This window comes from Leiobunum rupestre, chromosome 4, assembly GCF_980474605.1.
Source record: "Leiobunum rupestre chromosome 4, qqLeiRupe1.1.hap1, whole genome shotgun sequence".
Taxonomy (NCBI): domain Eukaryota; kingdom Metazoa; phylum Arthropoda; class Arachnida; order Opiliones; family Sclerosomatidae; genus Leiobunum; species Leiobunum rupestre.
The window spans coordinates 12,466,146-12,538,234 of NC_143387.1; the positions used below are offsets into that span (position 1 = coordinate 12,466,146).

Here is a 72,089-nt window from a genome sequence, read left to right on the forward strand (position 1 = left end):
TTATTTCTATCGGATGAACATGAAAGGTATGATACCGTTGTCCGCTATGCGTCCAATTACGTAACAGCATTTAAAATTATTGACGATTTTAAAGAAACAGTGGCCAACCAAAATATGTTTTGTGTATTTAACTTTTACAATTTGTTTACTATGGTATCTACAAACCATAAATTTATTAAAAATAAATTGTTTTATCTTTAAGCGTTTTCATCCGCTTAACTGTAACTTTGAATGTATAAATAAAACCTTATAATTTGTATACACTCTGCTCTTTTTTTCCAAAACACTTTTACCGATGACCGCCCCGCTATTTTACGCTACCCTTAGGGGGGCCCTATATAAGTTGGAAAATAATGGGTGGAAAAGTGTTTGTCGGCGAAAACCAACCAACTCGAAAGACAGGGGGGCAGACATTCACTATGACGGGTAGGCTGTTTGCATAACATCGTTGTCCACACCCGACATAGGGTCATATAACCTATTGACCTATAATGGGTTAACACCTGTGTTTTATGGGTTATAACATCGTAAATCATCTAACCTATTGACCTAACCTTTTGACCTGCCGAAAATGTACGCAAAATGGGGGCCCCTACAGGGGGCCTGTTTCACCCTATTTAACGGTTTATAGCTGTTTGCATAACATCGTTGTCCACACCTCCTGTCGAATAGGGGCAGATAACCTATTGACCCACAATGGGGGGGGGTTACCACCTAGGTTTTATGAGGTGGTATAACATCGTAAATCATCTAACCTCGTAAATCAGCTAACCTTTTGACCTGCCGAAAATGTACGCAAAATGGGCCCCTACAGGGGCCCGTTTCACCCCCGTTTCCCCCGCCCGCAGGTGCCCCTTATCGGTAGACGCACCCACTTATCTCTTTCGCTATCTTGAACTGCAGCCACTTTAACCCGTGTATTAAATTCATCCATGGTTAACTGATGCGTATCAAGTTCAGTATTTGACTGCGGTACCCATTTATGGTGTGACCGAGTGCTAACGATTTGCGAAGCGAAGGAAAGTCGTTCTGAGAATTGATCACTGTGGTTTCTTACGTCGGTTTTGGTAGCATTAATAAACTTAATTCTACTATTATTTTGTTCGGTCCATTGAGTTATTTGATTAAAAATCTTGCTACCAAACCCTTCACTATAACTCCTATACCGTCACTTGGGTTTTTTCCGTGGCTAGTTGCAAAGTAATTTCAATCAGCAACCAAGAGAAAATATAACACATGATTGCAGAGGTTCAACAAGTTCTTACAAATTTTATATTGCGATGCAGTGCGATCATTGAAATAGTGGATATGCTCCAAATTTTGAGATAAATGTTGAAGCTCCATGTTCAGTTTCAATGTTTCATCCCTTACAATAAAACACGAAATAATAGTTTTCTGCAAAATCGATTAGTATTAGAGCATGACTTCTGGGTAGGTCTTCCTTCAATCTTCTTAAGTAAAAGGTTTGTAATTTAGCCACAAAGTGATGCTTAAGAAGTGCTTTCTGGATTGATATTGGAACTTTTTCGGAGAAGTCACTTACGGTCTGTGTGAGCTCTTGGAGCTTCGTTTGCCTATTTTCATTGATCCAAGGCTTGAAAATTATTGATCAAATAACAACTCCACTTCAGTTGTCTCAATAGGCCGAACAAAACATTAGTGGCATAAAGTTTATTTATGCTTCATAACCCTATGTGATAAATCACAGTGACCAACTCTCAGAACGACTTCGACAATCGATGGCCCTCGATCACACCATAAATTGGTACCGCAGTCAAATACTGAACTTGATACGCATCAGTTAACCATGGATGGATTTAATACACGGGTTAAAGTGACTGCAGTTCAAGATAGCGAATCTATTATATTATTCGATGATATTTCCACCGGCCAATATGTTTCAGCTGTTTACGACAAAGAGTGGTTTGTGGCATTTGTTGAAGATAAAAACTACGAAGAAAATGAAAAATTAATAAATTTCATGAAATCGGCCTATGTAAAAGATAGTTGCGATTTTACGTGGCCAAACAAAATCTAAAATTGTCACGTGCTCTGGCCAAACAGTATTTGTACTTTATCGAACCCCCCCCCCTATAGACTAAACTGGTAAATATAAATTACTTAATAAAGATGTATAAATGTCCCAAAATATATTTAGAAAAGATTGAAATTATAATATTTTTAAGAATTCCCCAAAAGTATAAATTCGTGATATAAAAATACAGCTGGTGTTTTGAGTATTTTATTGCTTACTTAATATTTTACTTAATAAATTCTACGGTTCAAGATTAAATTATTTTTAAAATCAAATGCGCGGTTTTTTCAAATATTTACAAAAGTAAAATTTTAATATTTATATAAAATTGAAATTGTTATAAATTTAAAAAATGGGCAAATTGGAAGTTATTATTAAAAATCCAATAAATTCTATAGAATATAAAAATAACGTTTTTCGAGCAATATCACAGATTTTGTTTTTCTGGCTGCCAGTGGAAAACAAAACAAATATACGAAACGATACTTATACCGTTAGAAAGATAAGGTCTAGAGGTATAGAAAAATGTGTTTTATAAATATTTAAAAGTTGCACCACATGACGAAATACCCATTAGAATCAGAAACCCCGAAATGTGTATTTAATTGTTTTTTTAATTTTTAAAAATCAACTAAAATGTGTAAATTGTTTTGGAGATTTTATCCAGATCCGTACTATACACTCCATAATTAAGGAATGTTTTAAGTTGATATGTTAAAAATATAAAAAGTTATTAACACTTTAATCTTGGGGTAGAGATTTCCCAAAAAACATAACTAAATTTCAGGGGTCTAGTTTAATATTCTGTAAAAAAATAATGTTTTTAAATTTTGCCCTAAAAATCGGTTAATGTTCGTCAATTGTTGAAAGGAATAAGTCTACCAAATTTCATAAAAATCGCAGGACCCGTAGTGGCATGATTGGCTGAAACCATATGGAATAGCCCAATATATTTCTTAAGAGGAAAGGTGTATGTTAGTACAAGTCGTTGTCACTAGGTGACGCCACTCTTCCAGGGTCTTGTTTGTATGTTTTCTCCTTTTATGTACACACTAAAAAATGTTATCGGCACTTGCCAAGCGGATATCATTAAAGCAAGTCACATTGTTAATTATCGTCTCTTACTACTATATTAAATACTATAGTTAAGTTAACCATAGGTAGTTAAAGAAACAATACAGTCGAAGTACTTGGCTTACCCCTACTTAGCTGACCAACCCGTTAGACAATGCCAAAGGGTGACAAATTTGTGTGTGCCTAGAGGCGCTGAAAGGATTAATCGGGCCCTGAATGAGGATCACTAATTTTCTATTGGGTGATTGTCCTACTTCCGCCAATGGGGTATCATCCCTACCCCAAGTATGACCCCGTTGACATTAATAAAGTTATGTCCCCAACAGCTCTGTATAAATGTATGCGTATAAATAGTAAACGAAAGTAACGTTGTAACAGACCATTAAAAAACAAGTGTTATCTACAAGAAATAATGTTTTAAAATATAACAATAATAATGCAACACTTTGGGATGGTCCCTAATTAAATTGCAAACACTACCAGGACTTGTAACTGTTAAAATCGGAATTGGACAGTTTTAACCGGGGTTTAGCTATTCACGACTGAACGGACGAGTTTTTGGGCTCCTTGATTGGGGTTTTAAATTAGGATTGAATTATTCGAGATTCCGCCTCGTATAAGAAGTGTTCCGTCATGGCCATATATTCGGCTTCGATGCTGGAAACTACAACCGTCTATTGTTTCGTCGCCTCCCACACGACAGCTCCATTCGCCATATCCGGTGTTCGAACGACGGTTATTGATACAGCCTCCCAAATCGACATCATCGTATGGACAAGAGTCTTGTCCATTCTTTTTGAAAATAAGTCCCAGGGGGTGGTTCCCTCAAATAAAGCAAAACCCGCTTTCCGGCTTTACAGTGTTCTTGTTTTGAACTGGCTTGGGTGCTCACGGCATAAGAGTTATCAAAACGAGTAGAAACGGCCAGGCACATCAAGGCCCCTACGAGGCGTTGGTACGGAAAATATTTAATGTCCTATTCGGACGGGGATTCGGGTTTCTTCAACCTCTCGTTGGCATTCAGGGAAGTAGATATTGACTTCGAGTTTGGCATCGAAACACGTTAAAGTACCGCCTCCATATTCTTTGATTGAGACCAGTTGATGGTTGATTTATCGACGCCTTGACGGAATTCAATACCAAGGCAGTCCTTCATTTAAAATTTATTTTTTAGTTCAGATTCACATCTAGTCCATTTTTTCGGCGTTGTTGCAAGCTATGTTTAAATCATCGACATAAATGGCGATAAGCATAATGTCTTCGCTTTATTATGAGAAGTAAACGCAATAATCAGAGTTGCACAATAACCATCGGTGGAGTCAACGAAACCCTCACGCGACATCTGCTAGATCACACCACTAGCAATGTTAGTGTGTAATTGTTGGTAACACATTAATTGGACCCGTCTTTCTTCCACCCAGGCTAAATGGTGAGGAGTATTTTGGTTTTCTACGATAATTTTTGCCAGAATTACCATTAGCAACGTTGAGGCGCATGTGGTTTTTGCACGACGAAGATCCACCACAATTTAACCGAAAAGTAAGAGCTTACCTTGATAAGGCGTTTCCTTTCAAATGGATTAGTCGAGGGAGGGCTGTTGCGTGGCCCGCTCAATCCCCCTATAGAAACCCTCCCGACTTTTTCTCTGGGAACCAATTAAACACTTGCTTTACAAGACTGAAGTTCGCGACATTGATGACCCTTGGATAAATAATAGTAGTTCCTACCTCTATAATTCCGCGTGTATTTGCTAAGTGTTTATTACGGGTAGAAGGCTACGTGTTACGGTAGTTTTGGAAATTACCCGCTAACTTCGCTGAAGCGGCGCTGCTGTCGCGAAGCCATTTGATGGTCATTTTTTTATAAAGTGATATATCCAGATAGGAACTACTATAATTAATCCAAGGATGACCTACGACAAAGAATAATTGATGTGTGTGAAACTTTCCGTAACACGCCTGGAATCTTCCAACGGGTCATTTTGAACATTTTTTAAATTTAAATTTGTACGTTTTTCATGATATTTGAAGAATAAAAAGATCCCAATTCAATTAGAAACTTTCATTGAAACAACGGTGACGCTTTGAAACACCTTCGTTTTACGATAAATGTGATTTACTCACTTATCCTACTTATTCTAATTTAATTTCGCACTTTTGATACTGGTGATCAATTTCTTCACTTTTTGGAAAAAAAGAACAAGTGCCTAGTAAAAGGAAACAATTGGGTCCAAGGAATAATAGAAACTGCACATTTTAACTTTTTTTTGACGTTTTGGAGGCCAATTTTCTAGTGCCAAATACCCGGAAGCATTGCATTTTGATATGCTTATCCCAAAAACCCTGTATAGCACTGTATTTTACAGATCTTAACAGATTCTGTGGAAATTTGAAAGTTCTTAATTTATACATGATTAACTTTGAAATGTAAGGTTAAATTAAAACCTTGATAATTGAATTTAACAGCATTTTATGTTCTTGTAGGTATTTTCATATTACATATCTTTTACGTATCAATTAAGCTTTATTTAATAATTTAATTAAATGCTTTGGTCAATGTGTGATTGCTACTTTGTCATATCTCCCTAATAAGGTATCAAAATAAAATGAAATGTTGATAGGATTTGAAAAATCTAGATTTTATCAACAATTATACAGGTGAAATAATCATTTCATCAAAACTTGTCATTTTTGTACTATATTTAGCTAAATGAGCTTAAGTAAGGTTTTATTTATTTAATTAGTCATAAAGTCCAATTTTTATATAATAAATATAGAATATCAATCAAACTATTAACATAGCTTAATCAAATTAAACACCGTGTGTAAAGTGAGTAAGGTCAATGGATTTATTTAAAAAAATTTGAACTTGAAACAAACTTTAATTAAGTTGTTCTTAAAAAAGGAATTATTAAAATATTTTGTTATAAATTTCAAAAAAAATTAGATGTAAAGTTAGATTTACATTTGCCTCCAAATTTATTTAACCAATTAAGAACAAAACTAACATTAAATATTTATCTCAATTTTAAAATTATATTAAATAAACGACAAAAAACGCATAATAAATATATTAATTATTTTCAAAAGCCCCCAAAAGTGTTAAACCCTTTCTCCAAATTTTAAAATAATTATTAAAGGGCTAAGTTGGTTAGTTAAGTTAAAGTTCGGGAGCGCAAATACGATAGAGCAGACTAAGCTATGGCAAAAAGCAAGTGACTCTTCGCCATATAAAAGAGGGATATATCAAAGGAAATTCAAAAATTATTAACTTGAAATTGTTTATTAATTTTAAAAAAACACATTACTGTGACGTTAATATTAATGTTTTGCCGATGCGGATTGAGGAAGTTAGGCTGGAATATGGCTTATAACACTTTTCCTATAAGATCTTAATCCGCCCTTTAAAAAATAAATTTTGGGCGGGGTGTTGGTTAGTCTCTCCTTTGGGGAAGTGTCAGACAAATAATTATTTCCACCATTTCCTTCTGATTTTAATGTGAAATATTTTTATTTAAACCATTTACGAAATGGAAAGTTTGAACCTTCTGGATTTATTTTTTTCAAATATTTTGTCCTTGAAGAACTTTAAGTGTGGTACCGACATCAGGAGATATTTCATATTCTTTAATTGTTATTTTATTACCTAACTTCTTACATTATTTATGCATGTGATTTTCAAGAGGCACAGAATCACATTTAAATTATATTAAAGGGAAAAAGCGCCACCTTTCGAAATTTATCTGAAGCAAATTCGGAAATAAAAAAAATCGAACAAAACATTAAGCATTACTTTCTAGCTGTCCTCCAGTTCATTACAAAGAGTAACACGTGAAAAGACCCCCAACCATTAATTTACTAAGGATTTACATGTGACTTCTCAAGATTATTTTAGCACAATTTAGCTTAAAATTATTAATCCATGAAAAATAAACATAATAATAAAAATAGTATTTATTTTACAAAACTTACTTTAATATAGCTTCGTCGAAAAAATGTTGTAAGACTCTGTATTTGAAATAGGTTTTTTTGTGTGCAAGAAGCTAGATATTAAGAGAACTAAAATTTATTATCTGTGGTGCTTATATTTGTGAAACTAACTGGTTTAGCTTATAAAAAGTTAAAATGAACCACCTATGGACTGCATTGTAAAGGATGATAAAATTAGCGAATAAGTAGATTAGTCCGTTATGAAGCTAAACCCTAAAAAATTTGAAGAAATTTAAAAACTTAGTAATAGCTCGTACCGCTTGTCCTTCGAACAAACAAAAAGACGCGACACTCGGACCAAATAGATAGATAGATCTGAAGCAAATATATAGATAGATAGATAGATAAATACTTTGACATAGAATTCGCAATTATGTAGAACTGAACACATTCATCTTTATCGGTTATTTCAACACTTACCTTACCTTGGTGTAGCCCTCAAGTAAGTTCACAAAGCTCTTTCATGTAACCCCCATGGAAACAACAACTGCGTGTCAGTGTTGTTGGTCATAATTTAGCAAAACTAGAGTTCAGTAAAGAGGTTGCACATGACGAACTAAAAACTAAGAGTTTTATTTATCATCCTATGGTGTTGACATTTTTTATTTATTTAATAACGGCCGGTACCAGGCGGTCCGCACTCTGCTAATGTTTTTAATTAAAATTTCATATTACGGCCGGACGACCACCGAAAGTGCAAAGCACTTTCCCTGCTTGTCTAAAAATAGCCATTGTCTGGTAATCTGGATAGAATGTCGTAATTTATTTAGAAATATGAAATCTTCGTTAATGGATGAACCAGTCAGTTCCAAGAAAAAAAGATAAATCTAAACATGTATAAATGAATTGATTGCAGATATGGGTTTATTTAAACAAGAAAATTTGACGTTGATAAGTAGTTGATTTGTTCTTCATTAATTCTAGTTTAAAGTGGATACGTTAATTTTTTCTAAAAGAAATGCTACATAAGAAAACTGTCAGATTCTAAGGCAAAATTCCTATAACCTTTGTGAAACATTCGATTAAGCTTCAGAAATTGTATGATTTTGAGATTGATGAATTACATTTGATCCTTCCCTTAAAATAACAGCAAGAATAGCTCTCCTTACATTCAATAATAATTCAAATACATCTGATCTTACCGTTAAGACAAAATTAAAAATATTGATCGTAATATAATGACCAGTAATGTTTTTCGACTTGTACTGTTACATATACTTTTTATAACCGCAAAAGTCCTTATGTTCACAGTTATGAAGATTAAAACAAGATGGCACAGCCACAATAGCAGCCTTTTCCTCCAAGCACTCTTTATTTTGCCCCTTTGATTAAAAACCACGGAACAGCAATGGCAGAATTCGTCGATTTCCGAGGGGACCTATACGGAGCTATAGACTATACAGACCTATAGCTCCCACTGTATTATTCACCTTCACCATCACTATCATCATCACCACCACCATCACATCGCCACCGCATAACAGCGAAAATAACAGCCTCTTTTCTCTGTACTAGAGGAAGGAGCTAAAAACAGCAACATTCTGTAAATATTACCAATATGAGACAGTATCTTCCCTTATATATTGCTGTAGTTTTAGCAGTAGACACTGCAGTATTTAACAAGAAACATGACAGTAAACAATACAGCAAAGATGGTAAATTCCACAGCACGCTACTGGCATCTATGCTGACCGCAGTTTAAAATTTACTACAATGTTTTTCAATATGTATAAGGAAAGCGGTCGCTTTTAAAGATGTTGGGAGCTTTCATACACTAATAAGGCTTTCTCTTTCTCTTTGTTTAACTAGAAAAATGACTCGTGTCTTATTTTAGTTCACTCTCCACCTTCCACCAGCTAATGATTTCCCTAAGATTGCGAAATGTTAATTAAACCAAACCGATTGGAAACTTATTAAATGATTTTTTTTTAATATTTCAAATGCATATCAAGTAAAAATTAAAAGCAAAAACGATTTTCAAGATGCAGCGTTTAAGTTGGTACAAAACTACTCTGATTACTAATCTTAAATCCAAAGCCGCGAATGTTCAATTTTACAGTAACAAAGTGAGAAACTGCGTAAGCGAGATTTTACAAATGAATTTTGAATTAGATAACCGTCACGTTAGTTTTAATGCACATCATTAAATCCTTTCCAACGTGAAGTTTGATGTAAGCTTCACCTTTAACCTAAAAATGAAATGTCGAATCTTTTAGAAAACAAATTCTACACCATATTGGATATATTTCCCACTATTGAAAAATAATGCTGATGATATATGTAATAACCAAAAGTTTTCTGTGTAGCTAATCTTTTTCAAAGATTATATATTTTACATATCTCTGTTGCTCACTTAAATAAAAACAAAACCTGCCAAACATCTTAACATCAAATATTAGGTATAATACTGTACCCAAAGTTCCCAGTCCCACCGAACGTGAAAAAACAGCAAACATTTTTCTACCCACCCACCTGAATAGGTTAGCTCTTTGCACCGATTACGTGTAATCACTATGTACGACTAAATATTGATCCGTTCCTTGGAAATTTATCTCGCTACAGTGGCGTAGACTAGGGGGGTTTCCAAGTCAGACCCCCCTTAGGCCTATCTTTGACTGTACAAAAATTCCACCCCCTTCTCGACCCCCTTTTAACATTCACATACTTCGGCCCCCCCTTGACGAATTTCTGGCTACACCACTGCCTCACTATATGGATTTGAGTCATATTTAAACGTGTAAAGCTAAACTTAATTTTTGTATAATTAAGTTTGGTTTTACGCAAAATTGGATACGTCATATCGTCCAAAGTGTCAACGTTTATCCCGTAAGGTATCATTACGGTTATTGGTTGGTTAAGACTTACCGTTGGATAAAATGGCAATATATTGAGGTTAACGCTGTAATATTGAATATCTCCCTCTTTCACGGGACATGTGAGATTACCACTGACGCAAGCGTCTCTCTTCAACCCGGGGAAGGTTGCCGGAATGGAACCTTCAAGGAGAGCTCCTAGCTCATGGCGAACTCTAGTGGCGTTTAAATCTGTGGAATAAAAACGCGAAAGATTGTTTAGCCATAAAATTAATCTGAGATTAGAAAGAGCTTGGAAAAAAACCTAAACCTAGTAGCTCGTGGCATGTAACACGACCGATTAAATCGTTTCCATACAGTGTTTAAAACTGCATGTAGCTATTGATTCAATGCAAGCCAAAAGTAATGTATTTATACTCAAGATCAATAAATATGTTGAACACATTTTTAGTCAAATCAGCCCGTTAATTATGTTTTCCTAAAACTGACATTTTCCTACGTGATGGAAGAACACGTCAGTGACGTTTTTCATTTCTCCCTCCCGTACCTTTGGAACATTCGACTATCATCCCTCTGTAAGTCTCACCGAAGTCATTCTCCCTATGTAAACATTTACAATGACTTCATTTTATTGAGCAAGGGGTGAGCATTTTCACCCGCTAAATGTTTATGATTATCTGATTTTTATGGGATGTCGGTGAAGGCACGACCCAAAGCCCAAGGAAGTTGGGAGAAAAACCTTTCTTTGGTGATTTGAGAACTCAAAAACTCTACGCCGAAGGAGTTGTTCCGAGTTTTCACCCAGTGTCACAAACTGGGATGGAACCAGGCTCCTCTTGCTGCTAACAACTTCGCCACCCCACTACTAGGTTCCCCTTTATTAAAAAACCACGTTTCATGATTTCGACATTTGGAAATTACGTTTTGTTTGAAATATATAAATTATTTTATCTGTGAGGTTTTTTATATGATGAACATAAAAAAATAAATTAATTTTTCCAACAATTCATAATTTTTTCATCACTCTGCTTCTTCTTGGAGGCATGTAATGACTAGCAGATCACTGAGACGTCGATCTCCACATCTATAAGGGTACTTAGAGTTTTACTTGTTTCATGCAGCTGAAAAATCGCTTGTTTTCAACTGATGTTACGGCCAATGTCAGGTTAAGGTCAATTCCTGTTAAGAGCTCCCTGAAACCATGTGGAATGCACGCTCAAAGGATATGTTATTGCTTATTATTTTCTGCATAATAGACAGAAGAAAAGATTTTTCCAAGGTATTTGGAAAAAGTTTTGTTCGGTCTTTTCTCCTGAAAATAACTAGCATTTATGCGATAACTCTTTCGATTAAAAATCCAGAAAATATTAAATTGGACGCAATTTTTAGCCTTTAAAACACCTGTTCTCTCAGACTCTCGGACACTCAAGTTCTTCCCCACCTGCAATATCCTGAAATGACTTCCCAGGTGGTAAGCCGGAGACGGTCTGTAGAAGACTAAACTACATTTTTCCCTAAGACCACTACCCGAGAGACGCGCCATACGAACCTTTACCGTCGTCTCGGCATAAGCCAGCAGGCTCATGAGTTTACGGAATTCAAACATTCAATTTTCTCAAATGCTGCTAAAGTTATTCATTTATTGAAATCATTTTAAGTAAGTTTCGGTGCCATAAAATGAACCGATTTTCCTGTGTCACAAAAAATGTATTTTTGTAATGCAACGATGAAACGTAATATTAATTTTCACTGCGTTATTCAAAACTTTTCGGCAAAACATTTTAGCTTAATAATAAGTCAATTTCTATCGTTTATAAGTCAGGTTACAAATGAGATTCGCTTTAGTATCGAGTCACTAGACACAACCTAGTGTTATTAGATAATTTACTAAAAATTATTTTTTTAACAAAACACTCGGTTACAGTGTTTAATATTTCGCCTTTCCTGTTTCTACAAGAACTGTTTTAATTAAGCCTTATTCACAGTTTAAAAAATAGAACGTCAAAAGGAAGGATCATATCTTAAATAATTGTTGAAAACAGTATAAAGCCAAGGTTTTTTTGGACTCATTTGAAATGGACTTACTTGAAATAAACCGGGCTTGAATTTGAAGTGTCGTTCCGCGTTTAACCTCGCACGGATCTTTATCGCAGGGAGTTGCGTGCAATTCCGTCAGTTCAGGAGCACCTTTTAAATTAATGTCCTCTCAATTATTTCGCTACAGTAATAACGAGAAATAGTAAAACAATTAACCTCCACAATTTTCAAACTTAATCGATCGAGATAAAGCCGAAGGAACTGATAGAAAAATAAAAATTGAGCTCAACAAAAACACAAACGTTGGTCGAAAGACTTCCATATTGAAGATATCTTTTGGCTAATGCCTTTGGTGTAAGACGACAAATTTTTGAAAATGTTTAACAGTGTACACTTTTAATATGCCTCTACATTTTTAACTACAATTTTACCGCATTTCGATCTTTCCTCGCTTCAAACGCCTTATATATTTAAGCAGAAAGTTCCTTATGTAGAAATAACCTTGAAAGGAAGAAAAAGTTTGGGTTCATCTCTTAAATTGAAAACCTTTTTTAATTAAAATAATTGTACTTTTACTTCCTTGATTCGTCTGAACAAAGCCACACACAATACCATAAAATGTGGCTAGAGCCAGAACTAAACTTTAAAGTTCTATAAATCAAGCTAATAAAATTTAAAGGAAGAACCTTGTCAGTTAAATTTACACGTCACCTATTAATAGTAATTTGAAGGTAATCATATGAAAATATGTTATGGTAAGGGAAGTTAATAGATTAGCCCCTAAAAGATGTTTCAAACCGTGATCAGTAGCGTAACGACAAAATTTGGGCTCCCCCGCAGGATATCAAAAGGGCCCTTTATAAAAAAAAACAATTTATTTCTTATTTTTACAAGTTTTCTGAAAATATTGGGGATATGTGTCAGATTTCTACATTTTTACCAATATTTAAAGCATTATTTTTAAATAGGCCCTATTTAAAAATTTAAATAAATTAAAAACCAATACTTAAAACGAAAGGGCCCCCTATTTGGTGAAAATGTCATGGGGCCCCCACGATCGCCGTGTCTGCGGGTCCCTAGTTACGCCCCTGACCGTGATTATATGATTAAAAATGAATCACTCCAACCAATAAAAGTATACAAATTTAATATTACATAAATATACCCAGCTTTTATTTATCACATAGAAAGCAAAAATAATTCGCTTGCTCGAGCCATTTCGTGAAGAGCAAATCCTGTACACTCTGTTCAAAAAGTCTTTGCCGGTGGGAGATTTCGAATATTTTCGCCCGTCATTTCTTGTATAATTGCATCAAGTCGAAGCGGACATCGGTAATAGATTAATAAAATGTTTAGCTACAAATTGGCCAAAATCATTTTCTGGATAGTCTTATAATTTGGCCTATTTTGGCCTAAAAGAGGGGGTATCATTTTTTTTAATTTTGATCTCAGGTCATTTTAAACACGATTTTCGTGTTCTCTGGGGTTGATTTATATTTAGAAAGTGTTGGACATATTCAAATCGACGCATTTGTTCAAAAGATATTCACCAAAGACGTTTTCACAGAAATTGAGAAATATCTAAACATCTCACCAAGCCATTTAAAATAATAAATGTTGACGGGTTTTGTCACCATCTATAGTTCCTACAAGTAATCTTTTTTGTTTAATTCTAAATATGTGTTAACTAACTTTAAAATATAAATTTTAAATATAGTGTTTATTTTAGTTACAAATTTGAAAAGTCGGAAATTTTATAATTTGTTTTATAATGTTGCGGTTTTTAAACTTTTACAATTTTAACTAATTTCACAGCAGCGCGTGAAAGCATCTTAAGACGACGAAAACAAATCTCCGCGCTACACCCTGAAAAGTGAGAGGCGCTTAAGGTAACAGGTTAAAATCGAAATAGATAATTGAAGGTAGTATCGTCTGCTATGCAATTTCGTCGACCTAGTAATTTTATGCGTAGGCGTAAGTCCGATTAACGCAAACTGAATTTGGTGCCACGTTGGAATAAGGCTATGGGCATTTACACGAAGTTAACTAGAGATCGCCACGGGCGGCTCCAGACTAATTTTATGGGGGGGGGGGGGGCACCGTATTGGTTTTTTATTGAAAAAAGTAAAGAAATAAAAACCTAGAATCCCGTGTGGTATATATTAATTATTTGCCCCCCCCCCCCCCCGATGCCACCCCGAGAAATCAGCAAAATGTAGCAAATCTGAAAATTACGCCTAACGAGGCCTACGGACGACTTGAAAAGTTTATTTACGTATGTTAGTAAACACTTAACTTCATATGTGTTTAATACGTATACGTTATCGTTAGTACTAATATAGGACCGTATAGATATTTTCTAGGCTGAAGCTAAGATCGCGTTAGACTGTAATTTTAAAAGTCAATTAAAGGTCCACACCGAGTAGCGACTTTCGATAGCTCCTTTAAATCCATACACATTTACCCTGCTTGAATTAATATGCCACGATCCTAGCTCTTCGTAATTTTCCGGTATAAAATGATTTCGATTCAGCGCGAACCTTGAAGTTTAAGTAAGTGATTCAGCTGAATCGAAATCATTTTATACCGAAACATTACGACCAGGGTATATGCATTTAGAAGAGCTAGGATCGTGGCATATTATTTCAAGCAGGGTGAATGTGTATGGATTTAAAGGAGCTATCGAAAGTCGCTACTCGGTGTGGACCTTTAATTGACTTTTAAAATAACCAGTGTAACGCGATCTCAGCTTCAACCAATACTGTGCCCCCTCCCCCATAAAATTAGTCTGGAGCCGCCCGTGGCGATCTCTAGTTAACTTCGTGTAAATGCCCATAGCCTTATTCCAACGTGGCACCAAATTCAGTTTTCGTTAATCGGACTTACGCCTACGCATAAAATTACTAGGGCGACGAAATTGCATAGCAGACGATACTACCTTCAATTATCTATTTCGATTTTAACCTATAACCTTAAGCGCCTCTCACTTTTCAGGGTGTAGCGCGGAGATTTGTTTTCGTCGTCTTAAGATGCTTTCACGCGCTGCTGTGAAATTAGTTAAAATTGTAAAAGTTTAAAAACCGCAAAATTATAAAAAAAATTATAAAATTTCCCGACTTTTCAAATTTGTAACTAAAATAAACACTATATTTAAAATTTATATTTTAAAGTTAGTTAACACTTGTAAAATAAATTTAACTATTTTCAATAAATAAAAAAAACTTCTAAAAATTTAATTTTTAAGTATTTGAGGAACAAGGAGCACACTTTTAAAAAATCTTTGCCTACACCTAAATATTTTCTGGCGTCGCCCCTGTTCGTTTCTCAAATGAGCACATGAAAATATTTATGTTAACCTTCAATTTGTTACATATTTAGAATTAAACAAAAAGATTACTTCTAGGAACTATAGATGGCGACAAAACCCGTCAACATTTATTATTTTAAATGGCTTGGTGAGATGTTTAGATATTTCTTAATTTATGTGAAATTTTCTTTGGTGAATATCTTTTGAACCAATGCATCGATTTGAATAATTCCAACACTTTCTAAATATAAATCAACCCCGGAGAACACGACAATTAGGTTTAAAATGACCTGAGATCAAAATTAAAAAAGTTGACACCCCCTCTTTTAGGCCGAAATAGGCCAATTTATAAGTCTATAGAGAAAATGATTTTGGCCAATTTGTAGCTAAACATTTTATTTATCTATTACCGATGTCCGCTTCGACTTGATGCAACTATACAAGAAATGACGGGCGAAAATATTCGAAATCTCCCACGGGCAAAGACGTTTTGAACAGAGTGTACATGTATTTCGAATTAGACGCCAGTGTAATATCTTAAACCCTTAACGTAAAGTTCGTAAATAATCATAAGGGACGGTAGTGCCTATGCAAAAATCAGGTACAGAGTAGCTACCCGAGAACTTGTTATATTATCTCGAACCAGAATGAAGCCGAATTTACTATAGGTCATTTCAAAAAAATTGATGTATCGTTTGCCAGGTTACAGGCACGTGACAAACAAATACTAATTTCATCGAACAGGGTTGACGCGAATTGTGGTAGTAATAAGTCAAAGTTAGGCTTAATTTTTCTTCTTCTTCCATCGTCTCCTCGCAGACCGCTCTACTGCAAACACTACCTAACCGATTTAAATGAAATTTGGTATGCCTCCAAAATACTCGATTTTCGTCTGCTAAGTATTTAGAGGAAGAATCTATAGAAAGGGACGGTAAACGCTACGCAAGGTCCGGATAAATAGCGTATACTACCCGAGAACTGGCTATATTATATCCAACTAGAATGAGGTTGATTTCACCCCCTTGTATCTCACAAACTATAGCTTAGAATAAAACAAATGATATGTCGTTTGAAAGACCAGAAAAACGGGAAAACCATATTCTAACACCATTAATCTGGGAAGAATTGGTTTCATTAACAGGAAGTCAAAGTTAGCCTTCATTCTTCCTGTTCTATCTTCCTATCGCAGACCGCTCTACAGCAAAAAGTGCTGAACCAATGTACATTAAATTTGGTACATAAGTTCATTTTAGCCTCCCATTGTGGCGTTCTTAATTTTAAGTTTCAATTGTAAATGGTTCTTGAGTAATTGTGTAAAATGTATACTTTACACATACTAAATACCGGGTGCGGCACGGCCCCTTGAACCCGCCCTGAGCTTATCCGCAGCGCTCGCGGGTATATACTACATAAATAATACATACTACATACATTATCACACATTTTAGATAAAGATAAGTTAATAATTATAACCAATTATAACCATGAATTTAACTTTTAATCGAGAAGTGTGATAATTAACTATTAATCGATAAGTGTGATATAGATAACTTTTCAGCGTTAATAGATAATTTTTTACCTCTCTTAGATAACTTTTTAACGTTTATAGAGATCTTTTTATGAATCGTGTATTTAGTAAACGAACCATTATAGGCTGGTGTCGTCCATGTGTGTGTGTGATCGGGTATGATTGGGAACGCGAAAAAACGTAGCCAAGCGGGAGAAATTCCTCTTAGTTTGAGTTGTGTAGATCATCAAGAGCCCTATACAACGGCAAATTGACGTGGCAACACAGTTTGAACTATAGTCGTTTCACCAGTGCGCGCATGTGTTTTTCGGCTTCCCGGCTAGAAATGAAATATAAAAAATACGGCCGAACGATGGGCGACGCTCAGTGCGAAAACTGAAAGAGCGAAAAATTGGTCGCTCTCGCTCTCACGTGAAGCGCTCCCTCTTAAAGAGCGGGTTTCTCCGACTTTCGATGCTCTCTCTCTAGGCACTCTCTCTCTAGTGGGAGAGCACCAGAAGGAAGAGTGGCACTTTCGCTCCCCTCTCGCACTTGCTATTGTGGGCTCTACGCGAAGCGCGTGTTTTCCCCCTCTTTCGTCAAGCCACCCTTCTAAAAGTGCGACGCCATCGTCCGTCTCGATTCCGCTCTTTTCATTTTCTTGGCGCGCTTCGAAAAGGCGCGAAATTCGAATTTCAATATTTTTTCACCCTTTAATGGATGCGAAATTACAATTTCTATTTATTGAAAAAGACGAAAAATTAATAATTGGGTACACTTTTAAATGCAGTTTAATTTTTAAGTTATTAATTTTATCTTGTATGTAATTTTTCGCTGAATTTTACGTAAATCTCAGTAAACTAATACAAACTTCATAAAATTAATTATAGTCGATGAAGTCATACTTAACAACGAATTGTGGTGCACGTAATTTGTGTTTATTTAGAGCGTATTAATTTTTATTTTAAGAGACACTTCCTAACCTATTTAATGTATGATTATTTAAAAAAAGTAAGCTTATTTCAAAGTTTTCGTCTATGTATAGCAAGTAAGCTTATTTCAATGTTTTCGTCCGATATAATTTTATAATGCGGTAAATATTTAAATTCAAGGTAACATTTTAGTGGCTAATTTATAAATTGTGATTTTTCGACGCCTTTTACTTATATCTCATTATTTAATATATTAGTTTAATGAGCTGAATTGTATCGGTTATTTATTTCCGTTGAAGTGATACACTTATTATCCGTTATCACCGACGGGATGACAATTATGTTTAGGGAGTGGATATGTTGCTTTAGTCCCATAAATTGGCTTTTGCTATGTTTTCAATTTAGTTACTGAAGTCGTTTGCAATGGAGCGGATAGCTAATAAAGAAGGGTATGCAGTAGCTATGAATTTAGCTATACCATTTTAATATCTTGGTACTATGCATTTATTTGAAAATAGTCAAGAAAAGTAACCAGGGACGTCATTTGGGTAGGGCAAGGGGGGGCATTGCCCCCCCCTGGATTTCTATGATCTTAAAATGTTCATGCATATCTTGGGAAATTTTTGGTTCTCGCAATTATCCTGAAAATCAATAGCAAATATGCAATAACTATTTCGATTAAAAATCCCAAAAATATGAAATTTGATGGGTTTTTGTCCTTTTAAAAAACTGGTTTTCCGGAGCTCTATAGTTCTGCCCCCTCCTGTAAAATCCTGAAATGACGTTCCTGAAAGTAACTGAACTAAAATAGTAAACTTGACCAACTCTAACCTAACCTAAACATGGATCTTCGATAGTACATACCTTATAAATAAAATACCAAATCACCCCGCCAATTGGGCTACATTTTAAAATTCTTTCGGTCGAATGGGATTTAAGTCGAATGGGATTTAAGTCGAATGGGAATAAACGGATATGTTCGTAGGGGGAGAGTGTTAAATCCGTTAGTGCCAGTCATGCAAAGAAAAGCAAAAGTTTCGGCCACAGGTGATAGCCAGACTTCGCGTCGCCAGCGCATTATAATTAAGAAAGGGGGAACTCGCAAATGGGACGGGTTTTATATATCCCGAATTTTCGATATTTGCGGAATCTTTAGTACTGACGACCATATATTTCAGAAATTTATTTAAATGTTTATCGTCCTAATTTTTAAATGTTTCCTAGTAACAATTATCTTGCGTAAGATTATATAAATGTTCCTACTCCTAAGTTTTAAAACTAAGCTTATTTAAATGTTTCTTACAAGTTTTAAACGTAAGCTTATTTAAATTCTTAGAGAAAATCGGTCTGAAAAGGGCCGTTTTGATTGTATATTCAAAGCGAAAACCATTGAAAAGGTTTTTCTTTATATAAAATGAGTTCACTACATTATAAAGTGCCTGTAACCAGACTGAAAGTGGCCCTGAAAAGGGCCGTTTTTGTTCAAAATTGATCTTTGTCCGATTACTCGGTCTTGGGTCGCTTCCCACCACGACATACTGATACTGCCGAGTAAAGCGCGTCGTTGGACGTCTACGAGTTTGTCTTCCATTTCCTTGTTGCGTAAGCGTTCATGCAACAACAAGTCCCGATAATAATCCAGTCGGTTCTCTAAATTATCTTCAAAACTATGCGGGTCATCTATTTTTTCTGAAATATATCAATATATATTCCAATAAGTGAACGCAATGCGGTGTTCTTACGTTTCAAGGAACGATTTTGGTTTCTCAGACTGTCCATGACGAAAGTCGAAGAAGTAATGAGAAACTAGTCTCTCGTTTTCGCGTTTTATACCGATTGGCCGAAGAAAGGAGGGGAGGAGTTGCCGTTTGTCCACCACAGCCTCCGTCCTTGCGCGAATTTCGTGGGCGTTATAGGAATAAACTCTCAATTCTCAGAATTTCCAGAAAAGGATTTTACAAATATTTTAAAATGCTTTTTGCATTGTTAAAAAAAGAGCTTAAAAACCAATTTACAATATATTTTAGCAATACAGTATTTTATATTTCGCTAAATAAAATAATATTTTTTAAATGGCTATTTTGAACCATAGGACCGGCAAAATTTTCTCACTTTTTAGTTCCACCTGATCAAAGTACTTTTTAAGGGGAACTTAATGGTGCAAAAATTATTGAGAAGTTCGAAACGGGCCGATATGGACGTAAAAATATCCATCTGCATTTCGATTACGTCGGAAGTTATCTCGAGACTGACGGGACTCCCGCCATTTCTGTGGTGGGGCGTTGCAAGTTCGAGGGGTGTCACCAGTTGATCGTGGGAGGAGTCAGTAGCGCTTACGCTATGGAACGACACGCTGTAAGTTTAATATTTACGTTTTAGAACTTTTTTCGGTTCTAAATTTGTTTTTAAATAACGTTTTTTCATTCATTTTTATTTTAAGACTGCTGTCCATAATCTATCGTTGACTCCTGATCCCAACGACGACGGCGATTACCAGATCGACGTTTTGGGATCGGGGAGCAAATCGACTCCTCCACCTTCTAAGAGGACGAAACTTGATCCGGCGCCGGTGGCCAAGAAAGCTAACCAGGCCCTCTTCAAGCGATGGCTTGTTTATATTTTAGCTATTGACGGGTTGCCTTTCCGGAAAGGCAACGGAGTTTTCCAACCCAGCCCGTCACCTCGGAGTTGGCGCACATCGTGACAAATGAGCTAAGGCCGAAAATAACGGTAATTAAATTTTATTTAGACCTTAAGTTATTCATTTGCAGTTGCATTTTAAGTATAGTTTATTTTTTTACATGTCAGAGGATTCTCGGCAATTTGGCACAGGGCACGTTACATTTGACCCTGGACATTTGGTCGAGCTGGCGCCAGCAATCGGTTCTCGGAGTTCGAGTTCAATTTATTGACTCTAACTTTAAATTCCGAAATCTTTTGCTGGCATTAGCGCATTTTCCGGGATCGCACACTGCCACGGCAATTTTGGGAAAATTCGGGAAATTTTGGCTGAATTCGGTCTATCCGAGTCTTCCGTAAGAAATTATATTTTACACGCTCATTTTTCGAGAATTATAAATTAATGTTGAGCATTTTCAGATCTCGTGTATTTGCGCGGACAACGCGTCCAATATCACCAAGGCGGTGAACTTGCTTGACGTTTTGAGACAGCCCAGTATAGTAGAGCCCTGAACGTCGCGGGATTGGCGTCCTCTGATCCCGATATTGAATCTTTAATTGATTCATCGGACGACGAGAATTATTGTTTTAGATGACGGTATATTTCGTTTCTCTCACCAAGTGGTAGATACGGCGGAATTCTTTTTTTAAACCTTTTTTCTTTCGGTTATAGGTTGGAATACGTGGAGCCAACTGTTACTGGTACAGCCACAGCGCCCCGTTGGACCAGTCTCTGAGCCAATGTCTCCGAGCGACGAGTTAGGCGAATTCATCCTGGAACACTCCACTGCTCTTCACGGAACGTGGACGAGGAAACTGTGCGTTTGCCACTCTCTCCAGTTAGAGGTGAACAATTCCGTGAAGGTAGTTCCAAGGGTTCAAAGGATGATTCAAAACGTAGACAATTGGGTGTCGTTCCTGCGTCGCTCCAGCAAGTGGAGCGAATAATTTCGTTCTAAATCGCCAAGTGGTCTTGACCTCAAGGCCATCGTCGTCACGAGTTGGAACTCCATCTATGCCACCATGGAACGTTTAGCGCAAGTAAGCAGCATATTAAAAACGGAGTTTGACAAAGATGATTATACTAATTTGTCCCATAATCCACGTTGCCTTTTCGTAATTTCTCTAGGAAGGGATGCTCATGGCGCTCAAGGACACTTTCCTTGAAGCCGGCGTCTTCGAGGATCAGATGGAAGAGGACCATCTTCACCAAATGGAGTTGCTGCGGTTTTAAAAACCAATGCAGGTCGCTACTGATACGTTTCAGAAGCAGGAGCCACTTTCTCACCTGGTCATAGGTACTCTTCTCGATACCTATGACCAGATATCCGCCGCTAGAGTGGCTTCTACGGGGAATTTCAAAAGGAACTATTAGTTCACTTGAAATCTCGAATCTTCGAGGAAATAGTCGACCTCGATTACGTGGTAGCCGCCACTTTAGACCCCAGAGGGAAAACATCATTATTTCCTCGTAATATACCTTCAAATCCTAGTAACAAAATTAATTAATTAATTTTAAAGCATCTTTTAAAATCAGAAATGGGTTGCGGACGACGCAGAGAGGAGAAATCTACCACTCGCTTAAGGAGAAGGATTCCATCAGGCATCTATCAGCGTTTGCCGCCCGATTACCTGAACCTGTGGAGGAGGAGGAGGACGACCAGCCGACATCCAGGGGTGGAATGCGGTCCCGTGTGAGGGAGAACCACCCCGCTGAACAAGCAACTGCTGCTGTTGACAGAATTAGCTCCTTAAAGAGCGAAGTGGCCAGGTATCTGGAGGCATAGAGGGTAGAAGGGGAGGAGTAGAAGCTTATACCTTTAGCAAGGCATTTTTGGAATTCTCGGATTTCGACTCGAAATTTTTTCCTCTTAACATCCGGTTTCCTACTATTGGTCTATTCTATAAGAAAAAAATCCGCGGGCATATTCCGGAAGTTCCGGGGGAAATTTTAAAGCGATAACTCTTCGGGAGAGCCTTCTACTCCTCCCCTTCTACCCTCTATGCTGGAGGAGCGGGTTCAACCGTTGGAAACGGACGTACTTCAGTTTTGGAGCAGCTACTCAAAATAATATCAAGTTTTGGCGGAGTTAGCCAAAAGAATACTAAGCATTCCAGTGGCCAGCGCCGATGTAGATTGGATGTTTTCGGTGGCGGGGTCGATATTAAGGAATCGACGAAGCCGAATTACCTTAAATAACGTTGCCTATTTATTGATTTCCTATCGACGGCGTCAAAATACGTCACCGTTGAACCCCAACCGCGGTTAACAGTTGGCTTACACGTATTAGTTTAAATAAGCTTACTTGTTATACATGGAGGAAAATAATAAAATTATCCGCTTACATTAAATAGGCATATCAAAATTTGTTTCAGTTCAACGTTATATTCCCTTATAATAAAAATAAATAAGATTACGCTCTATTATACGAAATATTTCGTTGTTTTCTACACCGACTTTTCCCAGACGGAAAAGTCCTGTAAATTAATCACACAATCGTATACCCGTACCACCAGAATATCGTGGCTTCAAAACCAAAACCACGTATCATTTTAAGATTTGTTTACGCGGTTTGGGTTTTAAAGCGAAGATATTGGAAATTATTTAAAAACAAGACGTACGACGGTTAGAATACTCACAAACCTTCTAATGTGTTAAGTTTGTTAAAGCTATTCACAGCAACCTGAAACGGCGGTATCATAACCAATATATATACATTTATTTGTTACGTCTAGTCATTTGTTATTTGAACGGAAGGATCAGATGTGATTCATCAATCTCAAAATCATACAATTTCTGAAGTTTGATCGAAAGTTTCAACAAAGGTAATAGGAATTTTGCCTTAGAAACTGACAGTTTTCTTATGTAGCACTTCTTTTAGAAAAAATGTAACATATCTACTTTAGACCTAGAATTAATGGAGAAGTAATCAACTACTTATCAACGTTAAATTTGCTCGTTTAAATAAACCCATATATGCAATCAATTCATTTATACATGTTTAGATTTATCTTTTTTTCTTGGAACTGACTGGTTCATCCAATAACGAAGATTTCATATTTCTAAATAAATTACACTGACACCATTTCGACATTCAATCCAGATTACCAAGCAATGGTTATTTTTAGACAAGCAGGGAAAGTTATTTGCACTTTCGGTGGTCGTCCAGCCGTAGCTATGAAATTTTAATTAAAAACATTAGCAGAGTGCGGACCGCCTGGTACCGGCCGTTATTAAATAAATAAAAAATATCAACACCATAGGATGATAAATAAAACTCTTAGTTTTTAGTTCGTCATGTGCAACCTCTTTACTGAACTCTAGTTTTGCTAAATTATGACCAACACCACTGACACGCAGTTGTTGTTTCCATAGGGGTTACATGAAAGAGCTTTGTGAACTTACTTGAGGTCTGCACCAAGGTAAGGTACGTGTTGAAATAACCGATAAAGATGAATGTGTACAGTTCTACATAATTGCGAATTCTATGTCAAAGTATTTATACGCTATACCAGTTGCAGTTTAACAAATATTAGCACATGTGGTATGAGCTCATTAAGCGACTCTCGACCACGGATAATAATTTTTAGTTCTCTTAATATCTAGCTTCTTGCACACAAAAAAACATATTTCAAATAAAGAGTCTTACAACATTTTTTCGACGAAGCTATTAAAGTAAGTTTTGTAAAATAAATACATTTGTTATTTAATTTTTATAATAATGTTTATTTTTCATGGATTAATAATTTTAAGCTAAATTGTGCTAAAATAATCTTGAGAAGTCACATGTAAATCCTTAGTAAATTAATGGTTGGGGGTCTTTTCACGTGATACTCTTTGTAATGAACTGGAGGACAGCTAGAAATTAATGCTTAATGTTTTGTTCGATTTTTTTATTTCAGAATTTGCTTCAGATAAATTTCGAAAGGTGGCACTTTTTTCCTTTCAAAAAATTTAAATGTGATTCTGTGCCTCTTGAAAATCACATGCATAAATAATCTAAGAAGTTAGGTAATTATATTACATTTAAAGAATATGAAATATCTAATGATGTCGGTACCACACTTAAAGTTCTTCAAGGGCAAAATATTTAAAAATAAAATCCAGAAGGGTTAAACCTGTCCATTTCGCAAATGGTTTAAATAAAAAATATTTAACATTAAAATCAGAAGGAAATGGTGGAAATAATTATTTGTCTGACACTTCCCCAAAGGAGAGACCAACCAACACCCGCCCAATTTTTTTTTTAAAGGGCGGATTAAGATCTTATAGGAAAAGTGTTATAAGCCATATTCCAGCCTCATTTCCTCAATCCTCATCGGCAAAACATTAATATTAACGTCACAGTAATGTGTTTTTTGAAAAATAATAAACAATTTAAGTTAATAATTTTTGAATTTCCTTTGATATCTCGCTCTTTTATTTGGCGAAGAGTCACTTGCTTTTTGCCATAGCTTAGTCTGCTCTTATTTGCTCTCCCGAACTTTAACTTAACTTAACTAACCCACTTAGCCCTGTAATAATTATTTTAAAATTCGGAGAAAGGGTTTAACACTTTTGGGGGCTTTTGAAAATAATTAATACATTTATTATGCATTTTTTGTCTTTTATTTGATATAATTTTAAAATTGAGATAAATATTTAATGTTAGTTTTGTTCTTAATTGGTTCAATAAATTTGGAGGTAAAGTTGTGAATCTAACTTTAAACAACATATTTATATATTCCTTTTTTTTAAATGTTTAAGAACCACTAAATAAAAGTTTGTTTCAAGATCAAAATTTTTAAAATAAATCCATCGACCGCACTCGCTTTACACACGGTGTTTAATTTGATTAAGCTTTTATATAAAAATTGGACTTTTGTGGGAAAGTAAGTTACTTTATGACTAATTAAATAATTTTAACTTTACTTAAGCTTATTTAGCTAAATATAGTACAAAAATAACAAATTTTGATAAAATAATTATTTCATCAGTCTAATTGTTGATAAAATCTAGATTTTTCAAATCCTATCAACATTTCGTTTTATTTTGATACCTTATTAGGGAGAGATGACAAAGTAGCAATCATACATTGACAAAAGCATTTAATTAAATTATTAAATAAAGCTTAATTGATACGTAAAAGATATGAGTAGTAATTGAAATGAGAGAACTGAGACCGAGGGTATCACTTCCCATAGGGTATCGTGGGGTCATGGACTAACAAAACGTAAGGACGATTTCCAGAGCCATTTTTGCGGCTTACAAACTGAGTCAAGGGGATGAAATCGTTGGAAGGGGAAGGAAAAAAGTTGAGAAACGTGTGAAAAATGTATCCCCTTAGTCCATGTCTTAATTAAGCTGCCGCGATTCAAGTTATTTCATGGAGTAGTTTTTTTAAATAATGAATTTTTCGTCCCATACATTTGAAGCTTTGTTATCAATATCCCCGGAAAAAAAGAAGAGTAAAAACAATGAATTAACTGTTTCTGATAATTGTAAGTGAATGTTTAAACAAAGGCTTAGTTCGCTTTGTAAAGTTGGTATATTTTAAATTTATTTTACCCATAGCAGTGTTATAAAAGGCCATCTTAAGTATAATAAACTGCGAAATTTAGACTTTAACCATACATTAATAGTTTAATTTCCTTTTAGATGATGATTTCCAAAATTTGAATTTATATTGTTACTCAATTTTAAAGAAAGCCAGCCTAAAAAAACCGTTAGAACTCGACTATTTGTCTCGACTTAAAAATAAAATATTTTTGCCGCGGAAAGAAGGCAGCACCTTTTTCCGTTTTGACTCGACTCGGCTACCTTCAGTCGCGGAGGGGTAAAAAGGTAGTCGACTTTTAACGGAACTCTGACGAGCCTCTCTAAAGGAAATCGCCGCCTGCGAACCGTCCTTACGGTTTGTTAGTCCATGGTGGGGTTTCACTGATTCTATGCTGTATGAGAGAACTGGGACCGGGAGGTTTCGTGGGGTATCGCGGTGTTAAGGCGGGGAACGTGTAATGTAAATAGAACTAATAAAAACTTAATTATCTAAAGGGGGGTTAGCGATTGGGGTGATTCGTACAACTAGTAGCCGCGTTTAAAAAAACTTATGAAATTTGTTTAAATATTTGAGAAAAATTAAGCGAGCGCGATACAAGCGAAAAGCGAAACGTCCGAAAACAGAAAGCGAAGTGAAGTAGTCTCGCCTCTGAGAGAGGGGACATTGTTTTCTTACGAAGCACGCTGGTCCGGTTCCGACCAGTGCGTCAATAAAAAAGAGGGGAAAAAGGGTAGGGTTTGGAAAATTTTGGTGATTGCACAAAAAAAACGAAAGGGATGACGAATAAAGAAAATACGAAAGATAAAAAACGGAACTAAAATATAAAATGGGGGATATTTTTACAACAGGGATAATTAACTTTTAACTTAATTAAAAAATTAATTAGAAATTAGGTAGAATTGACAATGTGATTTAACACGCGGTGAGATAATTAGGACCGGATTGTCAGCGGTTCGTAGGGTTTCATTTCTTCGTAAGAAAACATGGAGTGTAGGCCCTCCGATTTTTAAAGGGGTATCGTGGTATTTTATTTTTCGCACGGAAAACCTGTGCGTTAACGGGTGATCGTGTGGTATCGCCGTAAGAGAATTAGGATCGAGGTATTATTTATCCGTATGATACTAGCGAGTAATGTGGAGAATGAGGTTAGAGCCACCGGTTAATAATATGGTATCGATACCCTAGGGTATTGTAGAGGTGATTGAAAGATATTTTCCACTTGGATATACTAACGGATTTCGGGTTAGTTTTATGAACGGGCCATTTTGACGTGTGAAATTTTAAGTTGTTTGAAATATTATACAAGATAGTAAAATGAAACATGCAAAGTTCAGAAAATATGTATATAAAGGACGTACGCCCCACAACCAAACCATCAGTTCATTTGGATCATCCACAATATAAGAAAAAGCCAGAATTTCTCAGAAATGTAAGTAGCATTTTCTGTTCATAAAACATTTGTAATGTATTCTAAAAACTAATTTTATAGGAACACCTGCCAAGTTTTCCATATTTGTGGAAAAATTCCCTTTTCTAAATGAAGAGATATATTAGTTGAAAACTGAGGTTTTCTTCCCGTTTTATTAGCACCGCCACTTTCAATCGTTAGTTCAGTCGCCGGAGCGGCGATAAGTCGTGCCTTCAACAAATAAATGGCCCGCAAAATGATATTAGTATCCGAAGACGTCCTTCGAAGACAGAAAAACCAGTCGAAATTCCCACTTTGGGAGAAAGGAAAACGCTCGGAAAACGGGCGCTAAACACGAGTTCCAATTTAGCCTCGTGGAAGCTATGGAGGGGTAAAGGTGAATTTTTGAAGAATGGTTGTCTGCACAGTACGTCGGAAGTGTCGTCTGCTGTATTTTTTAAGCGGCTTACGACGTTTTATCATTGTAAGTATGATTTTACTATCAGATTGCAAGAGTAATACTTAATCTAATTAATTTTGGAAGCGGAATGGTATTATAATAGATATATTATTTTACATTAATTCGCCTTATATAAGTGATCAATTTGCTTAATTTCGGTAATATTTCTTCTTTTGCATCAGCGCCATGTGTTTAAGACCAAGGACCAAAATAATAAATGCTGCTCTGTGGTTTTTGTGTTGCATATTATCGTGGAATGATTAATTTAGATGGTTAACTGTTCGTTTTGTAAGAATAGTATTTACTTTTAAGATTTAACTATTTAGTTAAAAATTGCATTATTTTATGTGGCTTAGGATGTTTTCTTTAATTTCTTTGGTTTTATCTACAAAGTTTGTGAGTAATATTTATTCTTAATTAATAAGGGTTTAAATCATATTTGAATAACATCGCATTTGAATAAAATCACATATGAACCAAAGGCTATTTTCAAGAATACGGTCCCCTCCTATGTATTTGTTTTGGTTGTGATATATTATAGCATAAACATATTTTTCAGAAATGAATACTTGAGGGGATATAGTTAATGGGGTCTATACATGTATATGCACCCATGATGATTAGGCAAATACTCAAAGGGCTACCAGTGGCTTACCTTTATCCAAGATGAGTGCGACTTTAGCCAACTTTTTATGATTGTTTCTAATGAATTTTATGCTATGTTTTTTTCAGATTGTCCTTATTTAATTACTTATTATTACTTAATATTTTGTATATTTAAACAATGCATCAACAATTTCAAAAGGTAAAATTTGCGATATTCTTTTATTTTATTTTCTTGTTGTAAAATCAGCACTCAAATGAATCATGTATTATTGCCATTGAGATCATGAGTGCTTGCAGAGTACTTTTTTTCGTTACCCATTGGCTAATAAAAGCAGACTTGTGTTCTCCATTGGAACTAGCTCCTTCGCAAGTGATTGAGTGACGTTTTCAGAGTTCTCAGGTTACCAATAGATGACGAACTGGTATTCGAGTAGTATTTATCAACTTTTTTTAAAATCACTGTAGATAACATTCAACAAAAATTTAACTGGGGGGGGGGGGTTGATTACTATCCTACTTAGTTCTTTTGTGCACCTAAGGCCAATTTTGTAAAGCAAAATTATGCAAAAATAATCAAAATTATTATATTAAATGAAGAACTTACGTTATCTTCGCATTTTTTAAAGGGCGCTTGGCCATTGTAGGTTTAAATCCCAATCTGAGTAAAAAATATTTTGAAATTTAAAACTATAATTCTTATTAATTTTTAATTTAAAATGTGTATAATCATATTTAATTGTCTTAAAGTTAATTTAAGTAGATTACATCCCATTTGAAAAGGTAGAAAAGTACAACTCTAATTACCTGAGGGTCTATATTTCCTAAGATTTTTAACTTGGGCCATATCTATAACATCATCTTGCCAAATAATGTTAATTTTTGAATACTTACCAATTTGAAAACTCGGCGTGCTGTGGCCAAGCATTAATTTGTTTTACCCTTCAGTTGAAATAATTCAATTCCAGAATATGTTCACCCTTAATAATGCTAACGGTATGTGAAAATTTCAAGATTATTATCCAAATAAGCTGCTGACAGTAAAATCAATAGCATCTGCTAATACCACGGTCTACAAATAAAACTTCTTTGAAAGATTGAAGCATGCATTATCACCTGCTACAACTATATTTTCATTATCTAATCTAATGTAATCTAATAATTTGGATATAACCATTATTTGAATTAAAGTCAATTCTCATTGGCTCCCCCATTTATTTTTCAGTGTGAGTTTGGAGAGTACAATATGAAGTAATCGAAATGAAATGCTAGCCGGTCTAATGCTTATAATGGGTTTTGCACTTTTGTAATTTGCTTCCATACTCCGCCAAAAATCATTTGAAACGTGTAAAAACAAATAATCTTAAATCCCACCGTCAGTTTTACACAATATTAATTTTAAAGTTGTGGCAATTGGGAGCAGTTTAAATATTGTAGAAAATTAATATTATCAAGCTATACTGATGTTAGGTTGGCACACTCTTTTCACTGATAGCTGCGTGTACTTTTTCCTGATAGATGCTTGCTTTTAAGTATTCAAAACATTTAAGTGATCTATTTGAGGGTATAAACGTATAACTTTTTAATTATTAATCATTGAAAAAACCAGAGGCTGAAACTGGGTAGTTTCCACATCCTCCATATTTGCTAAGGACATTTCAGCTACAACCACAAAAAACTCTCAGTGATATTTTACGAAATAGAGCTAGTTAAAGTTCAGTAAATCCCTGCAATTGAGTACTGTATTGAAAACTGATATTCATGTTTTTGAGCCCAAGTAATTTGATTGAGAATGTGTATCCCTGTCTAATAATGTTCTATGTACCCTAGAGAGTCTGCACAAAAATTTAAGTGGTTTATAATGCATTTCTGTTTAGTATTTTTTGCAGTTATTCTTATTAATACGTTTTGGCGAATGAATAACATAGCAACTAAATAACCTAGAGATTTAGAACCATCATGTTCGAATTAGTAAAATACATATTATGTCTCAAAATGGCCTAGTTAGTCAATAATGTGTTTCTAAATTTTTTTTAAATAGTTTGAAGGTGATTGTTCAGATGTGACCAAAGAAAATACGGTATTTATGCTATTTTCACCCCCAAATATGAGAGACCAACTTAAGGGTATCACTGAGTTGGGAACCCTCTATATTAATAGAGTTGATATAGTTAAATACGCGGGGATATACCTGGACGATAGATTATCTTGGGAACCTCACCTAGACTATATAGTTACAAAACTGAACACAAGAATATGGAGTATATACCAGTTACTGTATTATCTCAAAATGAAGTCAGCCGCTCAGTTATAAAATGTATTATTCCAACCTATCTTTGATTATGGATCAATGTTCTACAACATGCGTACAAATTGTCAATTAAGTAACTACAAATCTTTCCAAACCACTGTGCTTAAATTATACTACATAAAAGAAAATACGATTCAGCAAAGGAATGCCAAAATAAATTGTGGTGGCTTACTCTAAAACAGATATACTTTGAATCGCTTGACTTTTATGTACCGAGTATTTTAAGGAAACTTTCCAGAATAAGTGTTAAATATTTTTAATAAACCTTAATTGGCTCATAGCCAAATGACAGGGAATATCATGCACGGGTTAAATATAAAAGGTAAAGCAAATAATAGTGTACAATATAAAGGGAAAAAGCTTGGAACGACTTTCCACTAGCCCTCAAAACCAAAGAAAATGTAAATTGTTTTAAATCTGAATAAATTTGGTACATAATAAAAGCTGCATTATATTTTCCATGTCATTTTGGAGTAAAATTTATGTATTTCTGTGTATATGTTTTATAAATTAACTAACCTAATGACTCGGGGGATCCCTATGTAAAACAGTGAAAACTGATGAACAGGGATAACCGGCCCTTTGGTCTAAAGGACAAATAAAGCTTATTATATAGCAAATACACTCAGCTAACTAAAAAGTAAGTAAGTTAAGATCATAGTGGGTAATTATACATTATTAAGTTATAAGGAAATGTTTAAAGACTATAGCCTACACCGGCATGAAATGAAAATGTATTAAACATTAAATATTTGAAGTACTTAGAAAAACATTTTGTTGTTCGATTTTGGACACCTTTAATATGCAATTTTTTTTCAGAAAAAGAGTTAAATGACATTGATACTATTTGTGTTAAAATAAATATTTCAAAATTTGGCTAAGAATATTACTTGTCTGGTAGTATAACTTAGATTCTTATATTGCAGTGGAAATTTGTAAAGACTAAAATGCGAGGGGTAGGACACCTCTTTTTTTTTGGTGCACGATTTTCAAATTTTTAAAAATCGCACGATTATTTTTAGTAGCTTTTTTGAAGTATTTTCTGGAGGGTTTTGGTAAGTGTCTGACCACTCAATAACAGCATTGATTTATTTTACTAATAATACCATGATGAAATTTAATGTCAGTTTTCACTAAGCATGAATTGATAGAATCTAGTTTTATTGTACTTATTCTGTTAAATTATTTCTGCAGTAATCCTGCCAATTTAAGAATAAAAACTTTATTTGCAGAAGCTGAGATGATAACAAACCCAAGCCATTTTGTAGCGCTTTTGTGGAATTGCACAGTGAGATAGCTGTAGTAAGACTGCAATTTTTCACCGTGGATTTTCGTTATCTATTTGATGTGAATTAATTTTGAAAAGTGATCTAAAAATTTAATTTCTAAAAGTGAGTAGAATGACTCTTTATCTAAATGCTCATTGTTGAGATATCAGAGTGTTGTCTATTGGTCCTACATCAATGTAGAACCAATCAATGTCCCGTATTCCTATGAACAAAATTTATCATTTAGCTTTGGGTACATTAATTATTGGTATTTTAGTCAGTGGCGGCGCGGAGTTTAGGCTGGGGCCGTATTTTTTATATTTACGAAAATACACCAAAAATAGTTGGAGTAGAAAAAATTAAACAACTATGTATAAATCATATTTAAGGTTAATTTGGGCTTAAAATTAATTTTTAAAATGAAACCTGATGTAATTTCAAATGGCTATGGGGCCATACGTAACATTTGAAAATTTCATAGCGCTACTTCTGATTTTAAAGCATATTCTTCTAACTTAATAACTTTAGCGATGTTTTAAGTTGAATTGCCAATATTTCTTCTAAGTATGCCGGAAAGAACTCCTTGGAGAAACGTTACAGGCTCTGTATAAAAGTAAACATCAGCTCATTTTAGAAAAAGAAAACGACCATACGACGCTTCAAAAGAATCAAAACATCAAATATTAGGTGTGCATTCCAAACTCTTAAGTATTATAGTTTATTTGTCCTTTTTTTACTTTTGTCACACTAGTTAGCAACTTTTTCTACTTTTATTTATTCGTCTCACTTTTTACGACACAAATTTTGATTTTATATGTAACAACACACTCCAATTTTGCCTCTTTTCTTTCAACTGCTTCTTAAAAATGCAGCAAGGTTTTTAATTTTTGTCTCCACAGTTATAGGTTTTAGATTTGCCTTAAAGGGAAATGCAAATTGTGGTTCAGGAGAATCATATCTTATAGATAAAATCTGTAACTGATGCACATATCCCTAGCTGCATGGGCATATGCAGTTTTTATCTATAGGATATGATCTTCCTGTATCACGACCTGCATTGTCCCTTAATTCCTATGATGATAGTAGTATTTAAGGGGGGTTTGAAGGGACTAAATGGGAGGAGATGGAGATAATTAAGTGCATGTTCAATCCTGGATGTGCCCTTGGTAGTTGTAGATACACTCATGTTAGTATGACAAACTAGAAAAAAAGTAACGTTTCGAAACACCTTACCCGTATGATTTAAAATATAATAGACAAAACACGAATAAATGTGTAAGTAAAGAGTTTTATTTCAATAAACACCGACTATAGTTTGGGCACAATGTTGTGCCGAAACTCAAGTCGGTTTTCTTGGGAAAATGTAGAATGACGACTAACTGCAGCAGTAGAGGGGAAACTTACCCCCACAAGATTAAGCCATGTGTGGAGAAGCACATGAGCGGCACAAACAGTCTTGTAAGATAAAGGGGGGGTTGACAATGGCGCAATAATAACATAAGCAGAAATAATCTAAGAATAACTTGGCTAAACTAGCTACACGCCATCTGCATTACACTAGGGTACAAAAATTTGTTAGATATAATCATCTGGTAGAGGGTCTTTAGAAATTGCCAACTCGGATGACCTTTAATGCATGGTTCAAGGTCATTCGAAGTTTATCTCGAGAACCAATGGATTTAAAGAAATGGTGCCAATTTGAATTGTTTTCATCGGTCTAAAGACATTAAGACTTAAAATTTCAATTTACGCACTTTACACACAATAACAAGGTAAAGATAAAAAGACTACGTTAAGAATTAACAACGTCAATAAGATCTTAGTCATATCAGAAAGTCAAAATCATGTACATATATATATGTTTTTATATGCGTTTTACTACAATTACTGGTTACTTTTTGAAGAATAAGTGTAATTTCCGCTTAGTTGACATAGATATTCAGTTATGTTAACAATTTGAATCACAATTTTCCCTAACAGGAAAAGAAAAATATTAAACCAAAGAAGTAAGTATTTACAGATGTTGCCAAAATTATTTATTGTTGTGTAGCTTGTGATAATTGTTTTATAAAATTATCAACAATGATAAAAGAAACCTTTGATGGTAATGTTGAATTTAGTTTTACCCCTGGAAGCATAGAATTAGCTACATTCAACTTTAATTTACTACATACAGAGTTCATGAGAAAAAAACAATTTTCGTCACCATGCAAATTGCGCAAAGTTTTTCCCAGATGATTATTTAACACAAGAAATCTTAGAAGGTATGGTTACATTTACATTTTTTGTTTTAAGGAAACTTAGGTAAGGGAGGAAGATAAATTGGAAATAGAGAAATCCAGGGGCTACCACTATGCAACTCACAAAATTATTCTAGATTTGGTAAATATACTGCTTATTTCCTGAAGTCAAACACCTGCCTCGAAAACCCAAAAATTAAACTTTGTGGTAGTACAACATTGTGCTTTAAAAGGAAGTTCCTAAGTATGAAACCAATGATTATTTCATCTGAAATTAGAAATATTCCTCACACAAGGTTTGTTTAACTAAGAATGTATTTAATTATTATTGTTAGCTAGTCTAATACCCAAGTCGCCACAGGGTTAGTACACAACCTGGAAAAGTCAGGGAATTTGAAAATGGGCCTATATATGGTCAAATAATTTAAAACTAAACCCATTAAGGTCAGGAGAATTCTGAAAGATGAAGACGCACTTGCGAATAGCATCTAGCTTCAATGTATACTGTATATAAGTCATCTCCTTTAATCATATACACTTGATTCAGTGAAAAGGGCTCTATGGGTTTAAATAGACATAGTAGTTTTTAGTATTTTGAAAGTAATTTATTTCTCTTCGCGGAATTGCTCTGTGACTTGGTTTCTATACTCCTTATATTGAGCCTCGAAGTGACTTGGACCAGGAACTACTTTTCCTATGGTATAGATCACGTAGATGCATTAGGTGTTTAATTTTGCAGCTTAGCCATGGCGTATTTGTCACACTTATCTTCCTGGTTACGTAAGAAGCATGCATTTGTTATAGTAGAATTTAGAATATTGAGCCCTATGTCAACATCTTCAATGCCCTCAACCTATTGGTTTAATGTATATTAAATATTTTTTACAAAGGATTCCGCTGTTGTTTTTCAGTAGTTTCTCACTTTTTAGGATTTGTGGACAAAATTAAGTTGTGCGGTTGGAGAACCCCAGTACAATATTGGTTACTTAATTGTTTTATTATTTTTGGTACATTCGTATATTTAGGATTTCTAAGACTACTAGAGTAGCATCAGCTATCATCTGGTGAATACTGTATGAGTCTGTCTTTAGGCTAGGTATATGCGAAGTAGGGAGGCACCGATATGGGTACAGCCAATATATCGGCGTTAATATTGGACGATATTTGGCCGATATTAACAAATTTATCATAACAGTAGTGTGTATGATAAAATCATTGTAAAAGACGTTTCAGTACACTGACATACCATTTTATTTTAATTTTTAATGAAAAAAAGGTTGCAAGAGCATATCCAAATGTTTCTTTTCATTTTAAGTTGTACATATTTTCTATCACAAATCTAATATCGTATTTTATTTGTTTACACTCGTAACCCCTTGTCTAAAAAAAGGTGTGATCTAGCTTCTGTAGTCTGGCGTACATGGCGCTTCCAATAAAATAAAATATTATCTTTTATTAGTTAACCAAGAAATTTCTTATTTTTAAATGTTTTTCGGAAAAATATTTTTTTAATACTGGTATCGGCCAATATCGGCTTCGCTTATATATCGGTGCATCCCTAATGCGAAGTAAGTTGGTGTTGAAATCCCCAAGAAACATAACCTCATTGTTTCGTTGGCCTTCCAATAGTTGATCATTAATATCTAGATAGCAATTCCCGTTAGGTGGTTGATAACACATCCCAAAGACAAGTCGCTTGCAGTTCTTCTCTTTAAGACTACACCAAAGGGTTTCTAAGTTTGATTTTTAATATTTTACTTCCATCGTTATGGGTAATATCACAAGTAACATAATAAACTTAAGTATGACAATTCCTATTCACCCTATGCAAATTTTTTAATGATAGTCTGTTTCGCCTATGACTAACTCGAAAGATAAGTTTTATATTTTGATTGCTTTGTCTCATGCTAGTATGTTAAAGGGATGATGAAAAGCCAATATAACCTATTATTTATCGATTCCTACTCTAAAAATAAACTCAATAATGATACTCACGTTACGAGATAATTTAAACTCAATTTTTAACTAATTAAAAACTTCTTAAAAAACAGGCTTTGGCGACTTCGACAGCTTTCAAATGTATTTCCCGAAAAAAAATAAGCGACCAATCGCATTGCAGCAAGGTCTTCAGCCACGTGACTCCAGGAGGAATTTTCTCGCAGAAATAGTTTTTTGTTTTTTCTCAGTCGCTAAGCCTACTCGCGCTGACTACACGATCTGCCTCGATTTTTGGATATTGACAGTATATCTCTGCGAGAGAAGTGATAACAGGGCTGATACTCAAATTCATCACTAATTTTTGTGTAAGTAGTAACTAACCTCTTCCAAAATATTAACCTAAAAGTAAATAATTGTACCCTTTGAAAGATTGTGGTAGCTAAGTTATTATGGAAGAAGATAATTTAGGTGCTCAACCTTACATGTATGAAACAAGAGTAGCTGATCGTAATCGTAACAGATATCGCCAAGACAGTGAAGACGAGGAGGAGGAGGAGGAGGAGGAATATGAAGTTGACGTTATTGTTAACATTGAACGCGTTGGAAATACTAACTCAACCATCAAATATAGAAGAGACACCTCCTTTAGTTGAAACTGTGTGTTGTGGAACCAAGGCAAATTTTCACGAGGCTCAGAGTTCAGCACAAGCTTTAGCGTTACCCTCGTATGCCCCAAAAGTAAAACAAACATTTATGTTTAGTGTAAAAATTATTTTGGTTAGATAAAATCTGTTAAATTTTAGAAAACCACTAAATCAAGAGGGGTTCAAACCGAAGAAGCAGCTTTAGTTTCTATAACCAAAACCGTATCAACACTTAAATTTACTGTATTTATAACAATATGGTAAATAAGACGTGATACTTCATAATGTTTCTTTAGATTTGAGCTTGACAGCACTATTTGGTGCCCCCATAATGTATTCTTCTCCCATCGTGGCAAGTGAATCAACTTTTGATACCGAAGATGAAGAATCACATGAAGAGCCCATATGAACCTAGTATTCAAAGTTTTGAAACTTTAACTGATAGCCCAGATAATGAGGATTTGGAAACTTCCGAGCATGACATTTCAAATACCAGTAAATATGATTTTCTATTTTAAATTATTTTATTTGTTAAATAGGGAGGGATTTCCATCAGAATGTGATCCCCATATTGAAGATAAATATATAGTGTTTTCTTCGTGTCTTTTGACACTTTTTAAAATTTGTCAAATATGCCATCAGCACCCAGTGATAGATGTTAAAAGCACCGTTCGATTCTCACTTTTGTGTGTTACGACATTATGCACTGAAGTCACCCTTTAAAATGGGAGAGCCAGCCAAAATTTCATAGCACACGTTGGAGGAACTCTTTGCTTGCTGCTTGCATTTTTATTACCGCAGTTCTACGGTTCTACCCATCAAGTTTCTTATGGTTTTGAAACATTTTAAAGTGCAATGCTTTAGTACGAGGATGTATTTCAATTACCAAAGAATGTTCCATCCAGTAATACAAAAGGTAGATACTGCACATTTTCTTTAAAGTTTTGATATTTATTTTGGTTCGTCCATTTTTTAGCTATGGCATAGTGAACAAGAAAAGCTATTGGAAGAAACCACAGGAACATTACTGAATGTGTGCGCAGATGGCAGATCAGATAGCCCAGGTGTTTTTATAATTAATGTTTTTCATTTTTATAATTAGTAAAAATAAAAATCGCCATTTACATATTTAGGTTTCTCTGCTAAATATGGGCAGTACCATTTTACGAAGGGGGGGAATATTAAAATAGAACATGTTGAGCTTGTACAGGTAATAATCCAATTATCCCCAAAAAATTATAAATAAATTACAATTTTAAATGTTATACAGTCAACTGAAGTCAAAAGCTCGAACCAAATGGAAATGGAAGGCCTTATTAGAGGCTTAAAGTTTTTTCATGAAAAAGGCATTAAAACTGGCCACTTCATTACGGATCGTCATATTGGAATAACTTCGCATATTAGGAAAAAACACGCTGAAATAATTCACGAATTTGACAATTGGCACGTGGCAAAAAGTAGGATACGATTGTACACTAATTTTTAGAACCATTTTCTAAAAGAAAAATTACTCTAGATTTAAAGAAGAAATTAAGGGGTGTAGCAAATACGAAAGGCTGCGAAGACCTTGAATTTTGGATGCAATCAATTACCAACCACCGCTATTGGGTAGCTCGATCATCCAAAACTAAAGAAGAGCGCATCGGAAAATGGACCTCGTTGATGAACAACATTTGTAATATACATCAGGGTCACCACAAAGCCTTTTCCAATTGCCTCCATGATGAAATTCCAGCTGACGAAGAGCGGTTTTGGATACATAGAGCTAACCCATTCAACCAATCAAATTGCTTGAACATATATTTATAATTTTATCCAACATAGTCATTGGTGTATGAAAAATTTTCACCTATCATCCACGCAATTAACACTTTTTTTTTAAATAGAGCTAATACCCAAGGCACCCACCAACTTCGACCACATAAGCAATGTTGCTTGTGCGTGATCAAGTAACAGGTGGCCGGGTTACAATGCGTAGGAGGGTGATGGCAAGCCCTTCATGCCACGCGAGCCAACAGCTCCCTACACTAACTATTACCGTTAACCTCAGCCAGTTTTTATGGGAAGGGGAAACCGAAGATTTCGGTGAAAAACTCCTTTAATCAGTGGGGAGAGAACTTAAAAACTTAACGCAGTGTCGCTAGCTGGGATCGAACCCGGCTCCTCTTGCTGCGAGGCTTAAGTGCTAACCACTCAGCCACCCCACCTTTGACGGCAGTAAGCCAACTGTCGGAGAAATTTCAAACATATTCACTAGAAGTTTTCCACCCTGTTCTGAATTCGTTCAAACTGAAAAGGGTTCACTTTCACAAAGACTCTATGTTATCTAGGTAGTCCATACAAAGTTCAATCACGTTTTATTGTTGATGATGGGTAGTTATCATCAAATTCACAGGACCACCCCCTTTGACATCAAGCCCATCGAAATGAAATCCAGAATACGCCCTTGTTTGAAACTAATGTAATGCTCTTTTTTCTCTTAGAATGTACTTAGCAAATCTTCATTTTAATGAAAATGGGAATAAAGCCCAACGAATTAATGAACAAGGTGAAGAACAATATTATTTGGCGTACCCTAAAGGAAAAGGTGGAGAAGCAACTGCCAAAGCTATTTTGAAAGAAAACACTTATGGTGTGTGGCAGTATGTAAACCATTGTTCTCCCCATTAAATTAAATTATCTTCCCAGAGTACTTTGGTAAACTTCTGCAAATGGCATATGTAAATGCTTCTACTAAACTTAAAGGTGTGGAACTAATGGCTTCTGCTTGTAAAGCCCAAACGCTGGCCTCAAAATATCCAGAAGAGGTAGACAAAGAAATAATTGTAGCGAAAAAACGCAGCAGATTTCAATGAATTCATAGTGCCAATATTAAATTGTTACTAAACCATTATATTTTTAACTGTACTAGTTTTATTTTAATATAATAAATTTTTTCTATTGGCAAACAATAGTATTAATTACAAATATTTACAACACAGAATATAAGAAAGTATTGCAATACCTGGTTATAAAGTGGTAAAGAAAATAGACATCACCAAATGAATTCACTCTTAAAATTTTAGTATCGCAGCATTTTAAAAATTAAACTTTAAACTATACAAAATTATTTAGATCACATAATTTACTCATTTTTGTATTATTATTATTCAAAAATCCTGAAATATTGCTACAGTACTAAAATTTTAAGAGGGACTAAGTGTCAAAACTCCTCCCCCCACTCACTTCTTTGGTACCATTTTCCTGTTACCATATTCTCGGCTTCTTTTATATCTCTAGGTTATGTAGTTGCAATACTCTTTGATAACACATTTGCAAAGAATATTGATAAATAATCTTGTATCTTAAAATTTGGGATATTTAAAGCCTGTGCATTCTCCGGATTCCTCTGGTTCTAAAAATTAGTGTACAATCGTATCCTACTTTTTGCCACGTGCCAATTGTCAAATTCGTGAATTATTTCAGGGTGTTTTTTCCTCATATGCGAAGTTATTCCAATATGACGATCCGTAATGAAGTGGCCAGTTTTAATGCCTTTTTCATGAAAAAACTTTAAGCCTCTAATAAGGCCTTCCATTTCCATTTGGTTCGAGCTTTTGACTTCAGTTGACTGTATAACATTTAAAATTGTAATTTATTTATAATTTTTTGGGGATAGGTGGATTATTGCCTGTACAAGCTCAACATGTTCTATTTTAATATTCCCCCCCCTTCGTAAAATGGTACTGCCCATATTTAGCGGAGAAACCTAAATATGTAAATGGCGATTTTTATTTTTATTTTTACTAATTATAAAAATGAAAAACATTAATTATAAAAACACCTGGGCTATCTGATCTGCCATCTGCGCACACATTCAGTAATGTTCCTTTGGTTTCTTCCAATAGCTTTTCTTGTTCACTATGCCGTAGCTAAAAAATGGACGAAACAAAATAAATATCAAAACTTTAAAGAAAATGCGCAGTAGCTACCTTTTGTATTACTGGATGGAACATTCTTTGGTAATTGAAATACATCCTCGTACTAAAGCATTGAACTTTAAAATGTTTCAAAACCATAAGAAACTTGATGGGTAGAACTGCGGTAATAAAAATGCAAGCAGCCAGCAAATAGTTCCTCCACGCTGTGCTACGAAATTTTGGCTGGCTCTCCCATTTTAAAGGGTGACCTTCAGTGCATAATGTCGTAACACACAAAAGTGAGAATCGAATGGTTTCGTTTAACATCTATCACTGGGTGCTGATGGCATTTTTGACAAATTTTAAAAAGTGTCAAAAGACAGGAAGAAAACACTATATATTTATCTTCAATATGGGGATCACATTCTGACGGAAATCTCTCCCTATTTAACAAATAAAATAATTGAAAATATAAAATCATATTTACTGGTATTTGAAATGTCATGCTCGGAAGTTTCCAAATCCTCATTATCTGGGCTATCAGTTAAAGTTTCAAAACTTTGAATACTGGGTTCATATGGGCTCTTCATGTGATTCTTTATCTTCGGTATCATAAGTTGATTCACTTGCCACGATGGGAGAAGAATACATTATGGGGGCACCAAATAGTGCTGTCAAGCCCAAATCTAAAGAAACATTATGAAGTATCACGTCTTATTTACCATATTATTATAAATACAGTAAATTTAAGTGTTGATACGGTTTTGGTTAGAGAAACTAAAGCTGCTTCTTCGGTTTGAACCCCTCTTGATTTAGTGGTTTTCTAAAATTTAACAGATTTTATTTAAAAAAAATAATTTTTACACTAGACAAAAAATGTTTGTTTTACTTTTGGGGCATACGAGGGTAACGCTAAAGCTTGTGCTGAACTCTGAGCCTCGTGAAAACTTGCCTTGGTTCCACAACACACACTTTCAACTAAAGAAGGTGTCTCTTCTATATTTGATGGTTGAGTTAGTATTTCCAACGCGTTCAATGTTTAATATCACCTAAATTAGTCTTCTTTACTGTATTCTCATTAAATTTAATTTAAATTCCAAAAATATGGGTTAATTTTTAAACTCTTGTTTGAGCCCTTTTAATGTTTATACGGGGTGTTTTTTTTGCTAGAAAGTTGAAATTTGTACTGTACATTAAACGTGCCGGGAGACACTTCCTACCAAAATTGCATCTAAATATGAGAAAATTGAAGAGCGTCACTGAAAACGTACGAATAGCGTTGGCGCCAAAAAAATAGACGTATTTTTCACTGACAAAACACGATTTGAAAAAGTTACAAGCTGGGCAAGCTAAAATAACTTTTTTGAATTCCATTGGGAGAGTAGTGTAACTTTATGAAAGTCAAAAATTTGTTTATCTGGTGTTTAATGCAATAAACACCGCTGAAAAATCGAGGAGACAATGGCGAAGAAATTAAATTAATTAATTAAATTATTTATGGCGATTTAAATTACGTAAGATCTGGCGCCCTTGCTGGTCAATGTGCCGAACCGTTTCACCCTATTCATCGTTTTGAAATACAGTATTTCACATTTCGGGGGTCATGAGGCGTCGCACTCTTTTTGAAACCACAATCTGGTCATTTAGCTATTGACTTTTCCTATTAGTTTTTTAATCTAATAGGCATGTGTTTGCATCTATTCGTATTCGAAACCTATTTTAACCCTGATAGGCGAGAATATAAATAGACCACAGGCTTAAAGGTCAGTAAAAACCTTAAATTTATTTAGAATTTAAATAACTGTAATACAAACTGTGTTACATTATTGTCGTAATCAATCTTAACAATCATGCCTCAATATTCCAGAGCTGATCGTACGGAACTAGTTTCCATTTACTACGCGGAAGGTGGAAGAAATCTACGACGAGTGAGTGAGATCTTTGAGCAACGACATCCAGATAGAAGACCATCCATAACTACTGTAAGGCGAGCTGTAAATGACTTTCACCAGCATCGTAACGTACAACCTCGATTTCGTGGGCCTGGTCAGCGGGATTTGGATTTTGAAAACACCATTTTAATCTATTTTGCCGCATACCCACGTAGTAGTTGTGCCGCGGTGAGTAAGGATTTGGCTTGCATTTGGGACATTTTACATATGCATAAGTACCATCCTTACATAGCAACGCTTCACCATGGTTTACGAGATGGAGACGCTCAAAAACGGCTGGATTTTTGCAACTGGCTGCTAAATTCCGTACACGACGACCCACAATTCCTCCGCAACATGCTATTCTCGGATGAATCCTCGTTTGCAAGAGACGGCCCTTACAATCACCAAAATAATCATGTTTGGGAAGACACAAATCCACACTGGGGATATGAACACCGTCACCAATTTCAATTTGGGCGCTTGAATGTTTGGAATGGTCTTGTTGGAAACCGGTTAATAGGTCCAGTATTCTTACCGCAAAATCTAAATGGCCATAGTTATTTAGATTTCTTGAGAATTGAGCTAGAACAACAACTTGACGAACTGCCGTTGGCGCAACGAGGAAGACTGTGGTTTCAGGAAGACGGTGCTCCGCCTCATTACCACAGAGCCGTGAGAGATTACCTAAACAACGAATTTCCACAACGATGGATAGAAAGAAACGGTTCCGTACACTGGCCAGCAAGGTCGCCCGATCTGACTCCGTTGGATTTCTTTCTTTGGCGCTTCGTCAAGGACAAGGTGTACGCCACTCCGGTTGAGACCCTTGAAGAGCTGCGTCATTGAATTGTAAGCGCTTGCCGGGAAGTAACCCTGGAAATGATTTAATTAAGCCGTCTTCGACAATATGATTGTTCGCGCCCAAGCCTGCATCGCAGCCGAAGGTGGTATTTTCCAAACGTACTTATAAATTTTGTTTGTAAGTAGATAAATTAAATGTCTTTTGTTTTTTCAAAAAATTCGCATTTTTCATCCTACGAAATTAAATCGTTTAATACCTTCTTCGCCATTGCCTCCTCGATTTTTCAGCGGTGTTTATTGCATTAAACACCAGATTAACAAATTTCCGACTTTCATAAAGTTTCAAAAAAAGTTATTTTAGCTTGCCCAACTTGTCACTTTTTCAAGTCGTACTTTTTCAGTGAAAAATACGTCTATTTTTTCCGCGCCAACGCTATTTGTACGTTTTCAGTGACGCTCTACAATTTTCTCATTGACAATTTTCTTATAGCACCTAGCGGCTAAAATTTAAATTTTCAAAGAACGTGAAAATATTTTTTGATTTAGATGAAATTTTGGTAGAAACATTGTTTTTGAAAAAAATCTCTTTTTCGAGCAAACAAAACACCCTATATACATGTAAATACTTACATAGGAAAAAGATTTCGTTAAAAACATTTTTTATTATGTTTAAAACTTGAGAACAGTAATTTTCCCATCTACACTAAACGCATACTGCAAATATATGATTAAGTGTATATTTAATAGGAAGCCTACCTTATCTTTAACCTTAATGGGTAATAATTAATTAAGCATGGAGCTGTTTTATCACACTGACTTTTGGTTTTACTTCAATTTTTATAAGTTACAAGAACCAGTGGCGTAGCTGATGGTCCGCAGGGCCCGCGGTGCGGGGGGGCCTCGAACTTCAAGGGGGGCCTCGAACTTCAAGGGGGGCCTCGAACTTCAAGGGGGGCCTCAAGCTTCGGAGGGGGGGCTCGAGCTTCGGGGGGGGGGGGCGCTAACCATAAAAAACTAAAAAGGGGGCCTCATAGAGATTTTTGTGGGGGGCCTCAGAGTTCTCAGCTACGCCACTGACAAGGACAGGCTTCTAATAAAAAGTGCAACTAAAACGAAGAATTTAGCAGATTTTGCGTCTATCAAAATAAGCCAAACTAATTTTAGAAACTGCTTTGTAGTCTAAAAGATGAAAAAACCGAAGCTGTGACTGCCATTCACGATTTGATAGAATCGTTGGCTACTGATGATTTAGCTTGGCAAGTTTGCCCTGCAGTTTTTAAAGATTTTATTTATTTCTTATCAAGAGATTCAGCTATTTGTGCAACTGTTCCATTTTCAATACCTTTATACACTCTTTTAAATGAACTTGAGTGTGGTTTGAAAATCAGGCAGTCACCAGAAAAATTTAAGATATTATCAATGGAGTTTCCACTTCTCTTTGATTTGTTTAATAAGCTGGCCTCAGATGATTTGCCTTGTTCCCTTGCTCCATTGTTAAACATTCTGGTCACAAAAATCAAAGCGTGTTTCCCTGAAAATCCATATGAAAATCTTTCCATCGAAAGCCAGATTGAAGAACAGCCTTTAGATAAGTCTAATGTGCTATCCAGCTTTAAAGAAAAATCGCAACAGAGGACTTTTTCCCATGGATATGAACAATAAAACTGAAGAAAAAACATGCGAAAAAGCCTTTACTGGAAAACACACTACGCTACTTCCTGGAATATTCACCATTTATTGTGAACATGGTAAGACATAACAGTTTTAGGTTTTACACTATTAATTTTTTTTATATCTGGTTTAGTTTTATGCACTTTTGCTGAGGTTTAGAAATTACAATTTTCTCTTTATTTTTAAAGAAATGACTAGGAAGGTTATTTTCAAACTATTTTTACATACATGCATCAGAATCAAAATAAATTGATTAAATAATTAATATTTTAAGGAATTTGTTATGTCAATATTCCGTTTACCATACTAAAGACAATTTTTCAGCAATGTATGATGTATTTTTCATTTTATTCTTATATCATAATGATTTATTTGTTCATTGCAAATATCAAAATAATTAAAGAACTTGGATAGTAAGCCTATTTAAAAATAAAGAAGAAACAGCTTAATTTTCTATATGTGTTTTTAAAGGGTTCCATCAGCCTCATAAGGGGAGAAACATGCTTACCCCTAGTCAGTCTGGATTTTGATTTCTATGACCACCACTAGAGGGCGCGTGTCGCGCTAAACTAATATACGATGACCGCGTAGTATTCCTCCGCGAGTTCGATAGTCGGGTTTCATATTTTCGGTTTTAACAATGTCGAGCAATGAAATTAATGTAATTAATTATTAATAATAAAATACATGTATGATAAAAGAAAATCAATCACTAAGACAATTAGTTGAAAAAGAACAACATTCCATAATAATTCTGATTAAATTCCAATAAAAGGAAACTAGGCCAAGGTGACAAAAACTCCGTCCGTTGCGACCAATATCGAAATACCAAAAATCTTTCTCCTTCCGCGCTAAAAAAATGTGGTATTTCACCCCCCACCCGCCCCATGTGCTGCATTTATTTATACGTGAAGATGGTGAATATATTGAAACAATTATTTTCAATCCACCTCACAAGCTCTTTAAAATCAGCCATTGGTTTATTTTCCTTAAACCTTTTGAATCTCAATTTGATTTACAAAAAATACAATGGTAATATGGTTCTTGTGGATTAAACAAACATACTAATTTCCTTTATAAGTATAAATAATACAATCTTGCTACATTTATTTAAAATTGAATAAGTTTTTTCTAAAATTAGCCTTTTACATTAAAGGGCAACTAAAGTGGTGTTTATTTGAAAGAAGGGAATTTTGGAAGATTTATGTTATAGATGCCCACAATGGTATAGGTCTGAACATCTGCGTTGTAGTTTTCCTGACGCTACTTTTATTGCCCTTTTAGTTTCTGGCTCAATGTTGAAGCGCCAAATAAAATTGCTTAGACTAGATACTGAATCAAATATGACTTTAACGGTAATTACAATCTGAAAAAAAAAGTAATTTAAAAGGAAATAATAAACTTAAGTCTTTTTAATTTGTGGTTCTTGCATTTTCTATTGTTTGTGCCCTCATTTTATTCTAATTCTACGTACTGGTGAAACATTTTAGCCGCAAGTGTGCTTGTGTATGACTTTGCTTGTGGACTGCACAAATATGCCTTAGAGATACAATGTATTTTCAAAATACCAAGTTTCTGATTGATAGCTTGCATTGGAAAAATCATACAGGTACGAACTGCATAATATGTTTAAAATGGTTTTAAAAACTTGTGTTGCAGAACTTTTCTTTTCTTTTCAGGGTGCACAGTTGGGTTTTGTCTTGACAAATACCACCAATATCAAGGGATCAAGACACAAATTAATGAACAAGTTAACTCAATTTAAAAAAAATAAAACACATCTTGTCATTTATGAACCAAAATTTTTTTTGGGCACATTGCCCATTGTATTTATACCATTCCAACAAGTGGAAGCAACAAAAAAAATTAAGGTTTCACACCTTTTTCTGATACTTTCACAAAGCCTATTTCAATAACAGAATTTTTGAGTAACAAGTGTATTGACAACTTAACACGCTCATAGTTGGCATCTTGCACAAGAATAATTATCACCCTATAGCAATATGTTTTTAGTGCCATGTTATCTAGGTACTGATGATTGAAAGTGGTTTGTTTTCACTTAAATGGCAATGCAAGTCGATCTCAAAGTTAAAAATTGCATCTGCAGATATGCAGTATTTATCTGTAAGATATAATCCACCTGCATCGCAACTTGTCTAACCCTTTAATAGGGTTGCCACGGTTCGGTTTGGTTCCGGTTCTTGAAGGAACCGAACCGAGAACCGACTAGAGGAACCCAAACCGATCAAGATATATTGGAACTAAACCTAAATAATAGTAGGAATCGAACCGAAATTGAGAAAATATGGAGTCTATTTTGGACTTTATCACATAGGCATACTTTGTTTACTAATTTAATTAATGCTGCCTGAATTAATGGCTTCAAAAGTCGCTTGACGACTTAGGCCTAAGGTGGTGCCTTGGGTATGAGCCTAGCCCAGCTGAATTTTACCGCCACTAGGTGGCGCTTCTGATCATTACCCTGTTAGCTAACTGCTGAGTTCACTCTCTCTCCTGACTGATGATGCCATAGCTGCAGGTTAACATTCCTCTTGTAAGCTATGTTTTAATTTTCTCTAATTTTATTAAACCAGGTATGATATATTCAGTTGATTTATTTATCCATGGCTAAACTAACAAGTGGTAGCAGAGCGTGGTTCTGAGGACGAATTTCTACTGTAACTATTAGCTGATGTACTAAGCTTAATAACTGGGCCTTGGTGAACCACGATGGCAAACGATGATACAGTTGCTGTGAGTCCAATAACTAAATTTAATTCGAAGAATTATTGTAATTGGAAATGAGATATGGAATTGCCACTTGTTGGGTTTAGCCATGGATAAATAAATCAACTGAATATATCAAAACTGGTTTAATAAAATTAGAGAAGTTTAAAACATAATATAATAGGATAGGGTCATTCCACGTGAAATCGACAAGCGTTTTTTCTCGATAGAGACGGATTTCACCCAAATATTTTCCCCTGGTTTATTTACGCTAAATATGATGCCTCCTGGAGTTTAGCGGGCTAATTTCAAAAATTTGAAAAGTTATGATTTTTTGAAATTTCATGCATTTTGGCTAGAGTTTCGTTACTTAATAATTTTTTTTTTTCAGTAACATGATTCGTAAAGCTTTTCAAACTATTAAAATTGGTTCTCTTATCTATAAAGACCTACAGATTCCGAATTTGGTTTCCAATTTACTCTATGGGCTCTAGATTTTGATATAAAAGCTGTTTGGGGGGGTAGCGCAAAACATCGTTTTTACGAAGGGGTCCATCTCAGAATTCAATAAAAATTTCAAATACGCACCTCCTTGCAATTAGAAAGGTCCCTCTTAAATTTGGTGTTGGCGACCAAATTATTTTTATCAAAACGAATTTTTTGAAATTGGCCATTTTTTGCGTTTTTTGTACCAGCTGGATAGAGGGGTGGCATTTATCATTTATTTAACGAAATATTCCACATCCAAATTCAACGAAAATTTCAAAGAAGCACCTTCTTACGTATAGAAAGGCTTCTGTCAAATTTGGTGTTGGCGACGAAACTATTTCTATCAAAACGATTTTTTTTAATTGGCCATTTTTAGCATCTTTCGCAAAACTTCAGTGCATGACCTTAGGCGGGGTGGAATTTAATATTTATTTAACGAAAAAGGCAACATTAAAAAATTTCAGTATTTAGCAATGCAATCATTGGGGACGGACGGACGGTCTATATATGTGTCGGGAAATTAGTCCGTGCTATTCGACGCGTCATACATTAAGGTTATTACAATACGTTTGGCGCGATTTCCGGGTTTCATACTATTATTCCTAGTATTGAAATTTAAAAAATTATGGATCCCGAAAACTCATTACAATCCACAGATTTTGGAAGCTGTTCAGTGTAGGGAGCTGCTGGCTCGCGTGACTTGCAGGGCTTGCCACCACCCTCCTACGCATTGTAACCCGGCCACCTGAATTAAAAGGCTTTAAAAGTCGCTCGATGACTTAGGCCTAGGGTGGTGCCAAGGGTATTAGCCTAGCTGATTATTATATAATATGTAATCCATTAGATTGTCATAAAACTACATTTACACATGGCAAAGTCGGTTTCATTCGAATTGGTGATCTACCGCAGCAATTCAAATAACTTTTGTTAAATAGAATTGGTCGGCCCATAGAGAAAATGGACTGCACTATATGTTTGCATCACGAGAAAATACTAATTAGTAAGTTTGCCTTTTTTCAAAAAACCTGCTGCAACCCATTTAACCTCCATAATGATACGGCGCCAGTAAAGAAAAGTTTGAGAGAATTAACAAATGATTATGCAGATGAATTGTCTAAATTATCAGGAAAGAACATAGTATCTGGCATGAAAATTTGTCCTACGTGTCAAGTTCACAGAACACTGATTACTCTCATAATGACCCACAGCATATTATATCGCAGGAAGTAGTTTCAACTCCTGAAAGAAATTTGGAGTCCGTTGATGATCTAGCTCGTATTAGTCTCAATCAAAGTTTAGCACTTCTGGGGTGTTCTCATTTACAAGAAAGTCGTTTTTCCATGGATAGACGTATATCGTACGGTAAACGGAAACTTCAAACTATACAAAATGTTTTAAAAAGCAAGCTATCTACGACCATTGGACCTCTGGAAAGTGTATCTTTAGAATGTGAAAAATGTTCCGATCTGGACCAATTAGTAAGCTTAATGAAAGAAAAAATGCAAATATCAAACAGAAAAACGAAAATACAAATACTTACTTTAGCTCCTCCTAGCTGGTCAATCTCTAAAATAGCGGAGTTTTTTTTTAAGTTTCACAGTAACTGGTAAGAAAATCAAAAGATATTAAAAGAACTCAAGTAATATTGGGCTTACCTGACACTAAAAAAGGGAAACCACTGTCCGCCGATATAGTTTCGTCCGTCGAAAACTTCTACCTAAGTGATGAAGTTAGTGGTATTTGCCCGGGTAAAAAATATTTTGTGTCGGTTATCGAAGATGGAAGTAGAGTACACAAAAAAGATTGCTTTTAGCTAACATAAACGAATTACACGAAAGGTATAAATCTCAAACGGGAAACGATGTTGGAATTTCGAAGTTTTTTTTATCTGCGTCCGAAGCAAAGCATAACTGTCTCTAGTAAAGGAACTCATTCTGTTTGTGTATGCACAATACACCAAAATGTAAAGCTAATGCTGTTAGCAGTTGGAAATTCCGATTACATGGACGCATTTCCATTATATGTGTGTTCTACGTCCTCCAAGGAAAGCATGATGCACAGCTGCCCGTCGTGTCCTGGAAAAGAATCGTTAATTAAATCGATAATGGAAGACCTAGAACCTAGCGACGTCGTATCCTACAAGCAGTGGGTTTCAACTGACCGTACGACACTTGTGACTTACGAAAGCACCCTGCACGATTACCTAAATGAAATCGGCGAAAAATTTGAAAAACCAGTGAAGCATCATTACACATCGAAATCAGTCAAAATACTTATCCCATCTAAGACGAGATTTACATCCGATTGAAGAAGCTAAAGTATTAATGGATTTCTCAGAGAATTATTCATTTATAGTTCAGGACGCTGCCCAGGGCTACCACTGGGACAACTCGCAGGCAACGGTACATCCATTTGTTATTTACTATACAGATTTGTCAGAAAATCTTAAGCATATATCCTTTGTTGTTATTAGTGACTGTCTTAAGCATGATGTAGTGACCGTGAACTACTTTATTCAACAATTGATAGGCTATTTGAAGCCTTGTCTTCCACACCTTAAAAAGATTCACTATTTCAGTGATGGTAGCGCTGCTCAATACAAGAACTGTAAAAACTTCTTAAGCCTTTGCTACCATCAAGACGATTTTAATATCAATGGGCGAGTTTACAGAAAACTGTAAACGACCAGATTCTCACACCTTTGGATTTGTATCACTGGGCAATCAAAACTATAAAAGGAATGACTTTCCATTACGCTATGAAATCGGACATCGATTTACACGGAGAAAAAATTAAAAGCAGACTTGAAAAAGCCAGAACTGTCCAAGGAACACGAGGCCATCATTCTTTTATCCCAATCAGCAAATCTGAATTAAAAATATCTCGCCTCTCGGGCGAAGAATCCTTTTTAATGGTTAAAGTATGCGATGAGAACTTAGCATTGGACACACGATCCGAATTTATTCCCGGACAGTATGTTGCCATGGTATTTGACCAAATGCTATATTTTGGGGTTGTTGTGGAAACCAATGAAAAATATCGAGAATCACTTATCAGTTTCATTCACACTCACGGTATCTCAACTTCTTATAACTGGCCCAATCGAAAAGATGAGCACTGGATTCCAGAGTATGAAATACTTTGCCCTGTTAATCGTCCAAAATCGCCAAGGGGAAAGCATTACTACTTTTCAAATGAGTGTTTATTAAAGGCCAAGACACTATTTAAAAAAAAAGTAAATTAGGATTTTAATTTAAAATTATCTGTTGATTTTTTTTAATATTTTAAATATTTTATCTCAAAAATATTTCATAAAAAATAATAGAAAATTAAAAAATAAGTTCTTTGAAATCTAGAAATAAAAAGTTGTCGAAATTTCTGGTAATTTTGGAGGGGATTTTTTAATATTAAATGCCACCCCGCCTAAGGTCATGCACGGAAGTTTTGCAAAAGATGTTAAAAATGACCAATTTTAAAAAAAATCGTTTTGATAGAAATAGTTTCGTCGCCAACACCAAATTTGACAGAAGCCTTTCTATACGTAAGAAGGTGCTTATTTGAAATTGTCGTTGAATTTGGATGTGGAATATTTCGTTAAATAAATGATAAATGCCACCCCTCTAATGAAAAATGAGGAACAATTCAACCAAAACATTTTTTTCATTATCCCATGCAAAAAGCAAAGACAATCTACGCATTTAACTTGTTGAAATAAACCAGGTTATCTAATTTATTAAGAAATGTTAGTTTTAATTTTTTTAATTCTTATTAGATCTGTTGAAGTTAAGGATTAAGCTACATAGGCCACATTTCACCAAGTTACTTATTTATCATCTAGATGAAGATTTCTACAATGTATTTCAAATTAATATATTTTTCTAGCATGATGACTTACGACGTTAGTTATTAGCCTAGCTGATTATTTTTAATGTAGAGCGACTTTTTGTGTAATTTTATAATGTTAATTTTTGTGATGTACTTTAATTTATTGGTGTTTTGAAAGGTTGTGCAGTGTAATCTGAACTTTGTTTTAACTGAATATTACTGCCCTTAGCTTAATTTTTTTTTAAAGAGCCAAATATAGACGCTTAAATCATACGGTATAATTATCCACAAATACAAATGTTTTCTATGACGTCATTTTAAGGAAGGTTGCTATTTCAATTAGTGTTTTTTCAAGTTCAAGATATTTCACTGAAAAAGTGGAAAGTAACACTTAAAACTAGCGGTTAGCGTTGTTTCAGTAAAAGGTTTCATTTTTTTTTCAAAGAACACTAGCTTTTCTATAATTATTTACAAGGCTTGTGTAATGTTGACTTTATATCGGCAACTAGACGCATTACAAAGTGTTTCAAACAAATATTTGACATTATTAGGTAAAAGGAAAATTTGTGTGTTCTATTAACTTCTTAGAAATGTTTTATATAATTAAATTGCCACTGGGTTGTTGATTTGTTTTATCTTTAAATCAGATTTTTTAAATATATTTAATACCAGTTTTTAGTGTCTAATTTTAAAATATTTTTCTTTGAAATATTAAATGTAATTTAGTTTGAGTGGACATTTTCACAAACTATTTTGAAATATATTTTGTCATTACGATCGATTTTTCTAAATAATAATTTACATCAACCCTTAAGTACAAATGATCATTTAACAATAAAACCTTAAGGTTTATCCTATTAAAACCTTAAAAATATGTCAATTACTAACTTGTAGTATTTTGTATTTCTATTACTTTACCACTTCATAAAATGTCATGTATATTACCAAAAAAATGGTCCGGGATACTTATGAAGTTTAGTTTAGCAATTTGATGTATTTTTCGTATTCCAATTAAATTTGATATATGATAATGTAAAGCCTGTTTAATTATATTTGGAATGTTTCAAAAAGTTGCATAAGAATAAGCAATACTCTGAAGCATGAAATTTACCTGTTAAACATAAATGGTCGCAAACCACTGTAGGGACGTTCTTTAGGTGGGAGACTGGGTGACACCAAGCGGTGGAATATATGACCGATTTCAAAATCACGTTTTTTCACGCGACACTAACTCTACATTATAAGGTATATAATGTATTCTTGTTATCATATGTAACACAATCACTATGATTATTTAACATGTTATGTAGCAGTCTTAAGCTACGACGTTTGATGACGTCACAAGACCAAATTTGTAGCGAGAGTCATGGGTGATGGGGGACATTTTGACTATCACTTTTAACTCGCGTTTTTCCTTAAGATAAGATTGTAGATCTATCGTGGCCAAACATGTAACGCGGCAAACGGAGGAATCATAGAACCTTACTTGGAAAATTCGAATAAAATGTTCAATTAAATCTTTCAGACATTACTTTCATTTACGTACAAAAATGCGAAGGCTATTGGCCCCCATGGCCAGCTTGTTTTTTTTTCATATCTTCGTGAAAAAGTGTTCTTTTCTAATGAAACCAATTTCTTTGAACATTTTCGAGAGCACTCTACAACTTTCTCATTGAAACATTTTTCTAGCACCTACCGGTGAAAAAATATTTTTTACAAAAACCCGAAATTATTTACGATTTTTCTAAAATTTAGGATTTAAAGCAATCCTACACTAGTAATAATACCCTGAAAATTTCGCAACGTTATCTCTTGCAGTTTCTGAAAAAAAAATGCCCAGTCAGAGTAATTCAAAATATCCTCTATATAAATATACGAGCCTACGAGGTCATGAAGAAAAACAAGTTGGTAGGAGGAGGCAATACCTCGAAAGAGTTGTACGTGTGTTTCCCTTTGCTGCGATACAAAACAGATTTGACAAAATGTCTACGGTATAGCTACTAGTGTCTAGATAGGTTTTAATTTTAATGCTTTGAACAAAGATCCGGTTTCGATTCCGTATAAAAATCGTAACCCTTTGTGTTTTAATCATACTCTCAATTTACTCAATAAAGACAAGTATGCCGGTTTATTCTACAGCAGAGCGTGCTTTAATTGCTGTCTAGTTCATCTTTCTTGAAAATTTCAAAATCCTAAGTGAAATTGATTTTGAGAAAAATGCACTGTCCGAATTATTGGGTAAAATATTTCGTTTTCAGTATTTAAAATAAAATGCTAAATACTTTATTTAAGTATTTTAATATTCCAAATACTCTATCAATAATTGGTCGAAATGATTGTCTGTCACTCTATTTCTCTTTGGAGTATGAACGAGTGAACATAAAGCAAAATATCGTTACATTGCCTTAATCAAAACCACCAATTTATTTTTTAATTGGCCGTAGCCTTTAACACTTAATCTCAAATGTTTAAGAAGATTTGATGTTGCATTTGTTTGAGCCGAGAGAGTACTGGGACAAAACATACAATTTGATTTAATGCTCATCGTAATTTTATAAAAACTAACTACTTTAAAAAATGATTAATTTAAAATTATTGGAAAATTATCATCCTCTGACTCAGGGGGAGTTTTTTCCATTTTAAAAGAGTAGATAACACTGTCTTAATGGAAAACCAAGAACGTTCTCTTCTAAAAGCAAGGGCTAGAAACACAAAGCCGCTATATTCGGCGCGGAATAAGGAAACAACACTTTAGAACATAGCCTATTCAGCGGGAAAGTATTTAATCTAAAAATTTGTCTTACTCGCTACTATCATAAGTGTATAATATTGTTATATAAGTGTGACACTTCCTATTCTTCTAGAAAAACCATATCTTTTTTTTTACTATTATTTAATTAAAACGCCTTGCATTCATCTTCCCAAAATGACGACAAAGAAGAATATTTTCGGGGGTTATTACGTGATTTTGAACAGAAATAGATATTCTGACGATATGAATATCTTTGAAAGACACCAGAGAAGACTCCAAGATCATGGTCAAGTACTCGAAGCCACATTAAAATCGCTACAGATAAGTTGTGAAACATCAACTGTACATGAAGTTGCAGGCCGGATTCATATAGTTTTCTTCCATAGCAAGTGAATTGGAAGACACAATTTCAAGGGAAACAGATGTTAATGATACGTATGTTAGTCTTATTCTCCAATAGTCCAGTAACTTTAGGATCGAACTTCGGAAAAAATTCCATCGGACTGAATTTTTGCATACACCTTTGTTAAGTCTCTAAAAACGTTGTGTCAAAAGTCCCTATGATTGGGGTGTATGGAACTTTTTTTGGCGGGAAAATGACCGGCAAAAATGGTTATCACCAATTACTTCGTTATTATTACTTTTACATCTATACAGTCCAATACAAATATATTGCTGAACACGTTCTTGACAAGAATGGTGGTTTCTGAATTTAGCGTCTGAGCAGTCGTTTCTGCGCAATCGCAGTGAAAATGTTTTTAGTAGGCTTCAATGTTTTTTTTAAGAAAAAATATGCCGTAACTAAAAATTTCACATTGAAAGAGGTTATGATCTTATAAAATCTCCCCAAAGTCCTAAAGTCTGCGGTGCCAACTTTCGCCACAATCTTGGAAAATGGCCGCCATTTTAATTTCGCCTATAATTCAAAAACTATTTACCCAAACTCAACTTCGTTTTTATCGAAAGGTCAAAGGTCATGGGCTAAAAAAGGTAAAATATCTTTAATTTAGAACGAAAAACGGTATTTTTCTTCCATATCTCTTGTTAATTAAAACTTCTAGTTATATTCCATAGAAGCCCTGTTACTATGGAGAAGGGCAAATTTTAATTGACTTAAAATTATTAAGTAGATATTATAATATTAAATAGGAATTTATACCCCACCTAATTTTAAATTCAATTTATTTGACTTTATATTTAAGATTTACAAAGATTGGATATGGGCTAAGTCATTAATGACTTGTAAGGCCTACTTAACATCATATTTCGATAAATATATTAACAACATTTTAAGAAAGAGTAAAACAAGATTGACACTTTATATAATAATTTTAAACAATTAAAAAAATTAACAATTGGTAAAGCAGCGATAAACACTCAAATTGTATAACTAAAAAAAGAAATACAGTTACCACCCAAAATAACATATGTTCTTTAACTCTTATAATATTTTGTTTACACAAGGTTACTGTTCCAATATAAGCGTCTTTAGTTTTCTTTTAAACGTATAAATTTGGTCGCGAATATCAATATTTTCAATTAGGGAAAATATTCGATTAAATCTTGAAAAAATGGATTAAATCACGATTTAATCTAGTTGTTATTAAGTTATTTTAATCATGATTAAGTTGATTAAATCGCGATTATATCAAGTATGTGATTCAGATGATTAATTTACTATAGAGTTGATTAAATCACGAAAAAGTTGATTAAATCACGAAAAAGTTGATTAAATCACGAAAAAGTTTATTAAATCACGACTAAGTTGAATAAATCACGAAAAAGTTGATTCAGTTGATTAAATCACGATTAAGTTGATTAAATCGTGATTAAACCGATTAAATCATGTTTGTTTTAAAAATTAAATCTCGATAAAAATATAATTAAAATTCCAAATGAATGTTAGTGTAACGGACTGCCACTTTTTTCCTGGTAATGAAGTATATGAAGAACTTTCAAACTTGATACCACTGACGTTAGACGACGGTAATCACGGAATAGGGAAAAACTGTAATACACTTTTTGTTAGTCGATCGTAATAGGTCGATTTAGAAAGACAGTGAATTAGCACCCACTCGGTTACAATATTAGTGGTGCCTTGAGTATTAGCCTAGCTGATTATTATTATTATTATCTATATATATATATATAAAATCTGATGTGTGTATATATTTTTGTTACCTTCTATGCACGCCCAAGAGAATTGTCAGATTCGCACGAAATTTGGCCTGTGACATTGTGGCCCCTGCCGTCAGGTTTTAGGGGGTCTTGAGATTGCTAACCTTCGTAGTTTTTGACCACGGGGCCAATAACCGGTGACCGCAAGACAGACACCCTTGACCTCGCGCTGTCAAGAGACGCTGGCCTCACTTAGCTGCTGCATGGCACGACCTTCGGCCCTTTTCGCTTGCATTCGTTCTCTTTTCTCAGCCTCCCCCCCCCCCTCCCTCTCTATCTGTGTCACGCAGACACCTCTGCTTGGGCCAATCTGCTCTTCGGCTTTCGTTGAACAACTGGTAACTTACCTTCTCATGGTCAGCTTTATGTGCCGTGCTCAAGAGTTGGAGATGCAAATAACCTGTACATACTTACTCCGAACGGAGAAACTAAAAATATTTTGTACAAAAACGCTTTATCATAATTACATATTAAACTAATCAAATAAAACAAATATATGTTAATATTACAAGATATGATATTTTGCACTATTAAACGTTTGCAATTTAAAAAATGCCCATTTACCATTTAAAAATAATTTAATTTACATATTTAAAGTATAGTGCATGTTGTTTCCGCTTTCTAAATCCCAATTTATTCAACTAGCTGAAAGCCCGGCCTCCAAAAGAAGTGAACAGTCTGAAAACTAAAGTTCCTAGAGTTCGAAAACCCCTGAAAGGGTTCCAGGCTTAAGTCCCTAAAAGTCTTGTGATATTATGAAAATACAAAAGGGTAATGTGCAAAAGATTTAAAATTTATTGTGATATTTCTAATGTTTTACTTTTAAAAACTTAAAAGCTCAGTTTCCAAATAAAAAATGGTTGTGAAAACTATTCTGCATCATTTTCAATTATTAATCTTCTCAATTTTTTATTTTTTTTCAGATTTGACTGAGCAATTTCCATTTTTAGGGGATAAAATTACTTTCCTTAGGCATTTAATCTTTGGTATGCTTTGCTGATAGTTTGAAACGTTGGGATTGTCATTACTACCAGTTGCGGCTCGCTGTTTTCCAAAATATCTTTCAAGTGGATCCTGGTTGAAATGTTCCGTTAATACGAACTTTGCGCCAGACTTCAATAACACCTGGGTAGCTTCTGTGATGGAGCACACTGCAACATTTGAATAATAATTTAACGTTTTTATTAATCAAAAGAACCATCATTCCTTTGGATTTAAGCCCAATTCAGCGGCAAAAGTGGAACCCAGATAGAATACCAATAACAGCTTACCAGAAATACTCAAGCCATCCCTTGTGTCCCGGCTTAATAACATCTTGACTTGTCAAAATTTTTGTCAACGGGTAGCCTTTCAACTTCATCCTCCCAGTCATCCAGGTAACCTAGGAAGGTTTCTTTCAACCACTTAATAAAAAAATTAAATATTTATATATGTATTGATATTATTTTTTCATTTAAGCATTTTTTTTAACATACCTTAAAACGCCAGTCCTGGACACTTTTATGGGTCAAGAAATGAGTTGCGATTGTTTTTCCGATCTGTCAAATTTCTTACATTCATTGCGTCAAAGAAGTTATTCACCATTTTCATGAAATAAACAGTCTCGGATGCATCTGGACCCACAAGATGGTCTACTGCGTTTGTCATGGTCAAACTTAGAATATTAGCCGCGTAGTTAACTTTCATTCGTGAGATAGATGATAAATTAATGTGGTCCCAGGTAATTTTCGGAGCTAATTTGAGTCCAAATTCATTTCCGCTGTCCTTATCAAAAGCCTCCTGAATATGTGACCATAATATATGTATAATATATCTTGTATTCTTTTTATTACCACTGGCCTCAAAACCGTTCCTACAAAGTAAATATACTCTCCAGGGAAATAAAGGTTTTTAGTTTTGTAGCCAACACCTGAAGGATTATTCTCATCTTGGTAGCACAATTTAATTAGCTTTTGATTTACACCCGCCTTATTACAAACCACTGTCAGCACTTTGCAGCCTCCCAATTGAAGATTTTGAATAGCTTCCCATAAAATATTATAAAGCTCTTCCGGTTTCATTTTATGACATGGAAGGGTATTTCAAATTTCCCGTCACACTACGAGGCGTCGACCAGATGAGCTTATGAATAAACCTACGTTTATTTTCTATTTCCTTTAGCGTCGCGAGTACTGCGTTACTACAAATGTTTGTTTAGAAGCTAACAAGTCCCAAGGGGTGATTATTCCTCGTTTCGGTTTGTCTCTCCGTCAGAAAATCGAGAGCTCCTCTAGTCGCAGTCGTGTGTGACGTAGTTGGATCCCTTCTTCGAAGCGCCTACGATCTAGACACAATAATGAGGCGGCTTACAATCTCAAAACCATGTATAAACTATGTCTGTCATTTTAAAAACTTCAATCGTTTTTATAAGAATTTAGGACTATAAGGGAACTTATGGCACACCGTTCAGGACTAAATTCAACCAAAAATATTTATATATTTTTTGTAAATATAAAGGTGTTTTTAAAATATAAAGGCGTTTTTGAAATATAAATTACTTTTCAAAATATAAGGCGAATTCGTCTAAGACATTCGAGGCCAGTTTAAGAAATGTACTACCTACATGGAAGGTACAAACGCACTATAGTAACACATACCTCACAGGCAGTGGCGTAGACAAGGGGGATTTCCGTGTCACCGCCCCCATTAGGCCTACGTTTGACTGTACTAAATTGTCACCCCTCCTCGACCCCCTTTGACGAATTTCTGACTACGCCACTGCTTACAGCCTACAAGGATATCTTTTCATGTTTATTTCCTGCCAGTGGCGTCGGAACATTTTTGGAGCAGGGGGGGGGGGGGGGCAAGGACGTGGACATTTGTAGCAAACGACCTCGCTCGCTCCGCTCGCTCGGCGGTGTGTGTTCAGGGACGATCTCATGGCGGCAAGGAGGAGTTGTTCGCAACTTTTCCCAATGATCGCACAGCTTAGTAGAGATGGCGGATTCGAAATTCAACAATAGGAAAAGTTCCACCAGTACCCCTTCGAATGAGTTTCAACTTGGCCCACAGTAGCGTAAGAAGTATTTTTGAGCTGAGAGGGAGAGAGGTGCCAAAAAAAAGCGAAAATGAATAACAACTATACAATACGATTTTTATTTTTATTTTACTTAAAATGTTAGAATAATATTTACAGAATACAGTATTAAAAATTTGGTGTTAAACGTTATCTCCAAATACTCCTTTTCTTTCGGGTGTTTTTTCGACAAACTCCGCAACGACTTCATCTAGATTTAGTTCCACTGACTTATGCACATGGATAATCAATAAATGTGTTAACCGTTTCTGGGTCATTGTTGACCGAAGATACGTTTTAACATGCCTAAGAGCGCTAAAGGATCTTTCACCGCCAGCAGCTGAGGCAGGTACGATTTTTACCAAGCAAATTAGTTTAACCACTTCACCAAGTAAAGAGAAAACCGCTGTTTCATAGTTTGTGAACGTCTCAACTAGTTGATCCACACTGGTAATATTTAATTATTTCGTTATCGCTGACAACATCATCAACTGAGCGTGTAAAAGATCGACTTGATAATCTGAATTACAGACGCCCAGTATCTCATTGACATTTTCTTTAGAAGGAACGTTTCCTTTGGAGGCTTCTAATAATATACTTTCAAGTAAAATTAGTCGATCGATTCCGGGTTGAGAAAAACGCCGGTTTAATTCGGAAATCTAACATAGCGAAGTATTCTTTTCTCATATTGTCTTTTGCGCTTAGTGATGCTGCGGTGGATGGGTTGGCTGTTTGTTCATAACGCCTAGGTATCTTTTTCTTTCTAGGCTCTTTCGGGCTTTTGAGTTGCAATTTTTCTGCCGTAATTTCAGTTTCGCTCCAAATTTCTTCCAAAACATTATCGGAACGAAAATCGGCAATAGTCTTGTTTAAATCGTCAGATGCTTGTTTAGCACCCGAAACGGTGATGTCTATCTTTTGTAGTGTCTTAGCTAAAATTTCGCAAGGAGTGAAGGTAGCCAAAGAGGCCCGCAATGCGAAAACCGTCTCCAACTGATTTAGTTTTCTTTCGTACCCTTTTAAAACCGGTCTTCTATCATCACTTACGGCGTTTTTGTCGCTCAATATCTCCGAAACGGTTTTCAGAACTCTCTCGTAGTTTTGAAGAAACCTTTTCATTGACGAAGACCGTACAGTCCATCGGGTGGGACACAATGGGAGAAGACTTTTTGCACTTTGTATTTCGTCTTCTGGTGATGTTGCCGCTGTTACGATGTTGGCATATAAGACTCCAAAATAATGTTGGACACGTCCTTAACGGCAGTTAGCGTATCATTAACCATTTCGCACTTTCTCCCACATTCTTGCAAGACCAAATTTAGGGCGTGGATGGAGCAGTGCACATACATAGACTTTGGCTGCAACTGTTCAATTTTAACTTTCAGGCCATTGATAGAGCCAGACATATTTGCCGCACCATCAAAACAGAGTCCCCTTAAATTTTCAAAACTGAGACCAATTCGAAGTAGCATATCATTTACTACAGTGAACAGAGTGGCGGCTTTAGAGTCGGGTGAATTGTACATTCCAATGAAATCTTCGTACGATTGTAGAGTTTCCGGATCGGTATAACGAATGCACAAGGTAAACTGCTCCTTTCCAGAAATATCGGTTGTTCCATCAGCAATGATAGAATAAAATGGACTCTTCTTGATTTTTGCAAGGACGCCCCTCTGGATGCGTAATGCCATACATTCCAAAATTTCGTTCTGTATATCCGCACTTAGCCAATTGTCTCGTTTTTCTATCCAATGTTTTAAGCCGGTAACATCCTCAGCTCGTTCAAGTAGAAGTTCGTGCAAGTTCCCAGATTCATTTAAGTGCCCCCTTAAAGCTTGACCAGTTCTAGCTAAGTAACGCAATGAACTAACTATGGTTTTGAGAATTTTCCTGTTTGAGAGTTGTTGTTCTTTGGAGTGTCGACTAATGAGTTGAGCCACAGATACCGTCGTAGACGCTTTTACGCAATTTAAATGATACAAACTTTTCTCGTGCTTTTTAAACTTCTCTGTGGCTTTTTTCCAATTTTTAAATCCGGTGTTGAGAAAAGTTAGTTCTACGCTTTTATTTGCGCGCTTACCTCTTTTTTCAAAGTCTTGCGCGCAAATAAAACAGAGGACTGCATCACGACGTGTATCATAATGAAGCCATTGAAAAGTTTTAAACCAACTACTATGGCATGACCTATTAGAATTATTTTTAGGAAATGAAAATTTTTCATCTGGATTACATTTCTCGGTGAGACTTTGGTGTACGTGTACTCCCTGGTCTGAGCTTGTCGAAGGTTGAGGCGTTGTACTTGTGTAATCCAAAGTGCCAGAATCAACATCGTCAGTCCGTAGTTGGATGGTTTCTGGAGCCTGTGATATTTCAAACCCAATTGCGTCATTTGATGCGCAGGAATCGATGTTTTCTTTAGAAGAGGCTGAAGAGCTTCGACTTGAGTTTAATTTGGCTTTATTTATCCAATCAAGTACACTCGGATTTTTTTTATACATGGGAACGTATATCTATGTTAACACTACTGATTTAATTTATTTTACTCCTAAGTAAAAAAAATATACTTCGAGTTGAATATACTGATTTAAGGTCTAAGACTGACTTTAGTTTAAAACAAATCAGCTGAAATCCAAGGATAATACCAAATTTAATAAACCTTTCTATTTCCAAAGCAAAAATATAATTTCTCATTAACGCAATTCACGTCAACACCTATCCAGATCGAGGCTTGGAAAGTTCTGGACAAAGCCGTGTACTTTAACCTTAACCGGGTCAGTCTCATTTTCAGACTCAAATTTAAAAATAGGGGGAACAGTGGAACGCTAAAAATAGAGGTAGATATCGGTGCTTTATAATATAACCAACAAACTTTGTTAAATTTTCGTTTATGTTAATGTAAATATACGTAAAATATTATAAATATGCAGCAACATATAGAGTATTATAGAGACCGATATGACATCACAGTAAGTACTAATTATTCACTCGCTTCAAGCTAGCAGTCAGGGCCGTGTTAGGGAACTTTGGGGAATATAGAAATGTTAGTATTATTGTTCTACTGCTTGTAACTGCGGTGGAAAAACGTTTGGTTATTGTAAATATAATATTTTTTTACTTTTGTCTAAACAGTTTTTATATTGTTGGGTATCCTGCGTTATCCAAAAATGTAATAAGGTCGCATTATGCCGTATTTTGGCTTACTAAGTTCCTTAGATTATATTTTATAACTCTTTATATATTGTGCTGTTTGTACATTTTATTTTATTTAAAAGGTTTGATTAACTTATCGCATAGATGTATTTCTATTCACTGTACCTGTGCTTAAGACAGCTCCGCTAGCGAAGGTTTGGCTTCATCCCACTTTTTATAACGGTCTTATAATGGTATTCCGAATAAGGTTGTCGCATTTTTAGTCCGCGATGATTTCTACATTCGATTTGATTTTCTATCAACAGTAGTTCCCGAACACAGCCTAATTGTCTAACATATGTAGAACGTGAAGTTGCGCGTGTCGAAGTCAATTAACCTTGTAGAGGCTTCAGCGGGAAATTCAACGGAAAATGTATTTTCTTGCTTTCCAAAATTTTAAACTCTATGCAAGGGTTTTTTAAATATACGTTTCTATCACTATTTCTTACCCGTTTTTTTGACAAAACAGATTACCTTTTAGAAACTCGAACTCCCCCCCTGCCCCCCCCCCGGTTCCGAAGCCACTGTTTCCTGCAACTATGTATTAGGAGACAGCAAATAAACCAAAACTTTCTCCTACAATGCAGGAAAAATGGAGTACACCCTAAATAATAACGCTTTTAATATTTTATACATTCAGTAACTATATAACGTAATGTGATACCTTTATTATATAAAATTATAGATTTTTACTTTTAAGTATTTTAAAGTATATTAATTATACATATTCAAAATTTACATTAACAATCAACTAGAACTTTAATTACCAATTTTATAATATAACACCTTAAATTTAAAATTTAAACATTAACAGAAATCTATACATTCCTGTTACTTTAGTCAATTTTAAATTTGTACATATTTAAACTTTAAATAACACGCTACTAATACTTTATCACTTTCTTTATACTATATTTCATTTCTTGTTCTTTTTTGAAGGAATGGCAGTGGGTATTCAGAGCCTCTTTGTATTGGGTTCATCAATTCTACTCTCAGATCTCTTGGATAATCTTCTTCATAGAAATGTTCTGAGCAAATCCTTGCATATTTCACATTTATTTTGTCTTGGGAACGTCCGGAAGCGGTTATCCATTTTTGCCTTATAGTTATTTGAGATGGGAATAGATGGTATGACAAATTCTTCTTTCGGGTGACAATTAAGGAATTATTGCACCCGAGAACCGAGCATTTTAATCCGTGCATTACTGTATTATGTTGAGTTCATGACAACTTGACAAGCCTTTATTAACAAAATTCAAAATAACCGCCTTTAAAATATTAAAAGTTAAGCCTCGGCTATAAAATTCATGGTTTAAAATAGTCAAAAATACTATTATTATATAACTATACCATTTAACACTAGTAAAAATGTAATACTATAATGGATCTAATTTATGGGTAAACGAATAATGCTTACCTGAATTTTAATCAACAAAGGAATTTTATAAAAAGGCGGACGCGGGCTGCCGGCCGAAGAGGAATGTTTACAGTCAGCTCTCCCGCTCGGCTGTCTTCCCACCGCGGAGTTTCTGAGTTACGCGACGCCTGTTTATTTTCGTTGTAGATCGTCGGTGGGATCCAGCTACGTCACACACCGGGAAAAAACCGTGTTTTCCCCCCGTTTTTTTCTCAGCAGATATCTCTATTCCCGACCCCGCGTTATAAGCTAACCTTATAATACACAGTATTTTTACCAACCTTGAGCACGTCCGTTTTCGATTTATAAAATAAACACTAGTGGCTTAAATAGGGTCCCCCGCGGTCACGTGCTGCGAGGGTCCCCCGCGGTCACGTGCTGCGGGGGTCCCGGAGTTCCAGGAGGCCCCTTTTTAGTTCATTTTATAACTTTGCTTTAATTTTATTCTATCACGGCCTGCCTGTAAGATAACGGACGCAGCCTTAAAGCGCAATGTTGCATAATTATCGTTTGTTAATAGCTTTTTAGTAATATATCCGCAGATGGTCGCTTATTTAAACGGAAGCCCCTCTTCACTTCTCGATTTGGAGAATATGAGCATAGAAATAGAAATTAGACTAGAAGCACTGCCCTTTCCGCCAATAACAAGGGAAACAGGCGAGCTAGAAGGCTGACATTATGGTGGAATCGCGATGTACGCGCCATCTGACAAACGCATTAAACATTGTCGCCAATGCTACGACGCGAATTTCGAAGAGGGAAAAAAGGCGATCCACTGCGCATCACGTCGTGCTCAGCGGCGGTCTTTTCGTGTTTAAATTTTTGCGTCTAAAAGCATATCCGCAAAAATGGTTAAAAACTGCGCTTTTTCACATTGTAAAGAGAGCTCTGGGAAAGAAAAAAATTATCATTTCATAAGTACGTAATATTATAGTAAATATTTTATAATAATCTCGGAATAAGAGATTTTTTTACACTAAGATTTCCTCTGAGAAATGCTGAATTACTAGGAAAATGGGTTTTAGCGGTAAATCGCGAAAATTGGACTCCATCTTCAATTACTTGATATGACTTTGTGTGTAGTAAACATTTTCTGCCGGATTAAATTTACTTTCAAAATGGAAGGCACCATTTGAAAGCAAATGCAGTACCTACACAAGTAAAAATTACCCTATACATTCTGAAGTAAAAAACTAACTGGAATATGAATAATTTCTTTATTAAAACAAGAATTTGAAAGAGCTCCCAAAAATATCAATTCCAGAACAACGCATATTTACATCTTCTAGAGTATGCCAATTTATTGATTTTAGTAATTGTTATTTAGTTTTCCTATTTATCAGAGGTTATTTCAGAAAACTTACGGCAAAAGTGAACTAAACGGAAACCACTCAATTTGACTTGACTAATACTGATGATAGTTAAAAAGACACTGAAACCAAGATTTTGGAATCTCATGTAGGCATATTTTAAACCACACTGAAATAATTAAAATTTAGTTAAACTGTGATGATTTGTGGTATTTCAGACTTACAATGATTGCGCAAAGTGAACGTGTGACTTTAAGGGTGACACGGTAGATAAAGTAGATTCTTGAGATTTTTATGATTTTCCTAAAGCTGTTTAAATAACTAAATATAATGTCAGATAAATAAAAACAAGTTTTTAATACGTTGCCTACGAACTGTTTTATGTTATTTGACGTGATCATATTTACTTATTTAGTTTAAATTGTTTCTATGAGATGGCGCGACTATCGCGATTCCACTCTGATGGCAGCCTTCTAGCTGGTACGTCCCCGCCCAATTCAATCGTGTTTCTAGTCTAATTTCTATTTATATGGATATGAGAGTAGCGAGTAGTGGGTGCTAGAAATCGAAAGTAAGTTCATCTACGCAAAGCGCAGCAAAATTTTTACTTTGCGCAAATAAGGTTTTGTACTAAATTTTATAATTAAAAAAATTATGTGATAAGACTTTAATCAATTTTATTTTGTAGTTTTTTACTTATAAAATTATCCTGTTTATTATAAGTCATTCCTCAATTTCCTATTCATATTTTCTGGAGAGGCTCTCCCCCTACTGGCCAACTACCCACACGAGCCGAACACCACCTGGCGGCCCTGGCTATACTATACATAATAAAAAAAAAACACCAATAAGGGAGCTCGATTTTTGACCCAAAAAGCTATCACGTGGTTATGTTTGGCTTGCATTTTGACGATGAAAGCCTGGCTCTTCTATATTAATAATTTTCTTACTCTAATTTTATTGTTAGGTTTTAGAATTTTTATAGTTAAATACGTTATTTTTTTTAAATATATTTATATAATATAGCCACGAAAGGCAGCAAATCAAATTCTGAAGAATGAGAGGTTATCCAAAATCTTTTTAAAGCAATAAAATAGTCCACGAAAAATTAGTTTCTTCTGATTATATAGTTTTCTTACTCTTATTATTTATTAGATTGGTTGCATTTATTACACAAGTCAATGGTTTTGTTATTTTAAAAATATATTTTTATAATTTGGTTTGTACACCAGTAAAATAACAAATGAAAAAAAGATTCATTACTATTATTAGCCAACATTTTCCGAAAATAATTTTCTGTTAGAAAATGAACCATATCATTTGGTTTTTCGGAAAATATTTATTTCAAAACTTTGCTGTTTATTTTAATTGCTATCAGCTATTTCACCAGTGTACAAAAATTGGTAATTGTCTAAAGCAATTTCTAGCTAAATATCCTATATTGATCACACGTAAGGCAATGGTCCTGCTTTTTGATATAAGTTGTTGTTCTACCTAATTATCTAGCATTTACATAGCCTAGACAAGGTATAAATTGTAACAAATGATATAAGCGTGTAAAATTAACTGACAAACACTTTTACGGTACTACATCAAATTGGCTCGGTAAGCTCTTGATGCATGCCAAATAAACTTGAATATTCCAATACATCTTTTATTGCAACTCCTAGTCTACCTGAGGAAAGGTTTCTTCTCGGTAGATGAATTGGTATAAACGCTGGTTGAGAGCTAAAGATCTTTGATACACTGAACAAATCCACCATTTCATTACTTACTCATTAGTTAAAACCCACTGCATACATTACCAGCATATGAGGATCTATAAATAAAAAGAGGCTTAGAATACACCCAAAGTAGTAATGTATAAGATTCCCTATTATAATTTATTCTTACCTGTAAAGTTCCTAAGAGCGGCTGGCTTATTTTAGGGTTTCGTAAATCGTGATTGTGGTTAGGCCTTGGAAAGCGATAATGAGCAAGAAACTCAAATTTTAAAAATTTAAAAGATTCTGATCTATCGTGTTGTATTATTTATCTTATTTTCTAAACCAGGTAACTCGGAAAATTCGGTTTGTCTAAAAAGTCATTTAAATTAACGCATTTGCGTTTCGCTACCTTACTTCCAAAACCAGGTAAATCGAAAAATTCATTTTCAATACAATTCCTCTTTGGTTAATGTACAAGATGATTGAAAATTTGGTAAAATTTTAATTTAATATTCAAAATATGTTTATAATAATAATAATCAGCTCGGCTAATACCCAAGGCACCACCTCAGGCCCAAGTAATCTAGCGACTTATAACGCCTTTAAACAGGTGGCCGGGTTACAATGCGTAGGAGGGTGGTGGCAAGCACTTCATGCCACGCGAGCCAAATAGCTCCCTGCACTAACTAACATCGGGTAGATTGTGTGGCATCTGGTGTTAATTTGTGTTCCCCCCTTTGGAACTTCCTTTTAGAATTACAAATGAAATAGTAGTTTGTAGGCCTACAGCAAATAAATAACAATTCGGACACGGCTTAAGTGAAGTGATTCCATCTGGGATTAATTAAGTAAAGAAATATGGCGTTAATCGTCTGTCGTTGTAGCAGCAGCAACGATATCACAGTTCACTGACTTTTCATTTAAATATAAGCTCACAACTAAATTTATCCATGTTTTTTTACATAAATTGTTAGTTTTTGGTTATAACAAGACTGTATTAATTTATACCTAGGGAACAAATGAGTGACCGCGTTTATTTGGTCTCTTTAAGCGGAGCATGAGGGGATTGGTCCTTTGAAACAGGGTTCTTGTTAGCATAAAAGGTGAAGTCCTAATAAATGACACGGGTTCGAAATAATTTCTTCGCTGTGATACTTACAGTTTTAAAGTACATTTTAAAAGATTATCAATTAAATAACGTTTTATTAAACTTTTATTTTTTCATTGTCAGAAACAATATTAACCGGTAGTTAAATAATATTTATTAAAAGCGATCACCTTATGTAACGAACTTTACATTAGTCGAAGGCTGAAAAATCCATGCCATTGGTAATGGTCGCGTGTAACAGATATTCCGTGAATAATTACTTTAGCGTGTCGCCCTGCTACGATAAAAAAGAGTAAACCGCCACCTTGAAATGAGTAAATGTGAAGAGTGTCGTCCTTTGGTTTAAGAGAGCAGCACGCCGCCGTCAACGGCAAGTGTGACTCCGTTGATCATGGCAGCATCGTCACTGAGCAGAAATGCCACGGCTTTGGCCACGTCTTCCGGTTCTGAAACGGACACACAAAGTAATTATCATCTAGCGACTTTTAAGGCCTTTAATTCAGGTCGCTGGGTTATAATGCTTAGGAGGATGGTGGCACGCCCTTTATGCCAAGCAAGCCAACAGCTCCCTTCACCTACTATTACCGTTAACCTCAACAAGTTTTTATGGAAGATGAAACTAAAGAACTCAGGGGGACAACCCCTTTAAGCAGTAGGGAGACAACTGACCAACTCGCTGAGTATCACAAGCTGTGATCGACTACGGCTTCTCTGGCTGCGAGGCGTAAGTGTTAACTGGGCTATTCCATATGATTTCACCAAGGCATGTCACCATGGGTTGTGAAATTTTAAAAACATGTTGGTATGGTCAAAAATCCACGTTTTCTAGATTTCGAGGCCAAAATATTAAAAAATGAATTTTTCAGTGGATTTTGAAGTAAACCCACCAAATTTTATGATTTTCGCAAAACGTTTGCGCCTCTCTACTCAATGACCTATAAGTCGAGATTGTTTTAATTGATTATTTTGAAACCATATTTTGCGGGGTCCGATACTATGGTCCATAACATAATGTAGTCCAAAAATTATAAATTTAATTTCGAGTAATTTGAAATAGCTAAAAACAGAGCATTCAAACGATCTACGTTTCGTTTCTGGTTGATGTTTCGTATTTAATTGGCACCAAAAAAACTAAATAGCAATTTTTCGCCAAAAATGTTTCTAGGGTATTTTATAAATTTTATTAATATGATTTGAAATGACCTACATCGTATTTTTTTTTCTACAGAACTGTCTTTTTATTTAATATACTTGATAAGAAGAGTCAATTAATCGCTTTTTAAATTCCTTCAAGATTAATAAAATTAATAATGGTGGAAATCTTAATAGGTGGATTTCTTTATTGCTAGTTTGTTCTAATTATTTAATTTAAAATTGCCGCTTTCGTTCTTTAAAGTTGGATTTTCTAAAACACATTGTAAGGGTACAAAACATTTGTCCTTTTCTTTTGGCCATTTAAATATGAAAGAATTTCCTTCAGTGACCATAAAATTTATTAGAAAGTTTTTTCATCGTGATTCTTCGGTTGAACTATACCCAACAATCCACTCTGGATTGTTAACTGCGGCTACATTTTGTTCCATTGAATAATCATAGAAAGATACTGCGGCCAATCTTTTAGCAACTTTTACTGTTGAACTAAACTCATCTAAGGACAGTCTATAGATCTGTTTAATTCTGTATTTGTCTGAGAGGAAAATGTGTGATGAGATCTTTTACCAACAATTGTAGACCCCGAGGAAAGTCTTTCTAAAATTTCACCTTTGGGTTTTTGGACATCGCCTTTGGAAAAGTAGATGAATTTCACTGCTTTTACATTTTCATCATACCCATTGGAAAAATAGAAGTGGCGTTAATATTTGATCATTAGTCGGTTTTTGTAATGACGCTCTTGTCACTAGACGTTTTACTGAGCAACCGATACCGTCACACGGACTTTTGCCATGACTAGTAGCGAAAAAGATTTTACAATTTTTACATTGCGGCGGCCAATATCAATTAAAAAAGAAGAATGAACTGACAATAAAGTAAGCATTTTCATTATTTTTCTAATTTTAATCAAAATTAATGGTCTTAATCTTAAAGGAATTTAAGAAGCGATTTATAGACTTTTCTCATCAAGTATACTAACAGTTCTGTATTAAAAATACGATGTTGGTCATGTCTACTCATATTAATAAAATAAATAAAATAACCTAGAAAATATTTTTTGTTCGAAACATTAAAATTTCTTTTTTTATGCCAATTATACACAAATCATAAAAAAAACCGAAACTTATATCGTTTGAAAGATCTGTTTGTAGGTATTCCAAAACACTTTAAAAATAATTTATAATTTTTGGACTGCATTTTGTTATGGACCATATAGTATCGGATCCCCGCAAAATATTCAAATATACATAACTAACCACGTAAAATAATTAAAAAAAATTTAGTCTCAAACAAATACGACTTGTCGTTGAGTAGAGAGGCGCAAGCGTTTTGCGAAAATCCTAAAATTCATTTTTTAATATTTTGACCTCCCAATCTAGAAACCGTGGTTTTTTGAACATACCAACATGTTTGTAAAATTTCATAAAAATCGGCCAACCCATTGTGGCATGCCTCGGTAAAACTCGCTAAAATAGCTGTTAATAGAGAAGAACCATCTCGCGATCAAACTAATGCTCTTTGCTCAGGCGCGTAGAAACGTTTTGATTAAGGGGGTTACAGCTTGGATGCTAAATTTGGCGCGCCCCTCATCAGCAGGCTTTTTGCGCCCCTTCTAAAACAATTTGGCACCCTTTTCAAACCAATTTGGCACCCCTTTCCAAATTCAAGGGGGGTAGATTGTACCCCTGTACCCGGCCCTTAATGGGTCAGGGTGTGCAGTAACTGGTGGCTTTATCGGGTCGTCGGGGTCTGGCTCTTGTAACCCATAAGGGCAATGGCGCACTGGGAGATGTTAGCTCTGATCAAATTGTCCTATCTCCACCTCCGACTTCGGCCAGGTAGGGGCTGGAAACTGGGTTTCGGCTCAGGCTAACGGAGAGTGTCCAGGCAACCTGGACACCTCAGCGGATTGGGTAGCCTGCTGTGGGGCGGCAGGCCTCCGTATCAGGACACGGTGGTCCTGTTTCCCGGCCTTTAGGGGACACACTGGGATCTCCGGTGCCAGCTGTGCCGGGTTACGTGGGCCGTTTTTTGCTCCTCGTTCCCCTTTAGGGGATCTCTCCAAAGGGCCGGGCTCTCTACCTACGTAGG

General features: G+C 35.0%; 3 protein-coding genes across 3 annotated transcripts in view; all 3 read right to left on the reverse strand.

The window, feature by feature from the left end:
* Positions 1 to 9,187: 9,187 nt before the first annotated feature.
* Positions 9,188 to 19,473, reverse strand: LOC149946412 (mite group 2 allergen Gly d 2.02-like). The gene is made up of 5 exons (XM_090170734.1): positions 19,437 to 19,473; positions 19,234 to 19,383; positions 11,997 to 12,116; positions 9,964 to 10,142; positions 9,188 to 9,287 (listed from the first exon to the last, which is right to left on the reverse strand). Exons 1-5 carry the CDS (start codon positions 19,471 to 19,473, stop codon positions 9,207 to 9,209), a joined length of 567 nt encoding a protein of 188 aa, XP_090026860.1. The 3' UTR covers positions 9,188 to 9,206.
* A 41,851-nt stretch (positions 19,474 to 61,324) lies between these two features.
* On the reverse strand, positions 61,325 to 62,614 carry LOC149946413 (zinc finger MYM-type protein 1-like). The gene has a single exon (XM_090170735.1). The coding sequence runs from the start codon at positions 62,612 to 62,614 to the stop codon at positions 61,325 to 61,327; it is 1,290 nt and encodes a 429-aa protein (XP_090026861.1).
* A 6,319-nt stretch (positions 62,615 to 68,933) lies between these two features.
* Positions 68,934 to 72,089, reverse strand: part of LOC149946414 (L-xylulose reductase-like) — a 12,184-nt gene continuing 9,028 nt past the window's right edge. Inside the window, exon 6 of the mRNA XM_090172601.1 lies at positions 68,934 to 69,292. Coding sequence (XP_090028727.1) covers positions 69,189 to 69,292 — 104 coding nt within the window. The 3' untranslated portion in view covers positions 68,934 to 69,188. The remainder of the gene's footprint in view (positions 69,293 to 72,089) is intronic.

Coding starts and splice junctions, on each gene's coding strand:
- LOC149946412 (XM_090170734.1), bottom strand. CDS start 19,473: ATGGACAGTCTGAGAAACCAAAATCGTTCCTTGAAAC. Junction 12,117..19,233: donor CGCTTTACTCGGCAGTATCA/GTATGTCGTGGT, acceptor GAAATAATTGAG/AGGACATTAATTTAAAAGGT. Junction 10,143..11,996: donor TCAAGCCCGGTTTATTTCAA/GTAAGTCCATTT, acceptor TTTATTCCACAG/ATTTAAACGCCACTAGAGTT.
- LOC149946413 (XM_090170735.1), bottom strand. CDS start 62,614: ATGTATAAAAAAAATCCGAGTGTACTTGATTGGATAAATAAAGCCAAA.